The sequence below is a fragment of the Alosa alosa genome, chromosome 1 (genome assembly GCF_017589495.1).
Source record: "Alosa alosa isolate M-15738 ecotype Scorff River chromosome 1, AALO_Geno_1.1, whole genome shotgun sequence".
NCBI lineage: Eukaryota > Metazoa > Chordata > Actinopteri > Clupeiformes > Clupeidae > Alosa > Alosa alosa.
The window spans coordinates 31,266,623-31,329,389 of record NC_063189.1 but is presented as its reverse complement, the minus strand read 5'-3'; the positions used below and the strand labels follow the sequence as shown (position 1 = coordinate 31,329,389).

The following is a 62,767-nucleotide window of genomic DNA, read 5'->3' as shown; positions in this document are numbered from 1 at the left end:
GAGTGAATGAATGTGTTTGAAGGGAGAGAAAAACAAACCAGGCTGAGAAGAGCCGAAGCAATGCAAACACTGAGTTTGTGCTCACTGGCTGATGAGATACAGCTGTGGGATTAGCTGAGAGTCTCATCCCCCACTCGCAATACACACACACACACACACACACAGTTTTTGTTTCAGTGGCTATGCTCAGAGCATTGTCTGAGTTAACAATGTAATTGTGTTTAAGTGTGTTTACATTAGTGTATCATAAACATGATGTGAACAGCAGTGCGTACGTTGTACGTTGTACGTTGTTCTCAACGAAGTGGGTTAAGTCTTTGCTTGCTTTTCTTGTATCCAGAGAGATGTCACTCCTCAGCTACTCTGGATATATTCCATCACCATGCAGATTTGCAGTAAGTTATTAAATACAAGTAGCCTACAATGTCAATGTCCCTGTTTGTCTCTATCAGGTTTAACTCTGCTGTCTACTCCTTTACAGTGTATTCAGGGCACAGACAGCTAGCGGATGGTGAGGTGAGGTGAGGTTTGCTGTAATTGACAAAAAATGTTTTAGCCTAAAACGCGTGACATCGCTTAGAGCGCCTTTAACTTGTAAGAAATTACTGTCTGAAAACATGAGATTCATACAGTAGCCACTGTGACTACAAGAAAACTACTTTCATTTCCTATATTGCCTTCCACACTGCCTTCTAAGGGCAGCTGTGGCCTACTGGTTAGCGCTTCGGACTTGTAACCGAAGGGTTGCCTGTTCGAACCCCGACCAGTAGGAACGGCTGAAGTGCCCTTGAGCAAGGCACCTAACCCCTCACTGCTCCCCGAGCGCTGCTGTTGATGCACTGCGCCTAACTGCGCCGGGATTAGTGTGTGCTTCACCTCACTGTGTGCTGAGTGTGTTTCACTAATTTACAGATTGGGATAAATGCAGAGACCAAATTTCCCTCACGGAATCAAAAGAGTATATATACTTATACACTGTGCTGTATGAACCTAGCCTAGAAATCTAGACGCACCCTAGCGGCGGCAAATTAATTTGCTCAGCCTGTACGTCTAGTAGCAAACCATAGGAATTTCTATTGGCTAACACCGTGGATGTTATCCAATCACAGCGCTCTATTTTGTTAGAGAGTCTTAAGGCGGGCTTAACAGGATAACGACAGTCCTGCGACGGTGAACAACAAGGAAGGTGGCTATGGTGAACGAAGAGCGGTTGTTTGAATCGGGCGTTAAGCGTCAACTTTGGAGGAGTTGGACTTGTGCTTTTCTTTGAAAGTTGAGCAACACAATGCACTTAAGTCATTCCTTTCGAAGAAGGATGTATTTGCCGTTTGCCGACCCGGATAATGGATATGGTTGTAGCGCTGGCCTATTGCATGCCTAGGCAGTTTGAAAGACAATTCTCTGCCTGCCCCTTGGATTAAGTGAGGTGAATGGCTCGATTCCAGACTATACATTTCAATGATATAGGATGGCCCGCCAGGCTAGTATGAACCCAAAATGGCTAGAATGGTGACTCAGTTATTTCTTCACTCTGACCCAAAATGGCCAGAATGGTGACTCAGTTATTTCTTCACTCTGACCCAAAATGGCCAGAACGGTGGCTCAGTTTCTTCCTCACTCTGACCAGGAGGGATAAGGAAAGCACTGGAAACTCATCCCACAAATATGGCCACATCCCAGAGTTCTTTACAATAACATATAAAGAAATAATTGTATGTATCTCACATTCCACACTTTGGAATAGCTGTACCAATCAAATGTCACTTACTCATCTTCATTTAGACTTTCTGTTCAAGATAAGTGTGTGCAATTCATGAACTATCGTTAGCATTGTAGAATAAGTCATGTGGATTTACGATATTAAATGTTTAATGTTTAAATGTTTAATGTAAAAAAAAAAAATCTACATTCAGAGCACTCTTATTCTAGTGTCTATGTCAGTCTATACAATAGGTCAACTCATGGCTACTCTAAGCTGTGCTAAACCATATGTACTAAATGTATTTGGTGTAATATGTACTATAAAGCAGCAGTTTCAGAGCTTTGTTTGATTTGATGTAAACAACAGCCAGGTCCAGTCTGACTACGGAGATCACACTGTAAGCATGATTGTTCTGATGTCGTACACCTGCCCTGGTTTTTAACTAGAAGCTACATTTTATTTTATTTTATTTATGCATAATGACTGTGTGATACTTTATCAAAACAATAACAAACATCAACACAAAACAACAACAGGAATATTTCACAACGTCTTATCAACTTCAGAATTACATCTTTAGGTTTATCTGGCAATGCCAGATATTGTCACATTAAAATACATCAATGAACAGCAGTTATGAGACAGATTTCCATAGAGTCCATCTGTGTGTGGTATCAACAAAGATATGCCATCATTCAACCCTTCCACCATCATGAGAAGAAAGAGCAGGCTGTTTAATCCCATTGATGATGTTCCGGTGCTGTGGATGGTCATCCATTTGAGTACCTAAACACAGATATCTAATATCTGACTTGAGACCAGTCTTGCCTGTAAGTTATGGATGGTGAATGTAAAGACTAGCTCAGCAGGCCAAGACAGACGGAGGATGCCTGTTACTGCATGATAACATGGGGCTCCAAGTTGAAGAGGAGATCGTCGTTGCCCCGCCACACCTCCAACAGAAGAGGGCCCTCGCCGAGCAGGGCCTCCTGAAGATCCTCCGTGCTGACCAGTGACTGTCCATTCAGCTTCACTAGGATGTCACCGCTCTCAATGCCGCCACTGAGGTACATCGTTTGAGAGACAGACACAGAGCACACAGACACAAAGAGTTTGAACTTCTGTGTAAAAAGGTAAACACATCACTATTTAGTCTCTCTTAAGCTCTCCATGACTAAAGACTGTGACTGAGTGCTGGAGCAGCCTGTGACAAATGGTTGCGCCCACACCCCATTAAAGCTTTGGATGTGTTAGAGAACCGTCTGAAATAGGATGTACTGTACCTCTGAGCTGGTGAGTCTGGCAAGACTTCGTGCACCAGGATTCCACTGCTGACATCTGGAAAGTCGGAATTCTGCTGCCTCAGCTCCTCTGCTAGACTGCAGCGACCACAAACAAGCTCCATGTTAGTTCACAGTTGCATTCACTGCAGTGAGAGTGCAAGAGAGCAGAGGAAGAGAGGAAATGTAGAATGCAAGATTTATTTAAGATATGTTTCCAACAAATACAAAGCACTGTGGTGCCATAATCAAATCCTTGTCAAAGGACAATGATCACTGTGGCCATGCCACTAGCATTTATAGCAAATACTACCTGCCTTTGCTATCAAGGCTTTGCCAGTCTAAGGCAAGCCAACATTAATGTGGACCCCAACCTCTCCTCAATAGCGGTTGAATCCCTCATTTCCAAATGTGTTAGTGAATACATGCTGGTAAATGTAACATTCAAAATGTACCTTTCAGTGATGGTGATCATTCTGATGCCGATGTATCTCTTTTTTGTGCCTTTCAACTCTGTGGAAATAATAAAGACATGGTGTATTATGACAGCATCTAAAGTAGCCATAGAAATGATGAAAATGATCCCAAGCTTAGAATTAATGAACACCAGGAAGTGAGCAAAAGCATACTGTTGAATGATTTCATTTTTTCCACTCCATAAAAAGTATTGCACTTTCCTTCTTAGGAGCTGAGTGCTTTACAACCGCTATAAACTGTCTTACCTAATGTCTAAATCATCCCACAGTAAACGCATGTGCCAAGCACAGTACGTTGCATGCCAGAGTAGATCCGTTTGATAATATAGTTGTAGGACTGCTACCAATGACTCTCAGCTAAGTGTGGCCAAGATTACAATTTATGATACACCACTCGCTACAATTCTACATCCAAGGAATTAGAATTTCTCTTTAACTTTTGCCAAGCACAGAGTGCCTACTGGAGTTTGGAAAGGCAGTATCAATCAGTATCAACATACTCCATACTCCGTACTCTGTGTCAGTGTACATTCAGTTGGCATCATGCAATGTTGAACATATAGTGTGTATTGTGTGTACTATGTGTGTGTTGTGGTGCTTTGATGATGCATAGCTGCTGTAACAAAGTCATTTCCTGTAAAGGATTAATAAAGTATCAATCAACCAATCAATCAATCAATCATACAGAGATACACCAGAAGAGCTCAGCGGACCTCACCTGAATCAGAAACCACTGGCTGAAGCTGCAGGCTCTGGGAGTAAGTCCTAAATACCCTCTGCATGCCTGTTCAAAATGAGCATTACGAGTAGATGCTTTACACACAAGCTCATGTGAGGTCCCCTGATCATTCACAGCTAACGCACACTTGATTGTGTGAATAATATAGATAACAATAATTACTGTATGTTGAAGCAAAATAACCTGTCACGCGATTTCAAACTAAACTTAACAGACTCTTCCATCAACAATGACAATGTTCAAAGTTTGTTTCTTCTAGTACTAGTATTTATCAACACATTGAATTGAACACAAATGTTGCTTTTGTCTTTGAGTAACGTATAGACATATCCTGCTTCCTATGATTGTGAGTGTACCTTTGTGATGCTTGTCTAGAGATTCATTAAGGAAGCGATTGATTCGGTCAGAGGGGATGGCAAAGGAGATCCCTGCGGTCACTTTCAGCGTGTTAATCCCGATGACCTCACCGTCCTGTGATAACAAAACATGTGTCATGCAAACATATTTCACGTTTATAAACAATGCTGAATGGCTAGCTTAAACTACTCACCAGGTTGACCAGTGGGCCACCAGAATTCCCATACTGCTCCCATCAGGATATATACAGTATATATATATACAGGAAGAAAAGAGAAAAAAACATGCTTTTAATTTTCTGCAACTTTCAAAATCCAGCTGTCCAGCCAATAAACAAAACTGAAAATGTTAAATAAAATGCTTCTACATGTACACTTAGTAGTAATACAATAGTATTAACCGCTGTCTAAGGTCTCCTCTGCACTGTAGCTTAAAAGTTACTCCTCATTTGTGTAAGTAATTTAGATAAAAGCTAAATGAATACATGCAAATGTAAATATTTCATAAACTCATATCTCATATTCTCTTATTATTGTATTATAGAGCCAAAGCCTTTTCTGCTTGTCTGTCCTTATCATCATGCACCATGCAAAGGCTCTGGCTTACGTTGATGATGGCATCTGTCTGGATGTAGTCCATATCTGAGTCGTGGATGCCCAGCTCCTTTCCGTCTCGCTGCGCCGTGCTCACTATGCCCGTGGTGACTGTGTTCTGGAGGGCAAAGGGGCTGCCAATGGCAACCACAAACTCGCCAGGTCTCAAGTCGGTGGAGCGGCCCAGTAACAACACAGGCAGCTTTTTCTAAAAAACGGGGGTGACAGAATAAACAATCAAAACGAAATCCTGAAAGGGCTAAGACAAGAATATACAGAGTATTACTACAAACTCCAGCACATGACAAGTCCTTACTAGTAGATTAATGAGAGGAAAGTCTTATCTGTCCCTACGTTTATCCAAACAATACAGCTGCCAAGTCTTAGAGGCTTCAGCATCTGGAGCATGTCACGGTAGGCAGATCCATATGTTTAGAAATTCAGCGAAAGCTCCAGTTTCTACATTTCCTAACATGACACCTCGGCGGTTCCCAGGTCTAAATGTAGGTTAGCCAACGACAGGAGTAAACATCAGGCGATGATTAAAAGAGTATCCAAGATGTCTAGACAGAGAGGGAGGAGGATCTAAACAAACCTAGAGAAATTTGTTGACCCCTATACAATGGAAGTAGTGGGATATGTAGATGTGAACACACACAGATCGAGTATCATCTTATGTTATTGAAAAAGGGTCAAACACAGCGACTGAGGAGGCCCTGCCCACAGAGCTGCCTACCAAATAAGGCAATAGCCTAGGCTGCTGGAAATTAGCTTAGAGTTAGAACTATACTGTAAACATGTAGTCTTTGTTAAATTTCTCTGAAATCTAGGACCAGCATTGATCACTAGAAATAAAACATTGGAATACAACCTGTGACTATTGTAAACTGTACTGACTTCTTGATTTCACCTTGTTTGACCTTTGATGGCCTTGGTCTACATGAGCTACAACAAACTACTGATCTGCATGAGCTACCACAAATTACTGAACTATCTTTATTACAAATCTGGTTTCCTACAGTGCTGACATGGGCACGGTCCCATGTGGTTTTCCCAGTTGAGGCTCAAACACCTCTGTGTGCAAAGACCTTACCACTGGGTCAACTTTAATCGTAGCAATGTCGGACTTTGTGTCCAGGTCCCTTATGGTGGCCTCATAGATGCCTCCATCGTGCAGCTGGACCCGTAAGTGCTGCTGGCCAGTCGCCGCGGCTGCACTGGTCACCACGTGTGCGTTGGTCACAATCAGACCAGATTCAGTCATGATGAAGCCGGACCCACTGGACAGCGGCACATGCCGACCAAACAGTGGGTGTCTTCGGGTAACAATAGAGAGGACAGAGGGAAAGATAAACTAAGGTTCAGTGACATACAGAACATATAAACAAACATATAAAGAATATACGTATATATGTATTTATTTAACAAATTCCTTTCTTCCTTTCAGTAAAATCCTCAGTACCTCAGGAAGAGTTCCACGTGCACTACAGCCGGGGCAATCTTCTCAACCACGTCTGCTATGAAGTTGAACCTGTATCTTGGACTGTTGGGGTGTGCAGGACCTATACTAGCAGAAAGAATTGCAGATGTTAGTACTAATGTCCTCCTGACTCTCACAAGAACTGATCAGTCCTCACAAGTGTCCTCTGCATGTTGGATGCATAATTGAGTTCACATGGCTTCAGTCAGGCTGTAGATGTAGAACCAACATTTGAACTCATTTGGACCTGTTGTGACGATCCTTATAAATATCCCAACAAGTGTTTTAAGAAATGCATTATTTACATTTTCATGGCTTTTATGTTTATTTATCCTATTTGGAATCTTATTTTCAGTGAAGACAACTGATACAGATTGTGCCAGAATCTACTGTTTCTCCAAACTCAAGTAAGTTGATAGACCATGCACATAGATCACTGCAGTTACCTATGACTGTGTTTGTAAAGTGACAGAGCTTTCACATAGGTTTCTTAAAATAGAATGCATGACTTCAATGCCAAATGGTTGACAATTCTGATTGATTGATTGATTGATTGATTGATTGATTGAAATATTTATTGACATTTTAATTCAATATATAATTCTTATATAAATAAATAAATAAATAAAATAACTTTGTACAATTATCAGTCAAAAGGATAAACACAATAAAGCCACAGGGCTTATTTCCATTGTAGTAATATTAACAAATTACATTTTGATCTTATTTGATACAACTCTTTAACTTCCCAAGGCCATTTTATTTGGTCTGATACACTAAATAGCTCCCTGGCCATCTTGCTATGAATTCATTATTATGTGGAGGATTCCAGCTTGGGTCCAGCTTTAACCCATTGTCTGCCCTCCAGTGTTTCCCATACATTGACTTATTTGTGGCGGCCCACCACAATATCAACACTGACCACCACACAATGATTTTCCAGGTTGTACTAAATTGTGCTTAATGCTGGTTAGCATCATAACCATGCTGCGCTAATTTGTTAAAGACTGTTGCATTCAAGTTAATTCTGCAAACCTACCACCACAAATACAATTAAATTCTGTGGAAACACTGCACTCACATTTCAGCCTCAGTGAATGTTCAGTGGGTAAACCCACACACCGTTTAACTGGTGAAGCCCAATGCCCCTAATCTCAACTCATTTTGAACTGATATCAGGTACAGCCATCTGATGTTAGGCAGGCATGACTGTGGCACATTTCGCTGTAACAGATGTCTGGAGATTAGACAGCGTTTAACTCGAGAGGAAATGCACATCTTGCTTTGACCCACAAAGAGACCTCAGACCTAGTCAGACTGACTTCAAAGACAGCACTGCTGGGATCACACCACACAAATGGGAAGTGTTTCCTCTTCTAGATGCTTAGTCTTTCCCTACTGTACGGGAGAGATCTGGAAATTTCCTCTTGTGACATGTGGCCACTTAATGTTGGCTCTGATCTTAAGGTTTTAACTCTGTCATACACCCAAGGCATGACAGGCTTGTGATTTGTAGAGTCTAATTCTGCTCAAAGTAGCATGAAATATCACACCTGGTCCCCTACACCATTCATGGCCCAGTTGGTGAAGTGATGGAGTTTATACTATGGGAGGATAGCCTGATCAGAAATGAGTGTTCTAGACTAACTGCTAAATCAACCAAATCCCAGTGCTCAACATTCTTAGAGCTTCAAATTTGCTCCATGCTCCATATTTCCCCGATAGATCACAAAGGTATTTTCACACAACAAATGGCCCTGCATATTACCTGGTATGCTGTAAGTGTAAACTGATAACTGGTACATAACCAATTGGAATATGCAACTAAATCGAATTGAGTTTGTAATTGGTAGACAGAGTAGACCAATTCCAAATTTAGCAGAACAAAATACGCACAGCTCTTTACATTTAGGAATAAGCTACTAATTGATAACTTACCTTTGCTGGGAGGTGCACAAGGTCCTTTATGTGCTGGTATAATAGCGGTCTTTCCACGCTGCAGAGCTTTACGGCTGGCCGCCTTCATTTTACAAACATTAACATAGGTCTTTCCATCGCTGCCACATACCTTATGCCCAGTTTTGCACTGACAAATGCCCTTGGAAAGGCGCTTGCTGGCAGGATATTTACATTCGAGACCGTCTCCACAGGGCAAGTCGTCTCTCCGGCCGCAAAAGTCCCCCTCACCCAGGGTGCATACCAAGCAACAGTTGCACCGATCGGGCACATAGCCACTGGGGCAACTCGGGCTCGGACACTTGCTCACATCGCACCGGGATGAGCACTTAGCTTTCGGTGCGGCACTGGCCAGGTCATGCGCGAAAACCACAGCAGTGGCAAAGAGAAACACCTGCATCCTAGATGCACAGTTGACAGGGGTCAAGGACAGCGTAGGCTATGGCTCTGTGTGCGCAGCAGATAATAGGCTGCCGTCCACAGGGTTCAACTAATAATAGTGAGCCTCTCAGTTCGAGGTAAACTTGGAGAAAACTGCGAAGCGTGTTTACAGACTTATTACAAAATAAAGTAATTCTTAAAATAATACTGTCCTGGCGGATTGTTTTGTCTCAAATGCATTTGAAAGCACGTCCGTAGCCCAATAACCTAATTGTAGCCGTGCCCTGTCCCAACTAACCTCAGTGATGTTAGTTGGGTCCGCCTTAAAGCTCACCGACATGGCTATGGTCCAAAGCGCGCTCTCTCTCTCTCTCAAGTTTGAGTGTTCCAAAACGGTCTCTCACGTCTGAGTGTTCCAAAGCGGTCTTCACGCTCCACCTAGTGGCTCACTGTCAGGCAGACTACAGTGATCGTGCCACTGTAGGCTACATCTGGTGTGAGCAAATTTGTTACAGGTCAATATGAAGCTACATAACCTTTATTGTAAGGCTATATTATTGGCTAAATTATTTTTTCATCTTCGCATTGCGATTTGATGATACAGACAAGTACTTTAATAGTCCTAGAAAAGTATACACAAACTTAAAGGCCTATAAATTAGAAATAAATAGAACTGACTTTGTTGACTCAGTGTTGTCAAGGATCTCCATCTGGAAAAGGCCTAAATTCAAAGATGAAACATGGAACATGAAAGATGAAACATGGTTTCATCTTTCAACAACATTTGATGTAGAAAGTTAAAACTACTAGAGCTTCAATAGTTTCTTTGATTCAATGAATTACCTTGAGGCTAAAAAGATTGGCTTACAAAATTTCACCTGGAATCCAGTTTTATGGACAGCTCTTATGATTGTGGACTCCTACACCAACACCTCTGTTCCAGCAACTGAACTCTGTAGATTTTTCGGGAGTAACAGTGGCTTCTCTCTGGCTCACCCTAATTAATATCTTCCTCTGACACTTGGTTTGGGATTGTCCTGCTCTATAAAGCATCTGGTGGTGTGACACAACTTCCTCTTTCTTTCAATCCAGTGTTGGAAATCAGGAATTTCAGTAAAATATTCTGTATTTTCCTTCCTATCATTTGAATCACTCTGTCTCCTCAGTCCTTTTGATGATTTTGAGAGTGTTTTTGATGATTTTGAGATGTTCCTTAAAGGTGTTTGTAGCTACGGGAGAGAGCAGTGACCCCACCCAGTCTTGAACCCGGGTCTCCAGGCACTAATCCTGCAGCTTGACCGCAATGCCAAAGAGCCAGGCCCGCATGGCAGTCAGAGCGCATACTCAACTGTAGAAAACACAAACTCAGAACATAAAGTGTATTTGCAGGCTGCAAATGAAAGTTTTAATTGTGAATAATATCCTGGCTGTAGCATTGTTGTCAGTGAAGCCCGTTTTTGAATGGTGGCATTTTATGGTTATTTTATGATTTATTACAATAAATGTTACATACAGCGCCTTTAATTATGATTTGTTGCACCTAATTATAAACAGTTATGATCAAATATGGCACTGTTGTAGGCTACTATCTGTGAATACTTTGCCTTCTGGAATTCCAAATCCCTGGGGGTTGAAGCAGATAGCATATTCATGTGTTTTAATCTTAGTACAAAAAAAAGATCACAAACAAATGTTCACAATAATAATACGGATTGGGTAAATATGTTTCAGTACTTTTTTAAAGACTGAAGTGAGTGCACTACTCCACTAACTGTAGTCTGTGTAGAAGAGCTGACCTTAACAGCTAAATGAGATCCTACTCACTTTTTTTGGGTGGGGCATCTAATTACAAATTAAAGTGCCTTCAGTTTGAGGTCATATGCTTTTTTATGCCATTTTCCAGTTAAAAATGTACCCCTTTTATAGCCTGGCCATGCTCACCTAGATCTCCTTTCAGAGAGATACTGGTCTGGAACAGCAACGTTTACTAACGTTTCCATTGGTCGGTAGATAACCTATCCAATCAGCGACGAGAGGGGATGACTGTATAGTTTCAAAATCGAAAGTGGCTGTGGTAAATGGTAGCAACACATGCAAACATAAAAAATTGCAGTCAGAAGAATGTGTACATTTATTTACAGCAAAGGTAGGCCCACATGCATTGTTTCCTGACTGCCAATGCTGTTTATTGTAAGTTTGTAAACTTTAGGCAAAGTAGGAAGTAATGTTAGGAATCCCTGATCAATGTGATTGGTTAGGCTGGACCATAATTTTAAAGTTAAGCTGTCTACACGCATCACCATGCGTAGTGTTGGAAAGTTTTCCCAATCGTGAGTGTTCAGACTCTATTCCCTTCGTGAATGAGTTTGGTTTACCAGGCTACCCCTTCTGTACAGTTCTTCATAAAAACAACAGTGACAAACAGAAAGTATCAAAATAAGTCATGCTCCAAATGTATCTCAAGAATAAACATTGCTATTTTTAAAGTTAGTGCGAGCTAGTAGTAAAGATAGATCTTTATCTGATCTTTTTCGAATGACTCATGGCACCAAGTCCATATGATGGGCCATATGGCTTGTCACACAGGGATACATCTTGAACAGAATACACAGGTCTAGCTGCTCTTAGGCCATAAATAACTAATCTTGCCCTGCCAGTATTAGCATTTCAGGTTAATCATCAAGACTGTGGCAAACGGACCAGTGGCCTTCAGGCTGACGGGTGAATATTCCCATGAACAGGAAAGCACCACCAACATTGGCAGCACTGCGTATGTGATAGTTATTGTGAGGGGTCAATGACAGTGCGTGTTTTGACAGTACAACCATTTGATAAGCATTTTCCACAGTGGACGGAAGTGGACAAAAGTAGATCCTTAACGCTGCATGTGCATAAAAGACAATCACAGTTCCATACCAAACCACTGCATAAAACACATGCATTTGTGTTAATGAACAGACATATTCTTCAAATCTGCAATTTTATTTGATTTCAAGACACTAATATACAATCTTAATTTTACAATCATTGAATAGGAATAAAAAGTCCAAGATGCATACATTGGTAGAAATGCTTAACCACTGAGAATCAGTCAACTGTGATCTTGGATAAGCTGTTGTGTAGGAGGCACAAGTACCCCACTTGTTTGTTTACTGTCAACTGTATTCAAATGTGTCCATTGACAAATACATTCAAGGTATGAAAAAACACCCCAGAATCTGCAGCGTGTCTTTGTACTGAAATGTTTGTAGGCCTAAGTCAAAAGTGTAAACTTGCAGTTACATTCATACACATTTCTTTCATTTTCTTTTTTAACTTCAAGTTTCTGTTAGCCACGATAGTCTTTCTTCCTCTGTGTTATGAACTAAACTAATTTGGCAGTTGTGATGAGGCAGGCCAACATCTTGACCATCCTCGCTTCCGCATTCACCCCTCCCAAGATACAACAAAAAAATTCCCTTTGCCTCTTTCAAAATGGCCACCGCTAAGCACTGACAGTACTATGCTGAACAACAAATCTGGGAAAGGCTCATACAGAAAACACAGCAGCCCAGATATCTCAAAGTAAAAAAAAACAAAAAAAAAACAAAAAAAAGCATGAACAATCACTCAAAATGGTCACATTGCTTTCCTCAAGTCCACCCACCAACCACCAAACAACTTATGCTTATTCAAACTCCTACCCAAGACTTCTTCTTGCTTCACATGATATTTCTGGATAATGCATTCTTTGAACTATTCTGCAGCAAGGTTGTGAAAAGACCTCCACTGAGCCCACATACCATCCTCACCAGAGCCACACTCTGAATGCACCTGCTAACGTAATGGCATATTAAAAATCCCCTAATGCATACTTAGGCAACACATTGATGATTGCTTAGGCAACAATAATAACAGTGCTATGCAGGCCAATGAAGGTGCTCAACAATTCTTGCACGCCATGCTCAAGAAAATGCCATTCTTGGTCTCAACTCTGCTCTCCCACTCGGCCCCAGAGCCCAGGCATCTACCAGGACGAGAAGAAGGGCCTCTTGCAGTGGAAGGTTTGGGTGAAGGCGTTGCCCAGCTGCACCACGCGGCCCTGCCCGCCCCCGCGGCTCCTCTCCACCACCACCCTCGGCATCTGCACCAGCTGGATGGGGCTCTTCCCGTCCTTCAGTGCTTGCGCCAGGTTCAGGATCTGCAGCAGGAGGGGTTAAGTGGAGAGGGGAGAGGAGAGAGGGCAAAAGTAAGGGATGGAAAGGCTGTAGTGGTGCACACTCACATGAAGTGATAGTAAAATTAAGCAATAAGCCCCGAGAGGCCGTAGGTTATGCTGATTCTACAACAGCATTGTTAGGCACAACGCGCTAGCGGGGTTTTGTTAGGCACAACAGCTAAGGGGGGGTTTTAGGCACTCCGCTAGCGCGTTGTGCCTAACAATGCCCCTTAGCTGTTGTAGAATCAGCGTAACCTACGGACTCGAGCGGCTAATTGCTTTTCTAAAACTGTTGCTATAAATACCTAGCAAAGTTTCATAAAGTTAAGGCAAAGCAACGAGAAATATAACAATTTATTCATAGATAATTATTCTTCCGCCAATAAATATATTTCCTCTATCTGAATGGTTGCCAAGCAACGTCGAGACGCAGCTACTTTTGTATCAAGTTATGGTAGCGCAGTAATATACAAAGGAATACGGTCAAGGTGTATGTTTGTGCTGGATTTTACAACGGCATCGAACGTGATTCAGCCAATCACAATCAAGGACCGGAACTATCAGTTTTAGAAGACAGACTAGGGGGACTTACCTGTCCTCTCATGACAGACATCTGCTTTTCAAACATGGTTTTGTCAAAGCCTTTGTCCGTCTGAAATAAGAGAGAAAAACAATTTAACATTAATGAGAGAAAACTGGACAGAGAGACGGAGAAGACAAACAGACAGAAAGACAATTTTGTGCTCCTACCTTGAACATTTCGTACAGGTCCTCACAGAGATCCTGCACAAAATTCATGTCCGAGATGCGTGGGAGCACCAGGTCTCTGGTCTCCTGTGAAAAGGGCACTTTAGCCTGGGGCAACCATGCCCAGTGGAAGGGGTCTGATTACACAGAAACACACACACACACACACACACGGCAGTGAGTTACACAGGTTCACCTCAACAGCTCAGAATGTCATTATGCAATGTGATTCCAAACAGTGAATCACTTTCTACAACTGCCAGTGTGCATCCTAAATGTTTCAAGGGGGTCATAAAAGAAGGAAAACATATGAGGGCGCTACCAAGTTGACCTTTATTCATTAACACCACATTGAATGAGATTCTTAAAGCTTTAGAGGGCTGTGTCATACTTCCAGAGGAATGCAACAAGGAGCTGTCAAAATGCCACACCACTGCCAGCTATGCCACATAGTGGCAGTGGTATGTGTTACAGCCAAGGTGCAAAAACATTTCCACTGTACACACTTACAAGCTCTCCATTCATCTGGGTGCTTGAAAGGGAAAGCCAGTCCATTGTCTATAGCGGCTATCTTGATGGCCGAGTCCTTTGTTGAGGCCCATTCAGAGTCCTTGAGAAGATGGAGGAGTCATGTCGTCAACAACGTAATCATCATCAACAACAACAACCATTTAAACAACCATGACATTTTGAACATTAAACATCACATTTCTGTCATTATCAGGCACAAAGTCACAATCTCTGTAATCCTAGGCATACAGGTAGCTTGGTGCAATAATAATAATAATAATAATAATAATAATAATAATAATAATAATAATAATAATAATGTTCTCTGCCAAAATAGGCAGTTCCTCTACATATAGAAGATGTTTGTACACCCTTCCACCGGACTTCTAGCATTACAATGTTGTTTTAATATGTACATTTCACAATTTCAACGTTTGCTGCTTTTACTACCAAAGCAGGTAGTCATGCCTTGCAGCTCACCTTTTCAGTGGCTTCTCCATCTCCAGGCTTCTCATACTTGATCAACCAGTTATCGTTGCCTCGGTCTACAGGAATTACGCAGGAGGAAAACACAATGAGCTGCCATTTCTTCAAAAGAAAGACTATGTAGGTGGTAACTTTTCATTCAACATCATTGTTCATTGTTTTGAAATAAGGAGAAATTCTGAAATGCATTTTACACAAGCTTGGAGAACAAAGGATTGCTACAAAAGACTAATAGCGTGTCTAATCTTGTCAAGAACATTTTTCATTCCACAGGCTCGACTGAACACAACATCAATTTAGTGGGATAAACTGATCAGAGGGAGAACAAAAACAAAGTCCTAAAATAGCTTCATGACATCTTACAAACCTGTATTTCGAATGACATAATCCAATACCACCAGCCTCTCAAACTGGGACTGGAGCTGTTTCCTTATGTTCTCAGGTAGGGGCTCTGCTTCAAACTTCCTCAGCCAGTAGTCTGCTTCATGGTAGCCCTCCACAAAGAGCTGGAAGGACCCAACCTGTAGAGCAGAGCAGAGCCACATCACTTCAGCATCATTAAATGCAAAGCCAGAGAACACAAAGCACAAAGCAATCATTTCTGCCCACGTTCGTTGGCAAATGACTACAGCATTAATAAAACACTCTCTTCAAACCTCTCAGTCTTTTGTTAGTAGATGTTTATTTAGCAGTAATGGTATGAACGGCACAGTATTTACACTCCATCAGCCGTAGTTACAAAAGTCAGCTTCTTTTAACTCTTTCATGCAATATAAACTTTTAAAAAACAAATGCACTACATTTGTATGTGAGGCAAGGAAAATTCCCACAATGTTATGTTCTATAGTGATGCAGACTATTATATGTATGATGAACTGAGAATAAACCGCTTCACAACACAGTAAGCTGTTGGCCTTTAACATCTTAGATAACATACACAAAATGACCAATGGTTTCATCATGTTGGCCATGTTTGGTATCAAAGGGCACTGAGAGCAGATAAGGGTGAGAGACGTGGCACAGTGACTGCATGGTTTGGAGTTCTGACTAGGTTTAAAGAGGATGATGAAATCTGGGTCTTATGCAGATGTTACCTTTGGAGGCAGGCCGACGCGGTGGAATCGACGACCTACTTTGGGAACTTTCTCAAGTGCGTACTTCTTGCCTCTCGATTTGGCCCGGTCAATGGCATTGTAGTGAAAGGTCTCACTGACCAGATAAACGACCTGGACAACGAAAAAAACAAAGACACAACTGAGAAAACAGCAAAACACTTAAAGCACCAAGAACATAAATGACTACCAGCAACTGTTACCATGTACTGAAAACTTTGAAGTCATTTAGCACCTCTCCATGGGAGAATGTTACAAAGTACTATACCTCAACTGTGTTACCTTCATATACTGTAAACAACCTACTCATGACATGCCCTCGATGGGGGCCACTATAGTCGAATCCCCCTGTAGAGGCCTACCACTCTCTCAGCTGATGCCCAATCTTTCTTCTGACAACATAATAACGCTTCCAGACAAACAGTAAAATACACGACGCAACTTCACCCAAATAAAGCAAAAGTGAACTCCATTTGGCCTTCTGACTAAACACAGGTTAGTTCTGTGATTAACAGCCCTTACCTTTGTTTTGGGGACCACCTCCAGACCGAGTTTTTGGTCAACAAGAGAGGCCGCGGCCTCAGAGAGGTAGCCCTGATTGGGGATGAGGCAGCCTCGGCCAAAGCAGCAAGGACAGCACACCTTGTGGAAGTATTTGGTCCATTTGGGGTTTAGGTGTCCGTAAGGCTCTTCTGACTTTGGTTTGAATACGCCAACAATTTTCTGTGGTGAGGAATTATACAAACGTTTAAAAAAAGAAAAAAATCAAATCAATGTACAGATACTGGCAAAGTACTCATATTCTGACCATCATAAGATCACAAGTCTATAGTCATCATTTACTACTTACTGGTGATAAGACCATCAATAATATAATAATCATACAAGCTCTGATTTGAAAACCAACCTTATAACTTCCATATAATTTCACATGTATAAATAAACACTGAGCTCACCAATCTCACAGAGCTGCTGTATGTAACATGGCTGGAAGCACGCAAAGTCTATTAGATTCAACTTCAGCTCCAAAAGCGCTCCGAGAAAACATTATTCTCTCAGAGTTGTTCTGCGTTGGCCTGTAACTCCACTGCTCACTACCCAAGCCTAAATCAAGCTCACAGAACTGAACAGAAGTAGTGAAGCTGTATTGCCCATGCAAGCTGTGTCCGTGCAGTCGGACATGTATTGTGTAGCTCAGTGTTTCATTCCAACAATTCCCATTATCTCTGGGACAGTATTCCTGGCACTGCAGGAAGCTATTAGAGAGAGCTAAGCCCTTACCAAATGCAGAAACACATAGAAGCAGAACATAATCAGTGGATCACAGGAAGCAGGCAAGGGGATCTGCTATCTATGTGTTGCTCTCTGGACAGCACTGGGTGCATGGCAAATGTAAACGACTCACACAAGAACATACTGACTGGCAGTGTTGATGTACAAAGGGCCCCAACAGCTACAACACACCCATTGGAAATCTCCAATTCAAGCGCACGCATACACACACAGTTTGGCTTGTCTGAAAAGTAGATTAGGGTAGAATCCTCACCCCCTTGGGGTCTTTAACAAAGTAGCTCCCACTGGAACCCTGGGAAATGCGCTCAGGGAAGACCCCATTCTCAATGGCCTGTTCCGCGCGTTGGACAATTTCTGCAAAGGCCGGGTCCTCGGGGAAGTGGTTGAAGTCTCCGCTGCTGTTGCCTACCAAAGGACAGAAGATTGAAACTGTTAATAATGACCCAACAGTTGGCATAGGGGATCAGCGCATAGTGAGGAGGATGCATGTCCGGGTCTATTTACAGGACCAACTTTGAAGGGTTACCTTCATACTGTGTAGCATTAGCTTAAATTATCTTACACGGTTCTCAGAGATACACGACACACAGACGCACACACAACTCATGTGATCAAAAGGGCTGTGAGTGAAAATTAGATCAGATGATAGAATTCAACTAGGCCTAGAGCAGTTGTATTTTTCTTTTCCTGCTCAGTCAGCTGACCTGCAGGGAGGTCGGCATGCGCCCAATTAAAGAATGGAGGAACATGCCCTCAGGAAACAGGCAGAGTAGAGGAGGAAACTGAGCAAGATACAGTGTGGACGTGGGTACAAAAAAAGTGTGGATGAACAGAGGGGAAAAAAAGTGTTGACAGCAAAGAACAGGAGCAAAGAGAGAGAGAGAGAGAGAGAAGCATGGGAAAGTGAGATGTTCACCAGGTGTTAAGTAACAGCCCAGCCCATGCAGAGTTCAGAGTGAACTGTTTCTGTTTAGAAGTGGAGCGTATGGTAATGGCTCATGATTAGTCATCTTCAGCAGCTGACAAGAGATAATGCTCAACTTACCTTGGAAAGAAAGCAGACCAACATAATTCCACTGCAGAATGATCATAAACACCATTGCAAAATCCTATTCTAAAATTCTGACCAGACTAAACCAGGTATGCAAATTCAAGCAAGTGCTTTCCTTAGTATCCAATGTTTCTGTATGCTAAACTGGCAGATGTACTATTCCTATTTGTGCTGCCTGCCCCATTTTAGAGAAGAGACAATGACTTATGTTCTATTTATTTGGCCCATTTAACAACCTCTGCATTAGCCCATCCCTTCAAAGAATAATATCTAGTGTTCCTATGCAAGACACATAACTGGACTGTATGCCTATGCAGATTACATGTACGTATTTTTACAAGTCCTCAGAAGCTAGGCTATAGCTTGGATGGATGGACCTTGTATTAGACACATTCATTTACCAAACAATATGCAATGCAGCCATGTCAGGTGGATGTTCCCTAGATTTGTGATTAAATTATAGATCAAATCACTTCTTTATTTCCCCACAGGTTCCTCAAGAACACTTTACTTTGACCAGAGACTGGCTGCAGTGTGACATTGCCACACAGTTTGATCCTAGTGCAAGCAGCAAAGCAATGAATCACACCTCTAATGCATGGTCAATACAATGCAGTCTGAGTCTACGCCCTCCATGTTCACATGCGTCAATAACACAGGTTCCTCCAAGGGTCATGTTGGGATTTATTCAACTCAGCATTCATCTCGATCTCAATACACAACACTGGGGAGGTTCTGGTGTGTTACTCCATGCAGTGTCACTATTATGGGACATTACTGGTCTCTGCCTCTGGACTGCATTTTTTCTCCACCAAGGAAGTATAAACAAAAGTGTATTCAGATGTATTAGACTTAATAAATATGTAAAGGATACATGCAATTAGAAAATACATAGACGGTATAAACAAGCCATGATAATCTTATCCACTTGAGCTCCCACTCACTCCCTCCCTCCCTCGTCCTCTCGGACAGTTCAACTGACCGGTCTGGTCCCGGCCCCCATTGAGCTGCATTAAGTCCATTACTCAAACAGAGAGCTGCTCAAATGGGCATTAAATATTCATTAGTGGGCTTATTCAGGCCAAGGCCACACTCCCTTTCTAATCCTCAGCACAGAACTGACTAGGGCTGAACCACATTTCCTTCATGTAGGCTTTCTCCAACATACATCCTCATAATAAGAGGATAAAAATGCATAAACAGAGGCTATGATCATTCTGTTGCTCAGACAAAATCAGTGGAATTTACCATGTGCATTGCTAGTGCTGCATAAATTCTGCTACACATTCATTTTTAGAAGAAGTAAAATAATCGTTTCAACAGAAGATAGACCCAAGTGGTGGAATTCAACAAAGTATTCCCATCAGGGATCTAGCTGGAAGCACAGATATAATAGCTTAAAATATAATAAATGCCCTTTACAACCATTCATGCTAGAGAATGGTTGTAAAGGGCAACTTCCACCTGCAGAGGAGACGGAGGAGGTGTTCAAGTGAATACTCCAGACAAGACTGAATGCTATTGCTATATTTCAAAGGTTATGATAGAACATTAGTTCTCGCAAGAGCTAAATTTGAATTTGCTCAGTGAGTGACTCTGGTGAAGAGTAATGATGCTCATTACCTATGCTCATGAAACCGAGCTGCACCAATCACATTGGTGTATCTGATATAGGCGGGCCAGAGGTGAGCTAAACATGACGTCAGCGCTGCAACATCGAAGTTCGGAAACACTGGTCGTAGTGTTATCCAATTGCGTGCAGTGATTTTATCAAATTCATGCTTGGTGCCGCCCCTCGAGTTGGGCCATTTTCATTACTCGTAGCCAGACCCTTAATCTTTCGGATTGGGTCTGGTCCTCCAGGCTAGAACTTACAGCCAAATTGTCCAAAATCAACAAGGAGGTAAAAAAATATTTCTTATTATAAAAACATGTATGACTCAAAGACAAAGACAAAAAGTGGTCTTCAAGCATCAAAAAATAAATGTGTTTACACAACCAAAACGATATGATTTTTTTTATTAATGTCATCTTCCTTGTGTGACAGACAGTTAAAGCTCACCTTCACATGAGTGCTGTGCTTCATGCACTAGGCATAATCAATCAGAAGTGGCCAAACTTTTTGCGACATTTGGAATATAGAACTGAAGCTTAACTTGCAAACCTTGCGTCTTTTGGCGATATACAGTAGTCCGCAGTTTTCTGCTGTGAAAGGTTTTCTTTCAATGCTCTAGCGGTCTAGCCTAAAACACAGAAACTGCATAACTCTGAACTAGCCCATGTCCTGGATGGCTGGTGGGAACGAAGCGTTAAAAGTGGCATTCAAATAACTATACATCACCAATATGAAGTTGCAGATAACAAAACTAGCTGCCAAACAAAAGCATACCTCAAAAGTGGCAAACTACAGACTTGCCTTAAAACCACACTGCATGATGTAAACACTTTTAAGTATATCTTTAGGTGACTAGCTGTGCCATCATCTTCACATTTTTGATCTGATAATGATCGGTCAAAGACACTCTGATTTGCTGACCGACTCAGAAGAAATTTAACAAAAGTTACATTTTAAAAGTTTAAAGCCAGCCGATATATCGGGCCGATATTTGCGTTTTTTACGTGTATCGGCATCGGCCGATAAGCCCCTGCATTCGCCGATAGTTTTTCCCCCGCATTATTTACATACAGCCGTCCACAGGCAGCTGTGTTGCTGGAGACGCTGCAATTCACGTGCAGACTGCCCCTCCCCCACAAGCAGAGTGCTGAAAGTCTGCTCTTCAAGACAACAGTAAACTTTAAACTTTCAAAGCATCTTTTAACTGTTTGACTTAGCTGAAATATTGCCATACACTTTGAAGGTGGAAGCAAGTTTGTGGGTCCAAATGAAAAACACGAATGATAGATAGGTAGGCTACTTTTTTAATGCTTAATGATCGTTTATAAAACTGCTTGCCATTGTATTTAGGGAGCTGCAAATAGCTAAGTTGTAGGCTATCCATATTCATGCGATAGCTGTTACAAACACTGGTCATATGATTAAGTAGCCTAATGCCAACGTTGTTCCGTGGTATTTGTGGGAGTTTTATTCAGCGACCACCTGGCTAAGTGTTGGACGCGTGTGGTGTGTGTGTGTCTCCCTCCCTGAATGCCTGTTATATAAAACATGCTTGCCATTGTATTTAGGGAGCTGCAAATAGCTAAGTTGTAGGCTATCCGTATGCATGCGTTAGCAGTAGCTGTTACGAACACTGGTCAATCATATGATTAAGTAATGCCGACGTTGTTCCGAAATATTTGTGGGAGTATTATTCAGCGACCACCTGGCTGAGTTTTGGACGCGTGTGGTGTGTGCGTCTCCCTCCCCCTCTCCCTTCGAGCGGGGCGGAGTTGCCATCGCAGTGATATCAGAGCTTTAATAATGAGACGTGTAGTTGAATATTAATTCATGTTAACGTTTATCATGTACCAGACATACCGTGTATGCCTTACTTGTTTAGAGCCGTTTGCTAACGTTATTATTATCAATCCAGTTCAATGGTGGTTCGTCAGCTACCAAACAGAAGTTTGTGTGTGCGTCTGGTCTGTCTCACTCAGGGCTCCCACACACAGCTGCGTGCCGTCAACGCATTCCAGTGGGTGTTCCCGACGGTAGCTATGCAAATGACTTGAAGTAAAACCGTAATGTGATTGGTTGGTGCTGTCCGTAGATTGGCTTGATTGGCCGGTGCCGTCTGTCGGTGCAGCAACAGCTGAACTCCTCAACGCGAGCACATAGACAGTAAAAGCGCGAGCAGCGGGAGAAACGCGACGCGACGGACCCACGATTTAGTTCGGCAACGGATCACGTGAGCCCTTTTTAAGTGAATGGGATGCGTCTCCAGCAACGCGATGCACGCAGCTGTGTGTGGGAGCCGTCAGTGGGACACACGCATCACAGTAACATGAGAGTGCTGCGCTACCTGAAGGAGAGATTTTAACGTTGATGCCGTTTAGAACAGAAACATCTGAATCCACGTTATTTTCCTCTGCTGATTTATGTTCTGTGGTTGACAAATCTGGCAGCTTTTTTTTAGAAAAATATAGACATAGAAAAATTGAAACCATGCAGTCTAAAATGACAAATCAAGCACTTTATTTCAATAGCTACTTTTCAGGCTTATTGTTTTCTTAAATTATTTAAATGTGTTGACAAAGGACATTTTGTGATGACTTGAATTATGTCATAATATGTCAGCAAGCAATGCATCATCAAGGCTGTGTTGCAAGATGTTGATGAAAGCATTTTGCACAGTTAACCATATCCAGTGCACCCATCCATAAGTTCAAAAAAATGTTACTTTTTTAAATTGAGACTTATAACATTTGTTATCATTTGTGTAATTATGTGTCATTTGTATGATGTAAATTGAGGGAGCAAAATATCGGCTCCAAATATCGGCTCAAGAAAACCGGCAGCCTGTATCGGTCATCGGCTAAGGCTGATGAAAAAAAAAAATCGGTATCGGCACAAAAAAATCCATATCGGTCGATCCCTAGTTAACAGCACAACCAAATACATCTCAAAACCACACAAGTTAGCAGGGAGTGGTTTGATATACAGCAAAATGTTAGGAGTAATTTACAAATTGGCACAATTAAAACAAGGAAATCATGTAACCTCCTAAATCCAAGCAATCCATTATCTATCTTCTGCATCATGAATTAATTTAACCTAGCCTATATAGCCAAATAGATAGATAGTAGATCTAATCAAGACTTAGGATGTTTCCTGAGCTTCTTGCTGGCAAATTTGAGTCAACATGTGAATACATCTCTTCCACACAGATTTGTTGGGTATGGTCCCAAAGTGAAGAAACTACCCATCTGTCAGAATATTTGACTGCTTAGCACAGTTCTTTCATGCTTGTTGCAGGCCTACAGCATACTTATTAAGCTTAACACCAGAAATCTTCAAGGAACCTTAGGGCTGCACATCGCAAAATGAACCGATGCAATTATCCTCCTTGACTGTGCCACATCTGATTGGCAAGCATGCCTAGTGCATGAGAAGCACTGTACTTCTGATTTGTGTGCTTCAGTCAATCAGGAGTGCTGTGCTTATCATGCACTACATACACATGCGCGCCAATGAGAGACCACCAACTTAGAGACATTAGGAATATTAAACTGAATCTTGACATTGAATATGAGTTTTGAATGTCAATCACAATATCTGTCAGAAAAATCACAATTAGATGTGTCCCTCAAATCGTGCTGCTCTAAACCTTATTGCATTATTTGAGTTTCTATTCAACATCTTGCTCGTATTCCGTCACACAAACATACGGGCATTTGTGCGCATTTAAGGGCATTTTTGGGCAGTACCCAGGTACGCCATGCTGTTGAAGGTGCAAACAAATGCTGCATTGCCATTGAGATCACATAGTAAGGAGCTGGCTCTAGGGTTATAAAAGTATTGTATTGTGTTTAGTTCTATAATGAAAGCACAGTTTTTATAGCTATCCATGTGTAACAGATGCCAGCTAGCTTAGCTGTGCTTGTGGAACGTTGGTAAACCTCACTCCCCGACGCCTCAAGAGTGCTGCTGGCATGCGAGCCAGTAGCCTGGGCTATTGGCTCAATTGTTAGCGAGCTCGCCTCCCGATCCGAGGTGCTGCTGTTCGCGGGTTTGAGTCCGGGCGTGTGCAGGGCTGAATCGCGCAGGTTCAACACAACGCAGGTTACACTTTTGTGTAAGTGGTGTTCACAGTTGTGTTCACTTCTGCTTCCTTAGCTATCATTTTGGTAACGAGCTATTTGATGTCATTAGAACACTAAACATATCAGAGGCGGCAAATGTTGAGTTACTCCTGTCTAGATTTATTTACATTAATCCATCCTATGATATATTGCTATTGTCTATCCAAAGTAAGGTGCCTGTTTCAAAGTAAACTGATGGTCAAATCAACCAAAACTCCGATACTGTTTGTTTGCACCTCCGAGTGATCTGTGACATAAGTTTGTGTGAAAGAATAGGCTGCTCATCTAATGCTAAATATAGGGAGCATTACAGCTGCATCAAGGATCCACAATTGGCCTGAATTGTAGAGCATATGGTCCATCACAGGACACCAGGAACATGGAACCTACCTGCAGATTTGAGATAAAGGGGTTTGAAACTGGATGCTGCCACAAGTGCCTTTGGGGGTGGTCTGTTTCGCAGGTGAGGGAGAGGGCAAATCTGATCAAGCTCTGATGAATATTCTTATCTGATCATTTCATATATTGGCATATAAAAATGGCTTGATTTTGAGATGGTACATTTTATTTTCAAAAAGACACCCATTCTGTAGCCCATCACTGTGCTGGGCTGACAGAGGCTTTGTGTGTGTGTGTGTGTGTGTGTGTGTGTGCGCCTGTTTGTGTAGTAGCATAACAAATGATTAGACCATCAGGTGCATTGCACGAGTGGTCTTCCATATAGTTAAATATCAAGCATACAATAAAAAAAAGAAAAAAAAGTCAGACTATGTAGGGTTTCCATGGAAACGAGCTCAGTTCTGGAGTTGGCTCTAACGTTACATGATAGCAGGCTGTTCTCATTCTGATGGCTGTCTCTTTAACAAAACCCATTCACATTGTCTTTACGTTGAGCCAAATGATTTTAGACATATTGCAGGACTGTAAAATAATTATTTGTTTGCCACAATTTCCCGATGCAGTTAACGTTACATCACAAGGAAGACCAAACATTCATGAGGAAGACGACCGACGAGCCCACCCGTCAGTTAACGTTATGCTAACGGCTTAACTACAAGACAGACACCTGGTGCTCATTAGCAAATCAATCAGCTGGCCATTAAGATAATGTCATGGGTAGGCTGTGACCCCCCCACCCCACTCCCTCCCGTTAGGCAAGGTTAACGTTACCTGGTGAAGCCAAATTCTCTTTATCCGAAGAAGAGCTGTTCCTGTTCCGTCTCGAGCGTTTGTCTTTACCTCCTCGAGGTGACAGATTTCCGGCCGGACTGGGTAACAAAAGTGCCTCTTCGCCAGAGCCTTCTGCTTCAAGCTCAGTTAAAACACTTTCACATGAGTCCGAAATCCGAACTGCGCCTCCTGGATTTAAAGTCAACCCCAGTGTGCATTCAGTTCGGTTCCTGTCAAACAATACCGACGAGACAATGGGCGAAGGAAAGTTGGGCTTTTCCTCCAATGCCTCCGCGCTGTCTAGCTCTTCGTTCTCGTTTGGATCACATTCTGCCATCATCGTTGCTGACGATTTTGGTTATTATCCAGTACAGTAACGTCCAACTTTAAATTATGATAAAAATGCAAAGCTCTTTTATAGCCCCATTTTCCGTAGCTTTAGGTTACTTCGTTACCCGTACATTAACGTTTGTCGCTCACCCGCTAACGAAGGTTTGCACCCATTTCCATGTCCACATCATCTGTCACTGAGCGAGCTTCCTCTATTTACTGCGTCTGCGCAGTCCTTTGGGTAGTATACCTGATAACATTTTAAAGAGACAAACACCTTTCAGAAGGCGTTGGTCTGTTGTTGCTGAATGTTAGACATTCAGTGATGAGAGAGAGAACTTCTTGAGGAAATGCCGTCCAGTACTATTGGCATACAGATGGAAAGGGTTGTGTGTAGTAAATACGTATTTTAATGCAGATTTAACAGCGTTCAAAACACCATTAAAGTGATAAGGAGGTAAAAGAATCAAGGAATAAAACTGCTTGGCCGTTTCCCCATTTCCCTGTGTCATCACAATAATGGATAGCCAGCCCACCAATTAGTTCAGTGGTTCTCAAACTTTTTCCATCATTCCCCACTTTGGAGGTGGGGGAATTTTCAAGCCCTCAGCAAAATGGTAATGTTAAAATATTATCCACTGGATCAGATGTTATCAGCCTGTTTATGACTCCTATGTTTGTGTGGCTATTTTGAATCTATGATCTTCCTTGTCAAAACAGAAAGGCATTGTTAAAGATAGGCACAAAAAAAAAATGTTCATTACGCCCCACCTGTCATGTCTTTATTCCCCACTAGTGGGGCCCACCCCACACGTTCAGAACTGCATTAGTTAAAGCAGGCCTACCAAGTTATCACATTAAAAGTTACCCCTACAGCAACGTTGCAGTCCCAACACATCTCTGTGTTCTGCCATCATTTGATCACATTGTTTGGTTAGGTTGTTAATTGGCCACTGTGGAAATTCCCCACCAAGGAACATCTCTCCTATCTGAAATGTTTAATAGATAGGCTACAACCAAATGCAATATTTTGGCAAGACCAGGCAGAGCAGACAATTTGTGGCAAACCTTACATATCCTTCATTTGCAAATTGATTAAAATTCACAGAAATGATAAAAGATTGAAACAAATGTGTCCCATTCCATCAAGGGTTTCATCATTTGGCCTTCAAAGCTCAAGTTAATGTTACTTCTGCATGTGGTAAATGGCCAAAAATCAGTTTGTCACTATTTCGTCATGATAGATAGTGATATTGTAGAATGCAGCTCTGCAGTATAGGTGCATTTCTGTTGGAGTCTCCCACTCAAGATGGTAATGGTGATGATAGTGGGCTTCAGAAATGCCCCCCTCACAGTCCTGTGTCAACTGTGGAGACCTTCAAGTTCCTGGGACAAGAATGTGTGGTGACCTGAAGTAGGACTCTAGCATCAACTCTGAGGCTGAGAAAAGGGTGTACTTTCTGAGGCAGCTGCTGACCCAGTTCTACTGTCATTGAATCCAACCTGTCCTGTCCACTCCCTACACAGAGTGGTTCAGACCAGCCACAAAACAGGGCAGGAACAGACAGCAGCAAACAGTACCCCAGCGTGCACCTTGATGTCAATTTGATGTCAAGAATTAGTCCAGGTTTTGACTACCATGTTATGCATTTATAATTGTATGTCTCTTTGCTCTTTGTGTTTCATAATGTTTTCCACACTGTTTTTTTTAGTGTGAGAGCTCATATGCAGTTGCAAGCAATTAAAGCAGACTATTGAGAGTTGCAAGCAATTAAAGCAGACTATTGAGAGACCCTAAAAGGCGCCTTTAGCCATTCACAAGGGGACACAGCCTGAATATTTGATCAAAACAAAAATGTATAGCTTGTCCACTTAGTCCTATAGCTTGTCCTAGTTGATGTAGCCTTCCTAAAACCATTGGGCCAGCTCAGCTGTATCTGTTCAGCTGTTATTGAAATGAAAGAGTAGGCCCAGAGCCCTATAATAGGCCTAGACTACTAAGTGTTCAGCTGCATCGTCAATTAAAACCTGATCAGAGGCTTGGTCACTGGTCTCATTTCAATTGGTGGTAATTGAGTAGGCCTATTTATAAGCTACTGAAAGAGTTGTGAGACCAAGGTTAGTACAGCTCATTGGTTGTGGTCTACCACTTTCATAGAAATGGGGCTTAAACCAAACAGGGGAGTTGTTTTATTTTCGTGTCTCGTATTTCTTTACATTAGCCAAACATGTGGTATAACCCTCGAAATAGTGCACACAGATGAGATGCATCTTGAGAAAAGGTCTGAGAATATCCACACGGGGACAATTGCTTTTGGCACAGGGGATATTTCACTGGGTCGAAATCTGGAATATGAGAGACAATATATTGGAGAAGAAACTGCAGATGTTGGCTCTGTTAACATCCAAGCCGCCGACCCACATCCAGGACTGGTGGGTGGACGAAGCAGCATTGATGACTATAGGGCCTGGCATCGTATGCAACCAAGTTTATTATGTACTAATGACCTCATGAAGTTCTCGGCACAAGGTCCTGGGTGTTCTTCACTCCAGTTAGACAGAGGTAAGAAAAGTATTGGATAACTTGTTTTGCAGTGTACATGGTAACTCTGATCTTGGTAGTCTAATTCAGCTGATTCCTGGCAACCCTTTCATTTTCTGTGTTTGCATCAGTAACTTGAGACCAGATACTCCTTTCTTTTTTCTATTTAACAGGTGGCAAGCCTCTCTCTCTAACCCAGTTACCACAAGACTGTGGCTACTCTGTGAAAAGGACTGCGGTGGGCCTTGTGTTTCTCGCCTCTCTCGATGGTTGTGATATTGTGAAACAGGTAGGCTGTAGTGTGACATCACAGGAATGGTTTTTAATTTCCATCATAGTGGGAGTAATGTTAGTCCATAGAGATGCCATCAATCACTACTAAACAAAATCCCTGGATTTCACCCCTTATAAATGCCTTACTTTTGACCTCAATATAATTAAGCCCTTCTATAATGCCCTTCTAAAATTAAGTAGTTTCAGTAGAAATGTGCATAGATTAAGGAGAGAAGCCTGAGTTTTTACCCCTTTTGTGATTTCCCCTTAACCCTGTGTTAAGTTAATTCAGGAATCCCTGAAATGGCACCTTAAAATAAAATTAAGTCCTTGATCACAACAAATAAAGGGTAGCCTTATGGTACACCTTAAATGTATAACATTTTAAGGTAAAATTAAGGGCCACTTAATGAAGCTGTTTTGGCATGTTTTCAGTGGTGATTTGAGGTAAATTGAGTGCATCACATTTCGTAGTGAATTGACAACAAAACCAAGAGAATGCACAGTAAATTAAGTAATTTTTGTTTTGTTTTTTTTGGTCTGTCTTGCAGCCACTTGTAGGTGACTAATTTGTAAAAGTAGGCCTTTTAAAATCCTTTGTTTGCTAAGTTTAGTATACTCTTTTGATCCTGTGAGGGAAATTTGGTCTCTGCATTTATCCCAATCTGTGAATTAGTGAAACGCACACGGTGAACACACAGTGAGGTGAAGCGCACACACTAATCCTGGCGCAGTGAGCTGCCTGCAACAACAGCGGCGCTGCACCCCCCTGGTAAAAAATGAAAATGCAATATTCTGCTTTAATCGCTATCTTCAGTTAAGATGTTCAGAACTGCACCAAATTGTGTGTGTGTGTGATTGACCTGGCATTCTCTGTGGGTATGCCAAGTTTCGTAGAATCCATGGGGGGGTCAAAAAAAATTAGGTTGTGTACATTTAGTGACTGTACACTCATTGGCCTGTAGATGGCGGTGCACACATATAAACATGCACACACACACACACAGGCACCCACATACTATCAGTATTGGAACGGCCGATACATAATTACAAATTCAGTAGGATTAAAAGAAAGCCAAAATAAATATTCATCATCATGGCTGCATTTCCAGTATTGGCGATAAGTAGTCGTTTGTCCACTAGATGGCGCATCATTGCAGTGAGATGTAATTTTGTTGGAAGTTAAAAGTAGGTTGGAAAAAAAAATGGACGCTTCCTACAAGGACTGTAGTTTACCGCAGAGAACGTCTAATAAGGATAGGAAGATGTTCACATGAAATGTAATTCCCATTTCTTCTTGAAGCCGTAATAAATCTGAGGATGTTTATCGGACATGCTTGGTTTTTACTGCAGGTACGTTAATCTTATAATATCAATAAGGACCTAGGTAATGTTACCGTTAGCGTTGGTTGAGTGATGGAGGCCAATTTGATTGATTGCATTTGTAGAAAACTATAAATGCGGTTTTACCAAGCAAATTGATAGCAGCACTGTAATTGTATCTTTCGGCTGTCATTTGTTGCACGTGCTACAAAAATCATTCTGTGCAATGGAAGATTTACCAACGTTACACCGGTCTGTTACAGTTTTGCCTATACATGCGTGAGACTGAGACGCCTGTTTATTTTGTTTTAAGTGCGTGCAGGGCGTGAGGGGGGAATCTATGTGCTTTGATTCCAGCTTGGTAGTTGTAGTCTGTGAAATTAAAAAGCATGTGTGTGTGAAGTATCCAAACAATGACGCCTTCATTTCATTATGGCTGCTTTAGCAACACACCTTAAGCTACTGTGTAGAAGCTAACAGCTTTCTATTAGGATCTAGTTTGTGAGTTACAGTTTTGTCATAACTCCCTGATGCATTTTTGCATTTAGAATAGCCAGAGTGTGGATATCTCAATCGGAAAATTAAACAATATCTGGTGCCTATGGACTAGGCTGGGTGAACACAGCCTGATCTAACTGCTATTTATTTTTAGATTTCTTAAAAGATTGAGCTTGGTCTGGTGAAAGCCAGACTAGCCATGGACCTCAGTTACACAATGCAAGGGAACATGAATCAGCCTATATTTGCACGAACAATAACGGACAACAGCTCTTCAACTTTGGCCCGTTAAAATGTGTATGAACAGTCTAGCGACGCATTTCATCAAGGCCCATTTGGACATGTCGGTTATTTGCACCACTGGTTAGATGTAAAACAGCATTTCGTTTCAGACTACTGTTACTTAATTTGTGCATTGACAATAAAGTATCACATGAACTAAAGATGACTAAAATTTTATGTAGAAGAAGAAACATTCACAAAAAATCCATCCAAAAATGACCTTTTGTTTTTGATAGCTGTTGAAAATGGCATGGAACTGACATCTGTTCACCATTATGCTGATACCTTTTGCTTTTCCCAAATACAATGTACCCTAAAGGTGTATGTGACCTTTTCCTCAATCCAATTGCAATGGATGAACTGTGAACTGCCCTACTTGTGATTGTTTAGAGATTTTAAAGGTTTTATAACAATGCTACGTCTTCTTTGGCTATTCTACAATCTTATCACCTTTTCAGCACCAGTAGGCTACTTTCTGTGCAGCCGCACACACACACTCAGGCATGCCAAACAAGCATACACAAGTTTCAAGAGTGGGGGATGGAGTAAAATATGGAGACAAATTGAAGTGATTTCTTTTTGCGGAACGGAAGTACAGGACTGAGTGGCCGTCATATTTTGTACCGATATGCGGTACATCTAGTTATTTTAACATAAGGTAATGTTGGATAAAGTTTCCTTTGCTATACCAGAAAGTTTTAGCGTTGTCTGCATGGAGCAAGCTCATTTAATAGTCTCTTGATGTATCCTGTTGCCCTCTATTCAGGCTTTTTTTTTTTTTTTTTTTTGGCATACATTTTATTAATTGATTTCAGTAGCTTGAATTTACAGTTAAGCTTTCCTGGGTGAAGTCCAATTCACTCACCACAGGGGTGGAGGCACAATATTTCTTCGTCTTGGTGTAAAGTGGGTGGTGTTGTATGCATCCCCCATACTGGGTCTAATGGTGAACATGGTAATAATTACCTACCATTTGGTCCCTGGCTTGCAAACAGAAATGCGTGCATGTGAGCGTAGAAAGAGTTCACATAGTTGGGTGACGGGGGCCCCAAGCAATTTAGCCTTTTAATTTATATGGGACAATTTTCAGTTTTGTTGAGCTTGGAGTATGACTGCATTATTTTATATCTTCCACCAGGGCAATAGCCACTTGCTGCAGATGTTGTGGCACAGCAATCCAGTAACCCTCTCCTGCCCTGTCTTGAGCTCAGACCAAGTCTCTCCAGTTTTATCTACTACACCAGCTCCAACTACAGAAGCACCAGCCACAGCTGTCAAGCTTCCTCCACAGAATCAACAGTGGATGCATCCGCTCTTTGGAGGCTACTACCACCCATTAATGCCGATGCAGACTCCCCCTCAAACTACAGAAGCACCAACTACAAAAGCGCCAACTACAGAAGCACCTGCCACAGCTGCCGAGCTTCCTCCACTGGATCAACCGCAGCAACAGTGGATGCATCCACTCTTTAGAGGCTACTACCACCCTTTAATCCCTGTGCAGACTCCCCCTCAAACTACAGAAGCGCCTACTACAGAAGCACCTGCCACAGCTGCTGAGTTTCCTCCACAAAATCAACAGTGGATGCATCCCCTCTTTGGAGACTACTACCACCCTTTAATCCCTGTGAAGACTCTCCCTCAAACTACTGTTGCGTCAACTACTGTTGCACCAACTACAGAAGCGCCAACTACAGAAGCACCTGCCACAGCTGCTGAGTTTCCTCCACAAAATCAACAGTGGATGCATCCCTTCTTTGGAGACTACTACCACCCTTTAATCCCTGTGAAGACTCCCCCTCAAACTACTGTTGCACCAACTACAGAAGCGCCAACTACAGAAGCACCTGCCACAGCTGCTGAGTTTCCTCCACAAAATCAACAGTGGATGCATCCCTTCTTTGGAGACTACTACCACCCTTTAATCCCTGTGAAGACTCCCCCTCAAACTACTGTTGCACCAACTACAGAAGCGCCAACTACAGAAGCACCTGCCACAGCTGCTGAGTTTCCTCCACAAAATCAACAGTGGATGCATCCCTTCTTTGGAGACTACTACCACCCTTTAATCCCTGTGAAGACTCCCCCTCAAACTACTGTTGCACCAACTACAGAAGCGCCAACTACAGAAGCACCTGCCACAGCTGCTGAGTTTCCTCCACAAAATCAACAGTGGATGCATCCCTTCTTTGGAGACTACTACCACCCTTTAATCCCTGTGAAGACTCCCCCTCAAACTACTGTTGCACCAACTACAGAAGTGCCAACTACAGAAGCGCCAACTACAGAAGCACCCGCCACAGCTGCTGAGTTTCCTCCACAACATCAACAGTGGATGCATCCCTTCTTTGGAGACTACTACCACCCTTTAATCCCTGTGAAGACTCTCCCTCAAACTACTGTTGCGTCAACTACTGTTGCACCAACTACAGAAGCGCCAACTACAGAAGCACCTGCCACAGCTGCTGAGTTTCCTCCACAAAATCAACAGTGGATGTATCCCTTCTTTGAAGACTACTACCACCCTTTAATCCCTGTGAAGACTCCCCCTCAAACTACTGTTGCACCAACTACAGAAGCGCCAACTACTGTTGCACCAACTACAGAAGCGCCAACTACAGAAGCACCTGCCACAGCTGCTGAGTTTCCTCCACAAAATCAACAGTGGATGCATCCCTTCTTTGGAGACTACTACCACCCTTTAATCCCTGTGAAGACTCCCCCTCAAACTATTGTTGCACCAACTACAGAAGCACCTGCCACAGCTGCTGAGTTTCCTCCACAAAATCAACAGTGGATGCATCCCTTTGGAGACTACTACCACCCTTTAATCCCTGTGAAGACTCTCCCTCAAACTACTGTTGCACCAACTACAGAAGCGTCAACTACTGTTGCACCAACTACAGAAGCGTCAACTACTGTTGCACCAACTACAGAAGCACCAACTACAGAAGCACCTGCCACAGCTGCGGAGTTTCCTCCACAGAATCAACAGTGGATGCATCCCCTCTTTGGAGGCTACTACCACCCTTTAATGCCTGTGAAGACTCCTCCTCAAACTACTGTTGTGCCAACTACTGTTGCACCAACTACAGAAGTACCTGCCACAGCTGCGGAGTTTCCTCCACAGAATCAACAGTGGATGCATCCCCTCTTTGGAGGCTACTACCACCCTTTAATGCCTGTAAAGGCTTAAACCACTGTTGCACCAACTACAGCTGTCAAGCTTCTACTGAATCAATGAACCACTTATTACAAGTATTCAACAGCACCCCAAAACAGATGCTCTACTCCAAAGCTTTTATTTTGTAACTCCTCAGTCTCTCTTAAAATCATATATGTTATTTAATGCATATATTAAACATGTATTTGGATTTAAGTTGTCAGAGTTAATTTGTTCAAGCTACAGTCAGGGGCTATACTGAAGACTTGCACATGATTTAGAAGTTTAAAATTCTACTGCCATATTTCTTATGCATTTCTGCATGTGCTTGCACAATAATAGAGATCAAGGTTAACACAATCCAGGTTGAAGTCTGTTTTGTTTCTACTTAAAATGTGCCACAGGCAGGGGTAAGTTAAAATGGTGAAGTGAGTGTCATAGGAAAGTCACAGCATCACCATCTAATATATGTGAAACAAGGGAATAAATATACACTATACCGGTCAAAAGTTTGCGGTCACTTAGAAATTTCCATTCCACTCTCATATAGACAGAATACCAACTGCGAACGGTTGTGGTGTTCTGTTTTTAATCAGGGCAGCAGTTTTCAGATTAGATTATGTGCTTACATAATTGCAAAAGGGTTCTTGACTGTTGTAGAAGGAAATGGCTGATCTTTAATGCAATATCTACATTGATTGCCCCTTATCAGCAACCATTATTTTTAAAAGGCTAACTGAGGAAAACATTGAAGAACCCTTTTGCAATTATGTAAGCACATAATGTAATCTGAAAACTGCTGCCCTGGTTAAAAACAATGCAGCTCAGCTGGTATTCTGTCAATGGAATGGATATTTCTAAGTGACCCCAAAATGTTGACATGTGATTGAGCATGTAAAATTTCATGATTGAAACTTGGCTTTATATCACAATATATTGCTGCAATCTTGTTTTGTTGACTGACTTTTATTGGCTGGTGGTGGGCATTTTATTCAAGACAGATTAAACCTTAGCAGGTGTAAACAAATAAGGGCAAGTGCAGCACCCTCTATGGACTAAATTTGATCAGATTTGGCGTGCATCCAGAGAATGTATAGGAACGTCACCTATTACCAACAGTCCTGTATTTCCAACCTCTTACGTGTCACTTAATATTTATTTCTATACAAACCAAGATGGCGGATTCCTAAGGAAATGCAAGCACCACACCATAAGTGTATCTAAATTGGCTATGTACCAAAAATTACATTTTACTGTTACTCGAAAAGCTGTAAACAGTGTTGTAAGGCTGCGTGTACAAATCCGCTTGGAGCGCCAATGGAATTTTGATTTTGCGACGAGAATTCTCGGTCTAACCGTTGATGTGCCGTGAGGGAGGTTGGAAATAGGCACCCACCAGCCCAACACTAATCTCCGAGCGTTGTAAACAAAATCAGATATTTCAGGCAGTAAAAACCCTGGTAAGAACCAAACTAGATTTATCGTCCCAGATTCAGCACCAATCACTTTTTGTTTGGAGACGACACAACTGCAACATTAAAGCAGAATTAAGACATCCGGGATAAGTTACTGAGCTGTGCTCAATGAATCCAAAACAAGAGTGTACAGGCTTAATTGGTTGCACAACGAGCAAGCCAGGAAGAGGAGACACGGATTCATCAAGCCAGCCCAGATAGCAAGCATAGTCGGCCCGATTCTGGCTGACTGCTGGTAGTGTCTGCTGAGGTCCGAGTCGGCTGAAGCACAGTAAACAGTTGGCCCGATCCTGGCTGAGTGCTGCCACTGTCGGCGGAGTTTCAGGTCGGCTGAGGCACTGTCCCCTTGAATGGGCCGACACTGACACGCAGTAGTTGGGCTGATTACGGAGTGTCTTATTTGGCCCGATTGGGGTTTGATGGGCTACTGCCAGTTTTCGAATCAATCTCGGCAGACGGATTTCATACAGTGTGTGGCCCGATACTTCAGGAACGAACAATGATCAGTATCGCGGCTGTTGGCGGCAAAAATGAAACATTTAGCGACAGCCGGACGCTAAACGTACATGGCCCAATTCTGTAAAGTGACTGTCGGCCCATTACATGTGGAAGAGCCACGAGCAGAGCAACTGTTCAGTTTGAAACCAGGACGGCGCGAAACTGTCTTGTTTTGGACACTGCCTGTGGTAAGTAACACTTTACCTTTACCTGTTATTGCATGTAAGTCATTATGAATGTACGTAGGCTTATTATTGCAGACAAAGTTTAACAAGTAGCATAACAAGAATGGGTGTTTCAATCTAACCCCCTTGACGATGACGAAGCTAGCGGTAACATAACGTTATGATTTCTTAGCCTACTTTGTTGGCCTACCGTTACCGTTAACGTCAGTGTTGGTGGTTAGTCAAAAACGTTCAGTGCTGTAACGTTAGCTATACATTTTAGAAATAGCTTAACAGTTAACCATTATTGCATGACTTAGCGATTGGTAGGCAGGCAGGACTGAGACTGTATGCCTTAAGAGAGTGTGTGTGTGTGTGTGTGAGAGAGAGAGATGGTAGCAGGGTGGGTCCTGTCCTGGTCATGTAAAGCTCATCAAAATCTGTATTTTAAGGTCGTTCTGTATTTTGTACTGATGGGTTGTTTATGATCATGTAATCATTTTGAACACATATACTTCCATTAACCGTTACTGTGACTTTTTTTAAATGTACACCTCAGAATCCAGGCCACACTGACCAGAGACCTGCACTCCTTTGGAAAAAAAGGCTACCCGTGTATACATGTGTGAACCATTTCTTGTGTTGGAAAAACAGGAGACCTGAAGAGCTCTTGGTAAGTTGTACATTGATTTAATAGAATAAGTAATACGTTTTTGTTTAGATGAGCCAAATCATAGGAATCAGCTTTCTAGGCCTGTGTTTTGTGATGTGTCATTTTTAGATGCTTTTGGTTTGCCTCATCCATTATGTCAGCAAAGAACAGGAGTGGACAGGAAACATGCACTGTTGAAAACATGGCCAACCAACTGGAGCACCCACAAGGCTCTTGTGAAGGAAGTCCACAAGCCTTTGTGCTTCAGGTCTGTATGTGTTGACAAATATGTCTTGCTCTTGGTGATTGTCATATATTAGCATTTAACAATCACACAATGTCTTGTTTGCCCAAAATAACTACCAGGGAGGTGTTACCAAGACAGCTGCAGAGTGGCAAGACTGGGCTTTAGTAATATTTTGTCAGACAGTAAAGGATAAATAGTTTAATGTTGAAATCTTGCTTTAGACCTCATAATGATCTTATAATATTCTTTTATACCTAAATGTAGTTTGGAGACACCCCCGGCTGGTAGTGCTGCTGAAACTGGTGGAGGCAACAATGAAGCGGCAACAGAAAGAGAAAGCAGGTGGCAAAGGTTGCTGCTATTGAAAAATACTTTGAGAGTGAGTGTGTGTGCATGTATGTAGCTGGGTAGGTCATGGTACATGGTACAAAAATACAGAATTTAAAGCACTAGCACAACACTTAACTCACAACCCACAACTACTGACAATGGAATTACTCTCCCTTCCGGTTCCGGCGCCGTCAGGTGTGGCAGCCTACTCAGCAGCTCCGTGTCTTAGTGTTTGTTTCTACGTCTTTTGTCTACTTGGATTACACACTTTGAGGAGTGTTTTTATTCTATCCTATGAATATGGACATATTACAATGCTCCAGCGACAGCAAGCTTGTGTACACAAGGAACCAGCTGATCGCGACTACTGACGGAATGCTGGCTGTGTTAGCGACAACATTCCAGAGGAACTGTGGTGCTTCGGGGTTTCAGAGCGGGAGTAAAAGTGAAGACGAAGGCCGGGGAGAAGAAGTGGAGATACAAGCCCTCAGTTCCATCGACAGATGGGAAACGTGAACTCACTGGCTAATAAAACTGATGAACTGGATGCCCTGGTAAGAAACCAGAAGTTGTACAGGGAATGTAGTTTGTTATGCTTTACGGAGACGTGGCTAACAAGCCATATCCCCACTTCTAACGTTGAGCTGCCTGGCTTCGTGTAGCTCGTTTGGACAGAGACTATAAACTTTCTGGCAAAAGAAGGGAGGCGGACTGGTGCTATACATTAACAATAGATGGTGCAATCCGGACATGTAACAGTAAAGGAGACTGTATGCTGTAAGGATGTGGAGTTATTAGCGGTTAGTCTCCGTCCATTACTACATGCCGCGGGGAGTTCTCGCGACGCAATTGCTGTCTGTGTTTACGTTCCACCTCAAGCTCTTCCGGATACAGCGTGTGGCGTCATCCCTCCACAATCGCAAGGCTTCAAACCCAACACACTGGCGCTTTTTTGTGATCTCTGGCGACTTCAATCACATAACACTGGACTCCACACTCACAAATTTTTACCAGTATGTTGACTGCCCTACAAGGAAAAAACAGGACAATAGACCTCATGTATGCAAACGTGAGGGATGCATACAGTGCAAACCCCTCCCCCACTGGGAAAGTCAGACCACAACCTCATTCATCTCCAGCCAATGTACAAGCCCAAAGTACAGAGGCTACCAGTTCCCACACGCATCTTCAGGAAGTGGACACCCGAAGTGGATGAGGCTCTGAGAGACTGCCGAGTGTACTGACTGGAGTGTGTTACAGAATGGAGAGGACTTGGAGGAGGTCACATAGTGCACAACTGACTACCTGAACTTCTGCATGGACATTGTTGTTCCCACCAGAACTGTATGCTGCTTTCCCAACAACAAGCCTTGGATAACCAGCAATGTCAAGACCCTTCTCAACAGGAAAAGATGGCGTTCAGAGAGGGGACATGGCAGAGCTGAGGCGCGTGCAAGGGGAACTCAAATTCAAGCTGAAGGAAGCTAAGGAGGATTACAGAAAGAAGGTGGAACAGAAGCTGCAGGAAAACAACTTGAAGGAGACATGGGACTGCATGAAGGTCACTGGCCTGAAGAAGAACAGCAGCTCTGTGGAGGGGGACCTGGACAGGGCGAACCAGTTGAGCCACTTCTACAACAGGTTTGACTGCCCTGCTCCAGCTCCAATGGCGGTGGTCTGTCCACCATCCCCAGCCCCCACCCTCACACCCCCTCAATACCAGCGCAACACTCACCTCCATCATCACAGGCTATCGTACCCCCACCATCACTGGATTTTGCACCCCTCCCCCACATGGCGATCACGAACAATGAGGTGACAACGACCTCAGTCAACAGCCATCAGACACACAGATCCCAGATGCACCCCTCCCCCTCCCCTCCCCTTACACCCCTCACCATTACAAAGGATCAAGTGACAGTCCAACTTAAGAAATTGCGCAGCAATAAAGCAGCTGGGCCTGACAGACTGTGCCCAAGGCTACTCAAGGCCTGTGCTGCTGAACTGGGGGAACCACTGAAACACATCTTCAATTTGAGCCTACGCCTTGGACAAGTTCCAACACTGTGGAAGACATCATGTCCCACCCCTGTCCCCACCCTAGTGAGTTTAATGACTACAGACCTGTCGCTCTTACATCACATGTGATGAAGACAATGGAGCGATTGGTCTTAGGCATGCTCAGACCCCAGGTACGCCATGCACTAGACCCGTTACAGTTTGCTTACCAGGGAAAGTGGGTAGTGGGACGATGCCATCACTTATCTTCTACACAGGACACATTCCCACCTGGACAAGGGGAAAAGTGCTGTGAGAATCATGTTCTTTGATTTCTCAAGTGCTTTTAACACCATCCAGCCCCTCAGATTGGGAGACAAGCTCTTGCAGATGGGTGTGGATGCTCAGCTGGTAACCTGGATTGCAGATTACCTGACCCGGCGACCACAGTTAGGCCAGACTGAAGAACTGTCTCTCTGACACTGTGATCTGCAGCACCGGCGCCACAGGGAACTGTGCTCTCTCCAGTCCTGTTCACCCTGTACACATCTGACTTCTGCTACAACACCGAAGTCATGCCACATGCAGAAGTTTTCTGATGATACTGCAATTGTGGGGTGTATCAGGAACGGGCAGGAGGAGGAGTACAGGAGCCTGGTGGAGGACTTTGTGCAATGGTGCAAACTCAATCATCTTCAACTTAACACTTCAAAGACCAAGGAGATGGTGGTGGATTTCCGCAGGTCTAAGCCCACTCTGCTACCAGTCCACATTGATGGGGTCAATGTGGAGGTGGTTAGCACCTACAAGTATCTGGGTCTCCACCTGGACAATAAACTGGACTGGTCAGCCAACACTGATGCACTCTACAAGAAAGGGCAGAGCAGGCGATACTTCCTGAGGAGGCTGCGGTCCTTCAATGTGTGCAGTAAGCTCCTCAGGATGTTCTACCAGTCTGTTGTTGCCAGCGTCCTCTTCTATGCAGTAGTATGCTGGGGAGGAAGCACAAGGAATAAGGATGAGGGGCGAATTGACAGGCTGGTAAGGAAAGCTGGCTCTGTAGTGGGAGCTGAACTGGAGTGTATCACTTCACTACCTGACAAAAGGACCCTGAACAAACTGATCAACATCTTGGACAATGAGTGTCACCCACTCCACAGCACTATTGTTAAACAGAAGAGCCTGATCAGCTGGAGACTTCGCTCACTGCCTTGCACAACTGACAGACTTTTTTTAAAACAAACAGACTGTTTTATTTGCAAAGCTGTGATTGGATGAGGTCCACCAAGGCCAGCCAATAGAAATCCCTATGGTTTGATACTAGGCGTACAGGCTGAGCAAATTAATTTGCGGGGCTAGGGTGCGTCTATATTTCTAGGCTATGATTCCAGTACATTTGCATGAAACCTTGTTCAGGGCCATCAAGTAAAGGATTTTATATTTATAAAATCTATCTATATATATTATGTAGGGTAAACATAGGGAAGTCTATCTCTCCTTTTGTTTGTTTTATTTGCAAGGTTGTGTTTGTCAAACTTGTTAATAAAAGTAGCTTGTGCTACTTTTTCAAGTACTTTTGGTAGTTAATGGGACATTCAGCCAACACTCAGTCAGATCAGTTTTACAGTGCGTGGGCCAGTACAGGCCCAGAGGCCCAGCCAACACTCAGCCAACACTCAGTTATATAGTGTGTGGGCCAGACCTGGGCCAACAGAATGCATGACAGTCATTTCACAGTGTGTGGGCCACACCTGGGCTAACAGAAACAATAAGAGTCATTTCACAGTGTGTGGGCCACACCTGGGCCAACAGTTCCAATAAGTGAATCTGTGATCGGTGGCGGGGTCTATTTGAGGGAGCCGTGAGCCAAGACTTATCCAGGATAGGTTTCACCTGTAATGCGTGACAAATATTTTGCAATATTTTTTTTCCTCGACCGCCCAAAAGTGAAGCGGCTCATCGGGAATTCTCCCGATTAGCCTACCCACCCCAGGCCTGATTCAGTCTTACTCTTCTTGGACTGAAGACAAGTCCTGCGATGCTGCCTTTCACAGGCCACGGAGGCAGGTAGCGGAGTGTTTAGCTGCCTGTACAGAAACATTTCTTGCAAATACGGCCATGGGTGTATGACGTTATCTTCACCACTACCCTGTTCACCGAGTTCACCACTATCGTCGGGGTGGTCGTCCAGTAGGTACTCGTGCTTCCATGGCGGTTTCAGTTGTACGTCCTCCTCCTTTAGCAACAAACAAGCGCTGAAATGGAGCGTGCGTAATGCAATCTAGGAGCAGTGATTCGCCAAACCTCCCTTATTGCAGTCGCACACATTTCTTCTAATTTCATGTTTTAGTGAGTAACGAAGATGCTTAGTGGAAATATAACGCAGTAAAAGTATACATTTTATCTAGGAAATGTAGTGGAGTAAAAGTCAAAGTTGACATAAATTTAAATAGCGAAGTAAAGTACAGATACGTGAAATTTCTACTTAAGTACAGTAACGAAGTATTTGTACTCCGTTACATTACAACACTGGTTGTTTCGTATGTTTGTCCACTGTCACATTCTGTTGATATTTAGTGAAACTATGCACTGCATATGGTTATTTTAGAATTTAAAGCACTAGCACAACACTTAACTCACAACCCACAACTACTGACAATGGAATTACTCTCCCTTCCGGTTCCGGCGCCGTCAGGTGTGGCAGCCTACTCAGCAGCTCCGTGTCTTAGTGTTTGTTTCTACGTCTTTTGTCTACTTGGATTACACACTTTGAGGAGTGTTTTTATTCTATCCTATGAATACGGACATATTACAATGCTCCAGCGACAGCAAGCTTGTGTACACAAGGAACCAGCTGATCGCACTACGACGGAATGCTGGCTGTGTTCGCGACAACATTCCAGAGGAACTGTGGTGCTTTCGGGGTTTCAGAGCGGGAGTAAAAGTGAAGACGGAGGCGGCCGGGAGAAGAAGTGGAGATACAAGCCCTCAGTTCCATCGACAGATGGGAAACGTGAACTCACTGGCTAATAAAACTGATGAACTGGATGCCCTGGTAAGAAACCAGAAGTTGTACAGGGAATGTAGTTTGTTATGCTTTACGGAGACGTGGCTAACAAGCCATATCCCCACTTCTAACGTTGAGCTGCCTGGCTTCGGTGTAGCTCGTTTGGACAGAGACTATAAACTTTCTGGCAAAAAGAAGGGAGGCGGACTGGTGCTGTACATTAACAATAGATGGTGCAATCCCGGACATGTAACAGTAAAGGAGACTGTATGCTGTAAGGATGTGGAGTTATTAGCGGTTAGTCTCCGTCCGTACTACATGCCGAGGGAGTTCTCGCACGCAATTGCTGTCTGTGTTTACGTTCCACCTCAAGCTCTTCCGGATACAGCGTGTGACGTCATCCACTCCACAATCGCAAGGCTTCAAACCCAACACACTGACGCCTTTTTTGTGATCTCTGGCGACTTCAATCACATAACACTGGACTCCACACTCACAAATTTTTACCAGTATGTTGACTGCCCTACAAAAAAAAAAACAGGACAATAGACCTCATGTATGCAAACGTGAGGGATGCATACAGTGCAAACCCCCTCCCCCCACTGGGAAAGTCAGACCACAACCTCATTCATCTCCAGCCAATGTACAAGCCCAAAGTACAGAGGCTACCAGTTCCCACACGCATCTTCAGGAAGTGGACACCCGAAGTGGATGAGGCTCTGAGAGACTGCTTCGAGTGTACTGACTGGAGTGTGTTACAGAATGGAGAGGACTTGGAGGAGGTCACATAGTGCACAACTGACTACCTGAACTTCTGCATGGACATTGTTGTTCCCACCAGAACTGTATGCTGCTTTCCCAACAACAAGCCTTGGATAACCAGCAATGTCAAGACCCTTCTCAACAGGAAAAAGATGGCGTTCAGAGAGGGGGACATGGCAGAGCTGAGGCGCGTGCAAGGGGAACTCAAATTCAAGCTGAAGGAAGCTAAGGAGGATTACAGAAAGAAGGTGGAACAGAAGCTGCAGGAAAACAACTTGAAGGAGACATGGGACTGCATGAAGGTCACTGGCCTGAAGAAGAACAGCAGCTCTGTGGAGGGGGACCTGGACAGGGCGAACCAGTTGAGCCACTTCTACAACAGGTTTGACTGCCCTGCTCCAGCTCCAATGGCGGTGGTCTGTCCACCATCCCCCAGCCCCCACCCTCACACCCCTCAATACCAGCGCAACACTCACCTCCATCATCACAGGCTATCGTACCCCCACCATCACTGGATTTTGCACCCTCCCCCACATGGCGATCAATTAACAATGAGGTGACAACGACCTCAGTCAACAGCCATCAGACACACAGATCCCAGATGCACCCCTCCCCTCCCTCCCCTTACACCCCTCACCATTACAAAGGATCAAGTGACAGTCCAACTTAAGAAATTGCGCAGCAATAAAGCAGCTGGGCCTGACAGACTGTGCCCAAGGCTACTCAAGGCCTGTGCTGCTGAACTGGGGAACCACTGAAACACATCTTCAATTTGAGCCTCACGCCTTTGGACAAGTTCCAACACTGTGGAAGACATCATGTCCCACCCCTGTCCCCACCCTAGTGAGTTTAATGACTACAGACCTGTCGCTCTTACATCACATGTGATGAAGACAATGGAGCGATTGGTCTTAGGCATGCTCAGACCCCAGGTACGCCATGCACTAGACCCGTTACAGTTTGCTTACCAGGAGAAAGTGGGCGTGGACGATGCCATCACTTATCTTCTACACAGGACACATTCCCACCTGGACAAGGGGAAAAGTGCTGTGAGAATCATGTTCTTTGATTTCTCAAGTGCTTTTAACACCATCCAGCCCCTCAGATTGGGAGACAAGCTCTTGCAGATGGGTGTGGATGCTCAGCTGGTAACCTGGATTGCAGATTACCTGACCGAGCGACCACAGTTCGTCAGACTGAAGAACTGTCTCTCTGACACTGTGATCTGCAGCACCGGAGCGCCACAGGGAACTGTGCTCTCTCCAGTCCTGTTCACCCTGTACACATCTGACTTCTGCTACAACACCGAGTCATGCCACATGCAGAAGTTTTCTGATGATACTGCAATTGTGGGGTGTATCAGGAACGGGCAGGAGGAGGAGTACAGGAGCCTGGTGGAGGACTTTGTGCAATGGTGCAAACTCAATCATCTTCAACTTAACACTTCAAAGACCAAGGAGATGGTGGTGGATTTCCGCAGGTCTAAGCCCACTCTGCTACCAGTCCACATTGATGGGGTCAATGTGGAGGTGGTTAGCACCTACAAGTATCTGGGTCTCCACCTGGACAATAAACTGGACTGGTCAGCCAACACTGATGCACTCTACAAGAAAGGGCAGAGCAGGCGATACTTCCTGAGGAGGCTGCGGTCCTTCAATGTGTGCAGTAAGCTCCTCAGGATGTTCTACCAGTCTGTTGTTGCCAGCGTCCTCTTCTATGCAGTAGTATGCTGGGGAGGAAGCACAAGGAATAAGGATGAGGGGCGAATTGACAGGCTGGTAAGGAAAGCTGGCTCTGTAGTGGGAGCTGAACTGGAGTGTATCACTTCACTACCTGACAAAAGGACCCTGAACAAACTGATCAACATCTTGGACAATGAGTGTCACCCACTCCACAGCACTATTGTTAAACAGAAGAGCCTGATCAGCTGGAGACTTCGCTCACTGCCTTGCACAACTGACAGACTTTTTTTTTAAAACAGACTGTTTTATTTGCAAGCGCTGTGATTGGATGAGGTCCACGGCGTCAGCCAATAGAAATCCCTATGGTTTGATACTAGACGTACAGGCTGAGCAAATTAATTTGCCGGCGCTAGGGTGCGTCTATATTTCTAGGCTATGATTCCAGTACATTTGCATGAAACCTTGTTCAGGGCCATCAAGTAAAGGATTTTATATTTATAAAATCTATCTATATATATTATGTAGGGTAAACATAGGGAAGTCTATCTCTCCTTTTGTTTGTTTTATTTGCAAGGTTGTGTTTGTCAAACTTGTTAATAAAAGTAGCTTGTGCTACTTTTTCAAGTACTTTTGGTAGTTAATGGGACATTCAGCCAACACTCAGTCAGATCAGTTTTACAGTGCGTGGGCCAGTACAGGCCCAGAGGCCCAGCCAACACTCAGCCAACACTCAGTTATATAGTGTGTGGGCCAGACCTGGGCCAACAGAATGCATGACAGTCATTTCACAGTGTGTGGGCCACACCTGGGCTAACAGAAACAATAAGAGTCATTTCACAGTGTGTGGGCCACACCTGGGCCAACAGTTCCAATAAGTGAATCTGTGATCGGTGGCGGGGTCTATTTGAGGGAGCCGTGAGCGCGCACTTATCCAGGATAGGTTTCACCTGTACGTGACAAATATTTTTGCAATATTTTTTTTCCTCGACCGGCCCAAAAGTGAAGCGGCTCATCGGGAATTCTCCCGATTAGCCTACCCACCCCAGGCCTGATTCAGTCTTACTCTTCTTGGACTGAAGACAAGTCCTGCGATGCTGCCTTTCACAGGCCACGGAGGCAGGTAGCGGAGTGTTTAGCTGCCTGTACAGAAACATTTCTTGCAAATACGGCCATGGGTGTATGACGTTATCTTCACCACTACCCTGTTCACCGAGTTCACCACTATCGCCGGGTGGTCGCCCAGTAGGTACTTTCGGCTTCCATGGCGGTTTCAGTTGTGCGTCCTCCTCCTTTAGCAACAAACAAAGCTGAATGGAGCGCATGCGTAATGCAATCTAGGAGCAGTGATTCGCCAAACCTCCCTTATTGCATTCGCACACATTTCTTCTAATTTCATGTTTTAGTGAGTAACGAAGATGCTTAGTGGAAATATAACGCAGTAAAAGTATACATTTTATCTAGGAAATGTAGTGGAGTAAAAGTCAAAGTTGACATAAATTTAAATAGCGAAGTAAAGTACAGATACGTGAAATTTCTACTTAAGTACAGTAACGAAGTATTTGTACTCCGTTACATTACAACACTGGTTGTTTCGTATGTTTGTCCACTGTCACATTCTGTTGATATTTAGTGAAACTATGCACTGCATATGGTTACTGCTGTAAAGAAATGGCAGCCAGTGAAGAACACATGAAGAGGTTGATTCCAGTAGCCTGGCGGGCCATCCTATATCATTGAAATGTATAGTCTGGCATTGAACCATTCACCTCGCTTAATCCAAGGGGCGGGCAGAGAATTGTCTTTCAAACTGCCTAGGCATGCAATAGGCCAGCGCTACGACCATATCCGTATCCGGTCGGCAAAAGGGCAAATACATCCTTCTTCGAAAGGAATGACTTAAGTGCATTGTGTTGCTCAACTTTCAAAGAAAAGCACAAGTCCAACTTCTCCAAAGTTGACGCCAACGCCGATTCAAACAACCGCTCTTCGTTCGCCATAGCCACCTTCCTTGTTGTTCACCATCGCAGGACTGTCGCTATCCTGTTAAGCCCGCCTTAAGACTCTCTAACAAAATAGAGCGCTGTGATTGGATGAGGTCCACGGCGTCAGCCAATAGAAATCCCTATGGTTTGATACTAGACGTACAGGCTGAGCAAATTAATTTGCCGGCGCTAGGGTGCGTCTATATTTCTAGGCTATGATTCCAGTACATTTGCATGAAACCTTGTTCAGGGCCATCAAGTAAAGGATTTTATTTTTATAAAATCTATCTATATATATTATGTAGGGTAAACATTTGCACTTTTAAACTGCTTTTCACTTTAATAAATCAGATATACAAAGAGTTTAAAATATTATATTATTGAAATACTTTTTATTTCAGTGATAACAAAATTAGGTCTTGCAAAGTATAAAAACGAGAACAGTAAATCAGCTACATTATACAAATATTTAGGAGGTAATTCAGTAATTTCTTTAAATTATGGAAACACTTTGTGTCTGAGTTGTGCTTTGTTTGCAACCATGATACAGCACAAAAAAAAAAAAAAAAATAATAAAAAAAAAAATCCCTCCACCCCAAAATGTATGACTATTGATGATTGTGGAAAATAGAACACCTTAATATATTTGGCACAGCTATGTGAGTGAGAAAGGTTTGTTTGAAGGCTGCTTCAATCTTGCATCCCTTAACTCAGATACAGCAAACTTTTAAGTATTTGAGAGCAATCCTCCAGAGGATTAATATACATAACATTACACCCCCTAAAAAACAGGATTGTTTAGCAACACTGTAGACAGGTCCCTCTAATGTATTTGTTACACAGGTGAATTGTCTGCTACTATATTTTACGTCTTTTTTGGATCAGTAAAAAAAAAAAAAAAAAGCCTCAGGACAACGGCTTTTGAAAACATATCCATAGAGTTGTAGGACCGATCGTCACTCCAAGCTCCGCACAAAGGAAAAAGCTCATGCGATCTGAACACACTTTGCCTTTATGTGGTATTGGCAATTGAGGGCTAGCAGTTTGCTTGAATCCATGGTCTCTGCAGCATCCACAGGGAGCTGGGCCCAATACAATAACAAAATCCCCACTGTATCAGTTCCACTGAAAAGGCCCAAACGTTTGTACAGTATTGTCACATTTAGTCTCCCTTTGTCCCGGAAGAAACCTTATCCCACACCCAGAACACACTTAAATCTTCCAGAAAATCTTCTTCCTGTAGAGCACATAGGAGATGAACACCCATATAGATGTGGCCACCAGGTTCTGGGCAAGGTGCTCGGCATGGGACTGGCTGTTTGCCATCCGCCAGCGGAAGGGGAAGTATTCCTCAAAGATCTCATGGCCCATGTACACCAAGATGGAGTTCATACCTGAAGGGATGGATGTTCAAAATCAGTCACATTATCAGGAAAGACTATGGCATGGAACAATGATCAATGTTTCCTTATTCCTTATTATGGCCTTGCTAATCTATGGCCTGCCAGAATTAGATTTCATGGAAGCAGGTTAACACATCACACACATATAATATCCAATAACTGAAGGCATTGGCTTTGTGTGCTGAGGTCTTTGAATACAGATTCACCAATGCCTCCACACATAAGTGAGTATAATAAAAACAGGGACATGCTAAACAAACGGTCAGCTATGAACACCTTACAAGCCATCAACATTGAAAATGGTGTATGGCCTAAGATCCTGCTTTTAGTCTGAGTGCCTTTAATTAACGAAATACAGATGGAGATCACTTTAGAGTAACCATCTTAATCACCTGGGTAGTAGAAAGGAGTGCCAGACCACCATTTCTTCACATCCACTATGTAGTACACCGCACCCAGAATAACAAAGGCAAAACAGCTGAGCGTGGTCACATAAGACAGAGACCTGCAGCAGAGAAGACATCATGCAAATTAGACACAAAACCATGTGAGATTTGCGAAGAGAATTTGTATAAATACTCTACATACCTGTCAACATTTAGCTTTCCAAAAACGGGAGATTTTTTTTCGGGGGGGGTCAGTGTTTATACCGGATCTGTGTTCTACGTTTCATACACGTGTTTCAACACTGCATTTCGGTCGTTGCTTTTACCTTACCATTACCTTACGCATATGCCAGTTATGTATCCACCAGCTGCCTGCCTGCAGCCTACTTCCAAAACTCCAAAGCTGCTTGCTGTCAGATTTGGTTCCGAGGGCACAAGTTCAGTGTATCAACAACACTCAATAACAGTTTATGTGATGTTTTAATCAATTAACTCAGTTAATCAGTTAAACAATTTCACAACAGCTAGTTCTGGAGTAGGCCATTCAACTAGCCCGCTTGCTTACGACGAGACTCAGGCTGCGCAGTCGGCACCCGCTTCCTTATTTGGGTTTTGGGTTGCCTATGACAAAACGTCATTAGGTTTTAGCCTATGACAAAACGGTTGAAATTGAAACTAAGTGATCGTGTATGTGTAAGGTGTATTTCATACACAATCTGGCAACCTGAATGGATCAATGATTTTAAAATGAAGTTTGATGGCCATGCAAATTACGGGAGTTTTCCGGGAGAAATAACAAAAAGGGAGGGTGCTGGAGATGACCTTGAAATACGGGAGAAACCCGGGAAAAACGGAGTGTTGACAGGTATGATACTCTATATGCTTACAAAAACTAAGCACAATAGGCAATTTTGCCTAAAAAAATATGCAGCATCTGACAATTCTATGAATTCTATGTGGATTTGTAAAATATTTTGCACGCTTATGAAAAAAGTGGGTTGGTCTTTCTGTGATCACTGCAAAAGGGAATAAAATGGTGGACAGGACCTGCCTGCAAGCAAACCAATCAAGATGTATTCGATCTCTACATCAGCCGTCCAGGCCAAATGTGCGGGAAAAGCGCGGGAGTAGAGGGAGAAGCTGTATTTGTTTGCCGGGTAGGTTTTAAAGAAGCCAACATTATTCAGTACTGCTGACTATACCTTCATATGATTACACTCACCATAGGTTTTTATTGACAGGGATGAAACCATGGTCTTTAGAACACTTGGTCAGGACTGCAGATAATACACCCTGTAAAAAAATGAGAGGAAAGGAAAGTTCAAGCTAGACTTATGTATATGTTTTACACTTTAATTTTAAGAGACTTAAAACAATGACAATAGGGAATATGAAATATATAGCAGTGTGTAGATTTTTTTTTTAAAAGTATGCCGTTTATTAGGTTCAATGTTATTCAATGTTTCTTTAAGTAGCATCCAACTTTTTGCATTCAAACTTTTAATCTATGATATATCATATCAACTGCCATCTTACTGACTGAAAAAATCTGTAAACCTGTATATGAATGACAATGTCACCATTCAGAAAGTGAGCTCACCAGGACAAACCCCCATATGAGAAATCTGGAAATTATTTTAGAGTGAAGATCACTGTAGTGAAGAAGAATCTTTCCAGCCTAGAAAACACACATAAAGTTAAGGCCAAAACTGAACCTCAAAGCTTTGTTATCAGACTGTTTAGACTTCTGCAGAGGTACGGTACCCAGTACTGAAATATTCCACATAAGGTTAGTAATTACACAGGCAGCAACAAACAATCATACAAAAAGACTAACTGACATGCAAATGAAATGATGCTAAAAATCTAAATTAAATCACAACTAATCAGGCTCAATGATCAGCTTGTGAATGGTATGTGTAGGCAAAATTCTTCAGCTAATTCAAAAGGAAAGGGAGCAAAAGTCTTCCTGACCTGAAGACCAAGGAAAGCCATCAGGATGGAGTTTATGCTGCCTAACACTCCCTCTGGGTCATATGCCGCTGTGGACCGGTAAACAACCTGTCGAAAACAATAGGCGCGCACACACACACACACACACACACACACACATACTAAAAACTATATATAGAGTGGTAACTTATCTAAATATTGTGGTGGTGTGAACTAGGTCCAAACAGAGTGAACTAGGGCCAATCAGTCATTTGGTGTGCTAAACAGAAATCGTGTGGCCGGTGCATGTTGTGACAGTTTGTTTACCCTTGATGATGGCGTCTGGTAAATGTGAGACTCTCCCAGAAGCCAACGGTCGACGAAGCCTGCTGCTCCCCCCGTGCAGTTTGGGTACTGGCCAAAGTCCCCTAGTCCACCAGGCCCCAAATACCCACTACGGCAGCATGAGGTGAGGAAGAAGAGGAGGAAGGTGAGGACAGAGAGAGACACTGTAGAAAGCTACACAGCTAGCAGTTGCAGTAGTAGAATACAGGTAGTACAGCTAAATAAGCCATTCAATTCCCAGCTTTAATTTGAGTGCATTAAAACAGTATAAGTTGTTGACTGACCAATGCACTTTGAACTTGAAGACGCCTAACATGTTAATATGGCACAAAAAAGGAAGAAACAAAGAAAAAAGAAAACATAACTGTTTTCCTAGAAACAAGACATTAAAGAGATGCTGAGAACTTACTTTGGACAGCCAGGAACAGGAAGGAGGAAGGTCAGGGACAGCCACAACGCTTCCAGGAGAAGCACACACAGCCAGGCAGGCCAGTATAGGAGGAAGTCACAGACTGGGTACCACCAGGCATTCTGAGGCACAGGAAGTAGCCAATGTAAGGACTTTCCCCAATCAACTTTAAAGATGGAAAATGAAGTGCAGTCTGTGCAGCCATGGGGTAGAATTTAATTTAATTGAGGGACGTTAGCTTGAAGCAGACACAGATAAACCTCTTACCAATGGCAGGTTATCAAGTCGAACTCTAGCAACCAGAAGATCCAGAGAGGCAACAACCAGGTAGGAAAATGCCAGTCGCTGTAACACTCCAGGAATACGTAAGGAGTCCCACCCCACTGGAGGAAATCAAACACAAACATACATCTGCACAATTTGGAACACGCACTGACACACCAAGACAACAGTTTTGTTGGTTTCGGTTTGGAAACACTAGGCTACAAACCATACAGGTTAAATTAAAGTTTAGTTTAGTTTTAGGTTAGTTTAAATTAAAATGCAAGATTCATGTTGATGATTGCCTGGGGATAAACATACACACACAAACATACACAAACAAACATACACACGGCAGCCGTGGCCTACTGGTTAGCGCTTCCGGACTTCGGCCGGTTCGAACCCCGACCAGTAGGAACAGCTGAAGTGCCCTTGAGCAAGGCACCTAACCCCTCACTGCTCCCCGAGCACCGCTGTTGTAGCAGGCAGCTCACTGCGCTGGGATTAGTGTGTGCTACACCTCACTGTGTGTTCACTGTGTGCCGAGTGTTTTTCACTAATTCACGGATTGGGATAAATGCTGAGACCAAATTTCCCTCACGGGATCAAAAGTGTATATATACTTATACTTACTTATACACTCTCTCTCACACACGCACGCACACACATACACACTCCATTCCATCATGGGCAGAGTCAAATTCCTTTGACCATTTTGAAAAGTATGTTTTAACTTTATCAGATAGTACAGTATGAGCCTTCTAAGGTCCTTCAGCAGCAGGTCCTCCTGCTCCCCCTACTTACATGGCCCCTGGCAGTAGTTTGGATTGATGACGATGAGGCCAATGAGGAAGAGCTGGACGCTTCTCCACAGGACTTTCCCCAGTAGGTGGGAGCGGAAGGCCCCTCGACGCAGCGAGCCGCTTGTAGACAGAGCAATGGAGGTGCCCATGATGAAGACAAACCTGCAGTGACAGAGGAGGAGGAGGAGTCAGGGCCATGGGGGAGATTGGCTCCAAACGTAGCTTTGTGAGCTCCCAAGTTTATGGGAAACGCTCTAATCATTGACAGGTGCATGAATGTCAGGCCTGTGAAGTTGACTTGGCATGAGGTTCAGCGCAGATATCTAGGCAAAGGTGGGATACGGACCGAGAAACAGTTGGAGCTGTAAACAACTTCCTACGGTACTCTAAATACTGACATATGTGAACACACTTACCATGGAAATACTAAATCTGCCACAGTCAGCCCTGTGCAAAAGAGAAAGACAACAACAACAAACAATTATGGTGAATGGCACTTTCAGACAGAACAGAAAAGGCAAACATAAAGTTCATCCACCACAGTGAACTACTGACCATTCCAGCTCTCATGCCTAAAGAACCAGTATCTTCCACCTCCGTAGTTTACAAAGACCATTATGACTAGGGAGAACCTGTAAGACACCAGGAAATGTAATCAACTGAAATAAAATAAACAAACACCAGCGGGCTTAAAAACAAACAGTGTCTTCCTTTGCAAATATTACCCACAGGAATTGGGCCAACTTCAAAAAAAGGGGAGAAGACTCTGATGTGCCTGAAATACAAACCCACCCTCGGAATGTGTCAAGTGACCGAAGCCTCCTACCAGCCGTGGCGGGTATGGCCACTTCCACAGAGGGCTCCACCAAGCGACTCGATGGGCCAAGCTCCTGTAGAAGATGGGGAAAGTATTATTAAGCATTATTACACGGCTTTTCAGAGTGCTGCAGGAAGTTCCATTCACATGAATGGGCCTTCCCAACGTTCGGGCCTATTTTAAATCTATATAAATCACCGGCAAAGTATATAATCACCGCTGTCAATGGCAACGGGTTGATTAACGTCTTTCATATCCCTCCGCAGGAATTCCGTTCGCTTATTGCAATGGAATTTCATTGAAAGGGAAAGTAAGCTAGTAAGACATTGCCACACTGAGGCAGTGTGGCACCTGAAACTGTCAAGTTCTATCTGTGTGGCAAACTATTTATTTTGTCAGCGGAAGACATGAAACGGTAGCAAAATAATTTTTAAAGATTCATTGGGTTTCTTTTCTCGTTTTGGCAAGTAGCCGTGTAATAAGCGGGATAATGTATTGTCCGCCGGTAATTATCAGAAAATAAGTCAATTCAGGTCGAAGCAAAACCCCTCCGCTGCGCGTCAGGGTTCTGTTCTCCCTGTCGGGACTTATTTTCTGATAATTACTGGCGGACAATACATTATCCCTTACGTATTATTATGAGAACTGTCATTTATACCAACATGAGTATAACACACGATTACAGAAGAACATTATACTCAAATGCACTCGTTCTTGAACACTGCCGATGATATAGTCACAGGGCCATTCGCAGAAAGTCAGTAAGTCCTTACCGAGTTGATGAGTCTGTCAGTCTCCATAGCATTGCCCCAACGCAGAAGATGATTTTTCACCACCTCCAGTCTGGACAAGGAATGACAAAAGATTGATCAGAGAGGGCCAGCAATGTCTCAGTCATGAAAGGTCCGCAGACTTCCAATGAGGCTCTGCGGCATGACGATAAATTGCAAAGCAGACATAAATTACTTACCCCATTATTGTATTTCCAATAGCAGCCAGCACAGCCAAGCCGGTAAAACCAAGGAATGCGAACAGAATAGCTAAAGAGAAAGGCAGGGGGGATGAAAGGAATACAATGCAAATGTACTGCAACATCTATAGACCCTTTCAACAATAAAATCAAAAACAATGCTTGAACATTCTATTTGGTTCCCGATCTACTTCCTCTGCATTAAGATATCATATGGAATGTTAAAAAGGAAGTCTTGTGGGGCCAACTATGATGCTGATAATGGAACTCTCTTGAAAGGGTCCATAGGCCTAGCCAAACTATTTAGGTGCTCCAATCTGAATACATACTGAACCAATGTAAAGTCCAAATAACATTTAGATTTATTAATTTAGCAGACACTTTTCTCCAAAGCAACTAACATTGAAGCTACAATGCAAAGAAGACCTTAGGTAGGAATTAACTAATCAATCAATACTGCTACCATAGGTCGACAGTACAGTAGTTATAGTATACTAGAAGGAGAAAGTGGAAGAAAGAGGAGGCAGAGGTAACACTCACGCAAGTAGCTGTTCACAGGTTCTGTTTCAGTGACTAAGGAGCAGTTCACCTCTGCTGGATCGTTGAGATTCTTCACCCACAATGAGTATTTTCCATGCTCACCAAAATGGAAATGAAGCCTGAGAAAAGATTACAATGAGTACAGTCTCAGGTATGGTATCCCCCACTTAAGCAGAGCCACACTTTATTTGAATCTGACAAACATGAGCATAAGAAATATGCTTGCACTACAGTACTTAAAAGTGCCCAGTCATGCTTAGTGATAGAGCTTACAGTCTGTAGTGAAGTTAAAAGCATTTGCCATGTATAGACTACATGCCTTTGGAGATGAGAAGTCTGTAATTGTTTTGCATTATGAACCTCACATGTTACAGCTCAGACCACCAAAGCCTTGTGACAGCAGCCCACCACGCTGGGCAACTGCTGTGGCTCATTAATGGTCGCATGGTAGTTGAGCTGACCTGCACTGCTCTAGGTTGACAGGGGAGCTGTTGAGCTGAAGGGTGACGGGGTGCTGTGTGCTCACGGTGAAGTCTACCACACTCGGGAGCCCAGGTCCTGGGCCTGCTGGTACTACACCAAGAGGCTGGAACAAGCACTGATAAACAGAGATAAATAATAAACACAGACTTGGTATCTGGTGTAGCTTCAGGGTCACAAAACTAAAGATTGTAATGGAATTGTAATGGAATTGGTGGCAACAGGAACCAAAAAACTCAATCGATGCCATTTTAGATTTCCTCGGTGTCATAATTAGCCTAGATGTAGACACCTATTATTTCCATGTATTATTTCCAGTCCATTTACCATTGACTGTTCGTCAAACGACATTCCAAATATGCTAGGTTTTTTAGTTGTTTGTTTACCTGGTAGCAATGGTCTGACAGCCAAGATACAACCATATCACTCTGTAGTTCATTGCTGACGGTCAGAATTGCTTCGTCCATCTTAGGCACGAGAGTTTTGCGATGTGGATGTGAGGCTGGAATATACAATAACATGCAGATTTGACATCAACATACTCTTCATGCAAACCATTGATTATAGCTCTTTCCGTGACAAGTTTACACATTAAGTGTCTGTCTGTATTTCATCCCAATTTAACGTTTCACTCACCACTCGCAAGAGTTGTGTTTTGATTGAGGCTGCAAGAGATTCGCGATTTCACTAAAGCGTCAACATTAATTGTGCTGGTGAGTCAGCTGCTCGGTCACGACCGAATCACATTCACTAGCTCTACCCTCTGTTCCCTACTCCGTCTATCGTCGATGTCCACCCATGTCACATGCTATTCTAATCCGACTCCCCTACAACGTACGTTTCTGCCTCTAGCCATTCATCTCTAAACCGAGGGAAGTTCAAACTGTTGATTGCAGAGCGACTACGAGAGATTATGGTTAGACCGTTTAACAACACTGTTTTGTTGAACATAGTGAGATCAAGGAAGTTAACGTTAGCCATTTACAGCAACTTATCTGTGGAGTTCAGCAGCGTCAACCCGCTAATATTAGTGGGTTTAACGTAAACAAACATATACAAATAATATTATAACGTTACAACATTTCTATCATTAATTGTTTGACAGATAAATTATCGACACTTTACCTGTGTCTTATCTGAACCATCAAGCAGTACTATTCAATACTCCGACTCATATATGACTTATTATTTTTTATTTTATTTTAATATTTGTTATTACATAATACGTTAACGTTAAGTGAGCTAAGTGCTGCTAGCTAACGTTAGTGTTAACTTTTGATACAGTATGTTTCCATACGTTGACTTACAAGTGGACACTGCAGTAAGCGGCACCACAAATATGGCATAAATGAGCACAGTCACTGCAGAAAGACACATTCCATCTTCTCCCACCGCCTGGGCCATTTTCTGCCGTTTTCCCCCTGCCTCCCTCCTCTTCCCTTTTCCCTGATGTCTCTGATTTTTCTTTATTTTTTTACGTGGTTCCATAATAACCACTTCCTATACCCGGGTAGACTAGTGGAAGTGCGGAGGGTCAAAGTACAATCCAACAGTCGGCTCAACGTCAAAGGCAACGCCAAGGATGAAATTAATTTGACTGCATCACAATGACAAATAAATAAACATGAAATGTGTTAAATTACTATAAATGTTTTCAAATATATGACAAGTTCGTGAAATTAGGGTATATGTAACGCAATATTAATTTGCGTTGTTGTAAACCTCTATAGTACTATTTGTAGCTCCTAGCTCGCCGTAGCTGAGTGAACATCGACAGATATCCTACATAGACTGCTGTCAAAGATTCTATAGTTGCTGTTGTGCAGCTGAGCTGACAGTCTCAATGAATGCTATGTTTTTCTTCTTCTCTCTTGATACACTTTTGTCAGTTAAGCACCGTCCCTTTGGATTTTGTTGAGTAATGTTAAACTCTGCAGACAGTATGGAGACCAGGTACATGTAAACAGACGTGTCAGGAAGAGCCCAGTTCCGACCTGCATACTGCATCCAGGGATAACGTTAACGTTACTCCCCTATGGGGACTCGCGGTGAGCCCGAGGTGAAATGGCAGAACGCGCTCCTCCTAAATGTGCTGTTCAAGGTTGTGAAAGCGGTGACCATACGTTTCATACCCTTCCCAAGGAACCAAATTGTCGACAGGCATGGCTGATGTTCATATTTAGTAAGATTCCACATACCTTTAACCCGAAATTGTTAATTTGCTCTGCTCATTTTACTTCGGACTGTTTTGCCAACATGAAACAGTTTCAAGCAGGCTTCGCCCAGCGTTTGGTACTGAACAGAGGAACAGTTCCAACTTTATTGCCACCATACCCTTTATGGCCACCTAAACCTCAACTGGAATCGCAAACAGTAAGTATCATCAAGTCATGTTTCCCCTTTTGATGCTTGAGCGCTTTCAACTGTTCTAATAATAGCAGCAATATCCTATGACTACCCCTGCAGTAGCCTATGAAACATCCAGGGATGGATTACTGCACGGGCCTACCGGGCCCAAGGGGTCAGGGGGCCCTGAAGCCCAAGCCTTTGCATGGAATCATTGTCTCAGTATCAACAAATCATGATGTAGATTATGAATCTGATTGAATTTAGTATTGACCATCCCCAAAATGCACCAGAATACAGGAAATCACATCAAACAAGTTAAAAAAAATTCTGGGGGAGGACCCCCAACCCCCCCTCCCACATATGTGACAATTAGTGGGGGGCCCTTAATACATCTGGACCCAGGAGCCCGAAAGATCATAATCCGCCCATGGAAACATCATACTAACCTCCACCCTCTGGTATGACGACCAAATATCACTTTGTTTACAATGGGGTCATTCCACGTCAATTCAACCAGGGCCCACGCACTTAGGTCTAAAAAAATTCTGAAAAAATTACCAGGTGTACCTATGTTACCCAGGAGACACACTGTACAATACAAATTTGATTGGAGTTTTTGGCTGGGCTCTGTTTAAGCCTTCAGAAGACATATTTGTACTCAACATAGGCTCTTGATTTATTTTCCTTACTGAGATAAGTAGAAACACTCTCACAAAAAACAATGAACAGAAAATAAATTCCTTCAGGGTCTGAACAGCAGACTTTACAAGTCTAAAAAATAATTTTGGTTCTCATTTTCAGAGCACCCAAACACCTTGTGGGAATATACAAAGAATTTTTTTTATATTTATTTCTTTATTCTCCATGATCTTTTCTTTTTTAAAACACCAATTTGACTTGTCTTATGCAAATCTTTCTTTTTCACTTTCCACCCTGAACATGGGCAAAATGCACCATTGACATCAATATGTTTTGTATACTGAAGAGTAAAAGAGTCTTTTACTGCCTATGGCGAAAATCTTAATGTGATTAAAAACTTTCCTGACGAATATTGGTACTTGTATCAACAAGGATTGGGGTTTATACATCACACAAACTTAGTCAGGGCCAATACACTATCAAATAGACCACTGTAAATGTTAGTTTAAACCATACCTGTCAACATTTAGCTTTCCAAAAATGGGAGATTTTTTTTTTCAGGGGGGAGTGTCAGTGTTTATACCGGATCTGTATTTGCATATTTAATACGTTTCAACACTGCATTTCGGTCGTTGCTTTTACCTTACCATTACCTTACGCATGCCAGTTGCCATACACCAGCTGCCTGCCTGCAGCCTACTTCCAAAACTCCAAAGATTTGGTTCCGAGGGCACAAGTTCAGTGTATCAACAACACTCAATAACAGTTTATGTGATGTGTTAATCAATTAAATTCCCAACAATTTCACAACAGCTAGTTCTGGAGTAGGCCATTCAACTAGCCCGCTTGCTTACGACGAGACTCCGGCTGCGCAGTCGGCACCAGCTTCCTTATTTGGGTTTTGGGTTGCCAGGTTTTAGCCTATGATAAAACGGTTGAAATTGAAACTAAGTGATCGTGTATGTGTAAGGTGTATTTCATACATCTGGAAACCTGAATGGATCAATGATTTTAAAATTAAGTTTGATGGCCATGCAAATTACGGGAGTTTTCCGGGAGAAATAACAAAATGGGAGGGTGCTGGGAGATGACCTTGAAATACGGGAGAAACCCGGGAAAAACGGGAGTGTTGACAGGTATGGTTTAAACACTCAACTTTTCAGGTAGCCGACAGGCTAACCTTTAGCATTTCCGACATTGTATGTCATTACATAATGCAGCTAACATTAGCCTAGCAGTGCTACATGCTGCAACACAGGTATGAAATATATTATGTTTTAGAGTGTCCAAAAGGGGTGAAAGCCATTTTAAATCGGGTCACATTATTGACTGTTGTGTGTCCGAGTCAGTTTGTGGGTTTTGTAAGGGCCAGCATGAGGGACAAGACCTACAAAGTTGTGGTGAGTTAAGCAGGGAGGTTGGTAACGTTAATGCTGCTAGCAGTGCTAGTTAACATTAGCTAGGCTACTGTAGCCTTCATACTGTACGATTCATATCAATCATTAACCTAGGAATAGTTTGTGCATTTAATGAACATTTTGTGTAATAATTCACGGCAAATTAATAAACTGAATATGGTGGTCCAAGAGCAGACTATGCACCAGTCCATGCATCAGCCCGACTGAGCAGTGATGACAACATAGGATGAGTCAGGTAAGGTTACGAAGCACTGCCGTTAACGTTAACCGCTTTCACACACACACAATATAAAATACACAATGATAAATATAAAATGCAATATCAAAACACTATTATTTACACGATTACTCCTGAAATAACTGCTATTAACTGCACATTCACTATATAAAAATCACTGTTTGGAGGAAAGGGTTCGCGTGCTGTCGCCGGTTGGAAATGGCAAAATAAATCACGCCGATTTTGCCTATATTATTCAGTGAGGCGCGGTGGTTAATGGGATGAGTAGTTCCTTCGCTCGGAAATGAAAATATGTACACAGTCTTGTACCTTTGACTTTTTTTGGATTTTATCTTTGTTTTTTCACTCGAAATGATGTGTTGTATGCTTATGAGTTATGCCGTAGCTGGTTAGCCTAAGGCTAGCTTTACACGACAACGATCTGAACACAATCCGCAAAAGTGGCGTTGCGTTCCCACTTTTTATTTCGCGTTTAGACGATCGTCTTTGGGTGGAAATCTGCATGCACATGGTGATGCAAAAGTGTGTAAAATAGTATGCATGCCAGGTGGCTAGGTGGTACTGTGAAGCACTGCCATACAACAATACCAAGGGCGCGCATGCGATGAAACTTCCTTCTACTTCTCTCCGTAGTAGTGCTTCACATCCCAGAGTCAGAGAATGTCTAATAAGGGGAGAACTGCCACGCTCGGAAAACTTCCGGTTTCTGAACTGGTTGCAGTTCCTTCTGTGGTTTCACATGAGGGGCCATTCGTCCGAAAGTGCAGAATGCATGGAGGTCTATGGAGCTGTACCCCTCAAAATCCACTTTTCTCGGGATATAATTTTTTTTCAAGTAATTTGAGTATTGTATTTGAAAGGGGAGGCAAAGAAAATACACTTGGTTGAGTATTATATTTTTTAAAGTCACTTAATTGTTCTAAAAAGCCTTTCAAATGTGTCAATGACGTCATTCATTAGCACAATGCTAGCGTGTTATGTGCAACAACGACCCAACCTGTAAGAAATCAAAAGGACATAAGTACTCGTTCATTCAACTTTTGACCTATAACCCATGTTGAAGTTATACAAACTACAATCAAATCTGAGATTTGTCAACGACAATCAGGTGAAAGAGACAAATTTAGCCGTCTAGCTCCATTGACTCCCATTCATTCTGCACTCATGGCGATCGCCCCCAGTGGAACTCTGGTGGAACTGCATTCAAAATTCGGTACAATGGGACTTAATACGGAGTGGCAAGGCTCTCCGTAGACGGGCTCTGCCAGAGTTCTGTTTTCCCAAGGCGCCTGCCTGCCTGTATGTGAACCAGACGTGAACAGTAATGTGTTTCTTTTTAATAAACTGCCTGTACTAGCCTAGAAATCTAGACACGCCCCTAGCGAGGGCTAGTCTAGTAACTCTCCGTTGGCTTGTGAGCTCCAGAAATCGAAACTTAATCAGGTCATTGAAATCGTGTATAGAGTCGTTTGGTGGGCTTAACATAATGATTGATGGCAGAGTTGCAACGGTTTGGCTTGAATTCCCTGCTACTTGAAAACAAATATCCTATTGCGTCCTATTGCGTGCAGAGGGAATTTGAAAGACAACTGATTATCCCGCCCCGCGGACTAAGCACTGCGAACGGTGAGTGCCCAGACCCTACATTTTAATGTGGGTCTGGCTCGCCAGGCTATTCCTGTACACTTACAACGTTCTCAATGCTTCGGTTTACATGTAGAGACACTCATTATGCTACTGAAAGGACTCCTGAATAGCTATCATAAGCAGCTAAGGCTTGAATGTCCGACTGATGGAAATAATCCGACGTTTGTTGTTGTTTGGCTGTACTGCACATGGATATGACGTCAACGCGTATGCGAGGATAGCCAGCATGAGCAGCTCAGAGCACACTTCTGCGTTTTCAACCGTTTTCAACCCTTTAGACCATAGACTATACAGTCTATGCTTTAGACGGGAACGCGACGGTGGAGCATCTTTAAAATTTCCACTCTGGAGGGTGGGTTCATTTTTTTCCGTTTTTAAGCCCCCAAAACGCTGTCGCCGTCTAAACGAAAGGCACATCTGATAAAATATTTTGTCGCTTTCACCCGGGAGCATGGTCGTGTAAAGCCGACCTTAAGACATGCTGTAAAACTCTTTAGATACGGATTTTTCCAAACGTCAATGGGACAAATGAATGGGAATCTTACATCCGGCACCTAACCGCATTTTGGCTGTGGGCGGGGCTGTGCAGCTCTATATTCACGATTGTTGAAGGATTGTTGTTGCCACATAGAAGCACTACATAGAACACAGTGGGCTAAATTGCTATTAAACTGGCTTGGCATCGCGGACTATGCTGCGCAAATTTTGTTCAAAACTGCTGCATTAAAGTTAAAGTAAACTCTGCTAAGGTCTTATCACAACATAGTACATTGAGGAGACTAAACTAAGTTAAGTTACAGTATACAATCAAGCAGTATCTCAATGCTAACGTTAGAAGACTGTTTGGGTGTCAAGTTCAGCATGCTTACTTGCAGCTGCTTGTATTCGTGATGCAGGGCTTATTTTATTGACTCTGAATGTTTGCAAAATCCCGATGTAAATGATAAAGTGTTTCCCAAGACTCAAAAGTGCTTGTCCAAAGGAGAAGTACGAACCGTTATTTGAACTAACTACGTTATGAATTGCATCCACACATCATCAGCCTTTTAACTGTGTTTATGTTAATTGCATGATTCCCACACGAACGTCTTAAATTGACAGGCACTCAATTAGACATACACTACTGAACTTTATTGAATGCTACCTCTGACTAAGAATGCATTACTTTGCACTTGTATAGTCTTTTATTTTGGAATCTTAAGAGCAATAAACATATATTGCAATGTTAAAGAGTTTTTTTCATTCAGATATGTAAATATTAAATAAACATGTATAAGTTGCTATTAGTGAATTATTGGGGAGATCGGATTGAAAAAATGAATTGTTAGATTAATCGGTGCATCGAAAAAATAATCGCTAGATTAATCGTTTAAAAAATAATCGTTTTTCCCAGCCCTAATAAGCACAATAACTGCCAGCACTGAAGTTGAAATGGAATTGGATTAATGTGAGAACCGAGTATGACTTATTTTGCATGTTTATTTCAGAGTACAGTAGGCCTACATCAACTCCCACATACAAGCGATGCTTGCTGCCAAACTGATGTCGTGTCACAGGAAACACAGTTGTCCTCAAAAACATTGAGACCTCAGTTACGCAGCATAGGTAATTTCACTTATCATTATCATTTGATCAGATTTTAATTTCAAAGT

General features: G+C 42.8%; 4 protein-coding genes and 1 long non-coding RNA gene across 12 annotated transcripts in view; 2 read left to right on the top strand and 3 right to left on the bottom strand.

Annotated features, from left to right (window-relative positions):
- Nucleotides 1-2,152: 2,152 nt before the first annotated feature.
- htra3a (HtrA serine peptidase 3a) lies at nt 2,153-9,207 on the bottom strand. Its single transcript, XM_048257201.1, has 10 exons — nt 8,566-9,207; nt 6,610-6,709; nt 6,241-6,463; nt 5,161-5,355; nt 4,748-4,780; nt 4,554-4,668; nt 4,177-4,242; nt 3,438-3,495; nt 2,986-3,081; nt 2,153-2,764 (listed from the first exon to the last, which is right to left on the bottom strand). Exons 1-10 carry the CDS (start codon nt 8,981-8,983, stop codon nt 2,596-2,598), a joined length of 1,473 nt encoding a protein of 490 aa, XP_048113158.1. The 5' UTR covers nt 8,984-9,207; the 3' UTR covers nt 2,153-2,595.
- A 2,720-nt stretch (nt 9,208-11,927) lies between these two features.
- Nucleotides 11,928-25,803, bottom strand: pi4k2b (phosphatidylinositol 4-kinase type 2 beta). Its single transcript, XM_048257189.1, has 10 exons — nt 25,271-25,803; nt 17,564-17,715; nt 16,540-16,740; nt 16,000-16,131; nt 15,273-15,426; nt 14,900-14,964; nt 14,420-14,519; nt 13,913-14,046; nt 13,755-13,814; nt 11,928-13,144 (listed from the first exon to the last, which is right to left on the bottom strand). The coding sequence occupies exons 1-10, from the start codon at nt 25,608-25,610 to the stop codon at nt 12,971-12,973; spliced, it is 1,512 nt and encodes a 503-aa protein (XP_048113146.1). The 5' UTR covers nt 25,611-25,803; the 3' UTR covers nt 11,928-12,970.
- Nucleotides 25,804-27,729: 1,926 nt separating this feature from the next.
- LOC125302856 (proline-rich extensin-like protein EPR1) lies at nt 27,730-33,892 on the top strand. Of its 2 annotated transcripts, XM_048256181.1 has the most exons (4): nt 27,730-28,163; nt 28,316-28,431; nt 31,657-32,880; nt 33,040-33,892. In XM_048256181.1, exons 1-4 carry the CDS (start codon nt 27,761-27,763, stop codon nt 33,712-33,714), a joined length of 2,418 nt encoding a protein of 805 aa, XP_048112138.1. In that variant the 5' UTR covers nt 27,730-27,760; the 3' UTR covers nt 33,715-33,892. The 2 variants fall into 2 exon arrangements, with proteins under 2 accessions (XP_048112138.1, XP_048112131.1); XM_048256174.1 differs by having other exon boundaries at nt 31,657-33,892.
- Nucleotides 33,893-46,841: 12,949 nt separating this feature from the next.
- hgsnat (heparan-alpha-glucosaminide N-acetyltransferase) lies at nt 46,842-56,332 on the bottom strand. Of its 2 annotated transcripts, none has more exons than XM_048263496.1 (18): nt 56,132-56,332; nt 55,211-55,326; nt 54,806-54,942; nt 54,345-54,463; nt 53,805-53,874; nt 53,608-53,677; nt 52,810-52,907; nt 52,573-52,649; nt 52,434-52,464; nt 52,019-52,179; nt 51,221-51,336; nt 50,954-51,075; nt 50,527-50,653; nt 50,242-50,328; nt 49,868-49,945; nt 49,490-49,560; nt 48,274-48,386; nt 46,842-47,872 (listed from the first exon to the last, which is right to left on the bottom strand). In XM_048263496.1, exons 1-18 carry the CDS (start codon nt 56,310-56,312, stop codon nt 47,691-47,693), a joined length of 1,956 nt encoding a protein of 651 aa, XP_048119453.1. In that variant the 5' UTR covers nt 56,313-56,332; the 3' UTR covers nt 46,842-47,690. The 2 variants fall into 2 exon arrangements, with proteins under 2 accessions (XP_048119453.1, XP_048119462.1); XM_048263505.1 differs by lacking the exon at nt 56,132-56,332 and adding an exon at nt 55,461-55,825.
- Nucleotides 56,333-56,588: 256 nt separating this feature from the next.
- The window catches only part of LOC125306971, a 9,307-nt gene continuing 3,128 nt past the window's right edge, over nt 56,589-62,767 (top strand). The window contains exons 1-3 of one of the 6 annotated variants that reach the window (XR_007195633.1): nt 56,589-57,197; nt 59,400-59,465; nt 62,603-62,720. This is a non-coding gene — a long non-coding RNA (uncharacterized LOC125306971). Of the gene's footprint in view, nt 57,198-59,399; nt 59,466-62,325; nt 62,721-62,767 lie in introns of those variants that run through there. The other 5 variants (XR_007195631.1, XR_007195632.1, XR_007195630.1 and 2 more) reach the window with 5 other exon arrangements.

What these genes read in the sequence shown, in the direction of transcription:
- htra3a (XM_048257201.1), bottom strand. Translation starts at nt 8,983, where the DNA reads ATGCAGGTGTTTCTCTTTGCCACTGCTGTGGTTTTCGCGCATGACCTG. An exon ending in TCTAGACAAGCATCACAAAG is followed by an intron (nt 4,243 to 4,553) that starts GTACACTCACAA and finishes CATTTTGAACAG; the next exon opens with GCATGCAGAGGGTATTTAGG. An exon ending in ATGATCACCATCACTGAAAG is followed by an intron (nt 3,082 to 3,437) that starts GTACATTTTGAA and finishes TGGTCGCTGCAG; the next exon opens with TCTAGCAGAGGAGCTGAGGC.
- pi4k2b (XM_048257189.1), bottom strand. Translation starts at nt 25,610, where the DNA reads ATGATGGCAGAATGTGATCCAAACGAGAACGAAGAGCTAGACAGCGCG. An exon ending in ATGGAGAAGCCACTGAAAAG is followed by an intron (nt 14,520 to 14,899) that starts GTGAGCTGCAAG and finishes CATCTTCTCAAG; the next exon opens with GACTCTGAATGGGCCTCAAC. An exon ending in CCCAGATGAATGGAGAGCTT is followed by an intron (nt 14,047 to 14,419) that starts GTAAGTGTGTAC and finishes CTGTGTAATCAG; the next exon opens with ACCCCTTCCACTGGGCATGG.
- LOC125302856 (XM_048256174.1), top strand. Translation starts at nt 27,761, where the DNA reads ATGGGGCTTAAACCAAACAGGGGAGTTGTTTTATTTTCGTGTCTCGTA. An exon ending in TTCACTCCAGTTAGACAGAG is followed by an intron (nt 28,164 to 28,315) that starts GTAAGAAAAGTA and finishes TCTATTTAACAG; the next exon opens with GTGGCAAGCCTCTCTCTCTA. An exon ending in GTTGTGATATTGTGAAACAG is followed by an intron (nt 28,432 to 31,656) that starts GTAGGCTGTAGT and finishes ATCTTCCACCAG; the next exon opens with GGCAATAGCCACTTGCTGCA.
- hgsnat (XM_048263496.1), bottom strand. Translation starts at nt 56,312, where the DNA reads ATGGAACCACGTAAAAAAATAAAGAAAAATCAGAGACATCAGGGAAAA. An exon ending in ACCTGTGAACAGCTACTTGC is followed by an intron (nt 53,875 to 54,344) that starts GTGAGTGTTACC and finishes CTTTCTCTTTAG; the next exon opens with CTATTCTGTTCGCATTCCTT. An exon ending in CCTGTCAATAAAAACCTATG is followed by an intron (nt 48,387 to 49,489) that starts GTGAGTGTAATC and finishes TCTCTGCTGCAG; the next exon opens with GTCTCTGTCTTATGTGACCA.